Source organism: Magallana gigas, chromosome 3, assembly GCF_963853765.1.
Source record: "Magallana gigas chromosome 3, xbMagGiga1.1, whole genome shotgun sequence".
Lineage (NCBI taxonomy): Eukaryota > Metazoa > Mollusca > Bivalvia > Ostreida > Ostreidae > Magallana > Magallana gigas.
The window spans coordinates 19876985-19949073 of NC_088855.1; the positions used below are offsets into that span (position 1 = coordinate 19876985).

At 33.8% G+C, this 72089-nt stretch overlaps 2 protein-coding genes and 2 long non-coding RNA genes across 8 annotated transcripts; 2 read left to right on the forward strand and 2 right to left on the reverse strand.

Moving 5' to 3' along the window:
• Window positions 1-223: 223 nt before the first annotated feature.
• Window positions 224-11475, reverse strand: LOC105338624 (uncharacterized). Its single transcript, XR_901823.4, has 3 exons — window positions 11228-11475; window positions 443-575; window positions 224-287 (listed from the first exon to the last, which is right to left on the reverse strand). It is a non-coding gene; the product is annotated as an uncharacterized lncRNA (long non-coding RNA).
• A 13469-nt stretch (window positions 11476-24944) lies between these two features.
• Window positions 24945-38346, reverse strand: LOC105338620 (cytoplasmic dynein 1 light intermediate chain 2). 5 transcript variants are annotated; one of them, XM_011443819.4, is made up of 14 exons: window positions 38196-38346; window positions 37005-37078; window positions 36762-36878; window positions 35754-35984; window positions 35065-35258; window positions 34571-34664; window positions 34214-34349; window positions 33635-33746; window positions 33451-33546; window positions 32953-33057; window positions 29992-30097; window positions 29513-29524; window positions 29117-29209; window positions 24945-27730 (listed from the first exon to the last, which is right to left on the reverse strand). In XM_011443819.4, exons 1-14 carry the CDS (start codon window positions 38273-38275, stop codon window positions 27621-27623), a joined length of 1560 nt encoding a protein of 519 aa, XP_011442121.3. In that variant the 5' UTR covers window positions 38276-38346; the 3' UTR covers window positions 24945-27620. The 5 variants fall into 5 exon arrangements, with proteins under 5 accessions (XP_011442121.3, XP_034336996.2, XP_034336997.2 ...); XM_034481105.2 differs by lacking the exon at window positions 29513-29524; XM_034481106.2 differs by lacking the exon at window positions 29117-29209.
• On the forward strand, window positions 38317-43953 carry LOC105338619 (ankyrin-3). The gene is made up of 7 exons (XM_011443817.4): window positions 38317-38841; window positions 39413-39844; window positions 39991-40069; window positions 40218-40349; window positions 40717-40855; window positions 42106-42222; window positions 42703-43953. Exons 1-7 carry the CDS (start codon window positions 38668-38670, stop codon window positions 42968-42970), a joined length of 1341 nt encoding a protein of 446 aa, XP_011442119.3. The 5' UTR covers window positions 38317-38667; the 3' UTR covers window positions 42971-43953.
• A 6216-nt stretch (window positions 43954-50169) lies between these two features.
• LOC105338618 (uncharacterized) lies at window positions 50170-52374 on the forward strand. The gene is made up of 3 exons (XR_010711530.1): window positions 50170-50236; window positions 50325-50387; window positions 51540-52374. It is a non-coding gene; the product is annotated as an uncharacterized lncRNA (long non-coding RNA).
• The last annotated feature ends 19715 nt before the right edge of the window (window positions 52375-72089 follow it).

A 72089-nucleotide genomic window follows, 5' to 3' on the forward strand; every position in this document is an offset into this window, starting at 1 on the left:
TTAGGAAAGAAATATCGCATTGCTTATTATATCTCTTCATCAAAAACATTTTTTATTTGTCCTACAAACAAGTATTTTTTTTCATTAATCTTCTACATAGGTGTTTTTATGAGCAAGAGGGGTTATTGTTTTAATGGAAATTGTCCCACATAATTTTTTTTTTAAATTAATTAGATTAATGGTTTTTTTTCTTCATGTAATCATTCTAAGATCAAGAATTTTCGTAATATCGTATATCTATATATATCATCCGATCGTCTCCTTTAGCCGATTTCGAAATCCTTCCACTTCAAACAACGAGTAACATCAAACAAAAAGGTACAAAATTACTTCATCAATACATTTACTGTTTCAGTCATTTTTCTTTAAATTTTCAGTTTTTACTGAATATATAAGATCAAAGTGAAAAACCGTAATTATCATACCGTAAAAACCCAATTACCTTGCATGGTTTTAAGCCTGAAATATCTGAAGTCAAGTGCATCTGTCTGTCTGCCTGTATCTCTTTCTGTTAGAATACTCATGGCTATTTTAATTTTTTTATTTCCTTGGTTGGGGGGTTGTTCTTGTTGATGCTGTAATGTATATTAACAATGAAGGTTGGTTTGACATTGCATTGGTGAAAGAGAGAATTCGGTCATCATTTGCACCCATCAAAAGTATGTAGTATGTAATACTATATTTTAGTTACATGTGTACACGACCAACTGTGTTCTCGTGAGAAAGGTGTATTGCAGATTATTGATATCAAAGGGTTTTGTGTCTGACGCACATATCTGACGTCATGAATAAGATACTCTTTTCAATTTGACCCACGGAATGTTTTATATAATTCAGTTAACGCTGTAACAAAGAATATTGCAATAAAATATCAAGTTTGACAGATCTCAAAAGTTTTTGGATATCATCTTCTCTACGTAGATTCTCAGAAGACAAAAACTAAAATTGGCACCTGTTTTAAAACGATAAATAAAACTATTTTTTTTTTATAGATTCGTAGTAAAATCATAGCACATCTGTATATATATATCACATCGTAAGGAGCGGGCGCATTGGATTCACAATAGATTGACTTCTGAAGTATGCATCCAATGCAACATTATGGACATCTTGTTGGTATCTCCATATTTTCAAAGGATTAGTTTTGGAGTATTGAAATTTTTTGCAATATTCGCAACGCGGTATTATTGCTATGTCGTTTTCCAAATTAGCATAACAAGTCTTTTTATCGTTGATAATATTGATTTCGAACAAATTATTTGTACTCTAACTTCATTTGCTTTTGCCAAACATATACCTATGTTTTGTACTATCAAAATGTATTCATAAAGAGAGCACTGAAAATGAAGCAGAGAGACTTGAGCACGTGAACATAACATGAAGCTCACTTACAACTTTTATTCGGCACTTCTTATCCAATTTTTAACACAGATTCTTCTTTGATTCTTAATTTTTTGAATATGGCTTTTAGTTTTGCAATCGGATTACTCTTGTAACGCATAGATCAGCGCTTTATTTGGATAAAACCGGTATTTCCCCCAAGAATTGCAGTGAATGGAAAACCCCATCCTCAACAATTGACCGACATAAAGACTTCCCATATGTTGTTGTATTATCTTTAGTAAACGTATTGTATGATTCAGTAAGCTTAGATTTTACAGTTGTTTCAATCTTTTGATGTGCGCTAATTGACGCCTGCTATTATGATAATTGATGCAATAATTCACACGAAGTTTCCAAAGATTAGGATGCTTTCCACTACAAGAATCATCGGATATTAGTTGCATTAAGGAAAGATTTAACGAGAAAAAATATAATTTAAGATCAGGGGTTAATGTACATCATATATAATTGCCATATCGTAAATACGTGTTGGCACTCAACTTTCATCCATTCATTTTTTACATTTAAAAACTAATAGATTTCAGCTTTTTTTTTTGGAACTGGTGTATCTTTTTTCAAGTATCTTCCAAACATCGAATTCCAATTAACATTACAACAGACAGACAAGATAATGTCGGTTATTTCCATGAGAAAAAAAATGTTCTCTGAGGTAAAAGATGCTAATTCTGTTAGCAGATTTTATGACATTTTGACTTGGGTGCCCCACACACGTAAGAATTTCCCTCCTAGGATTGAAGGGCGCATAAGACGAATTTAAGAGTCCATTATCGTTGTAAAGCTCCACAGAGAAACTAACATTTACTTACAGAATAAATTGCATCAAATTGTTAAAGTGCATTCCCTTTTCCTATGTTCACCGTTTTCCGATTGATATATCGATAAAATCTATTCTAATTTAAAGTAATTTACACTGCAAAAAAATGTTCACAGACGCTCGAAAAAAGTCAACCACCGTTCATGTTAAATGAAATAAACATGTTTTACAGTTTCATTAAGATTTCAATAGATAGTCATCACAAACAGTCAACTTTTCCAAGAAGAATATCTAATTTAATCGTCTGCATTTATTTTCCCCTTCAAAAGTATTTTTGTACTGACTTTTTTGATATGGTATGCAATACAAAATACTAAGGTTAAGTGTTATATGATTAGAATTAGAGTAACAACGTGGGACTATATAGTCGATTGAATTTTACTATTTCGCGGCGGCATTAGTTCGCGGATAGAAAAAACCGTTCTTCAAGCATGAACTTACTGTATTTAGTGTGTCAATGTCAGATCTAATTTGTTTGTACAAGACATATCAACAGTTCTAATCCTTTATTTTTAGATCTTGTTTCCAAATGATGACCCGAGCAATATCATAAGAAATCATCCATGACATGTTTTTTTGTATCAGTTGCTTACATATTTTTATCTGAAGCATATCTTCTCATGGCCATTATTCGTCACTTATCTTTCAGAGAAATATATTTCTTGTATCACCGTTTTCTCCAAGTTCTTGCACGTAGGGTATAATTTGGTTATCCTTCCAAATGCTATTTTGAACATTGCATTAAAAAAAACTTGAAAGATGGTTTCTCTGATATCTGTAAAATATCCTGTGGTTTTTTTTTTAACTTACCCGAGCCTAGAGTTCAAGGGAGTTTTTTTTCTGAACACATTTTGTTTGACGCCCGTCCTTTTATTTGTCCGCCCGTCTTCAAACGTTTTCCTTTCTGACTTCCTCTCCAGAACAATCAGTAATTTTAACCAAATTTGGCAATCTATCAATGAAGAGCTTTAAGGTTTGTTCAAATGACGGACCAATTTTAAAGGGAGACCCGGTGATCAAATTAAAAAACAAAACAAATTAACCACCAGATCCAACTCATATTGTTAAAAATGATTTGTTTAGCTATAAATTTCACTTATTTTTACTTTAGAATTTGAATATTTTCAAAATTCTTTAGAGAGAGAGCTCTTTTTTAAAGAAGATTGGTTTAGTCTAAAATTTGCCACGACCATCCAGCCCTCTTAAGTCTCATTCTATGAAAATTAGGTAAAAAATAGTCGTAAAATAACATTTCCAATTTAACTTTTAAAAAAATCTATGTGGTAATTTTACATTTACAAATTTAAAAACGTCTTAATTTTAACTACAGTATATTCAGTTTTGAATATTAAAAAAAAAAGAAAAAGAGAATACCTATAGTTTAATTAGTTTTAGTGGTATTGAATCTATAACCTAAAAGGCCCAGATCTACAAATATATAAGGTTAACGAATGTCTAGTGCTCTATCAACAGAGCCATTTCAGTCACAAAAAAGTGCTTTGATTAATTTACGGACTTATTTTTCTAAAACGTTCGATTGTTTGGATATAAAATGAATTTTTTTATGTAAAGTAGGTCATCTTTCCATGTTTTTGCTGATTGAAATCGGTTTGTTTACCAGTAGACATTATTTAGACATTGACGTGTTTGATACGCCTTCATCAATTTTAATTAACACATTTAAAGTACTGATAGATATCGTAAATCTGGAAATTTTTACGTTGATTTATTTTTGCAAATTCGAGTCATAAAGCTAAAGATTTATTTTTACGTTTTAAATTTTTGCGAATTGTCATCGGCGCGAAAAATGAAAAGCATTCAAATACTAAATGTCAACATACTGACATCCACAATGTTAGCTAACCTTCGGACATCGTATATTACCGCCGCCTCTAATTTTCTCACGAATCGTATATATGTTTACCAACTTCATATAGTATCATGTGAGAGTTGATGTCTGCAATTTATATCTTGTTCAAATTACCGATATATATACAATAACAGCAGCAAATGCAACAAAACTACCTAAAGGGGTATCTTGATACGGATTTATAGCGAGATAATTATCCCAATTAGCAGTTCACACCTTCACATGCGACGGTTTGTGCACAAGTATCGGAGGGTCACGTGTCAAACACAGGTGATGATGTTTTCCTGTGTCAAGCGAGCGAGAATGAGAAGAAAATGGCGGCACTCAGCGAGAAATTCAAAATACTGTACAAATTTTCGTATTCCGTGAATTTTGGTGTCCCGCCAGTACACTGTGAATGGGGTAAAAAAAAATAACGCTACATTCTACGTAACGCCGGTACATATCATATCTATGAATAAATCACGTATGCATGCAGTGTCATCAGTATACATGTACACTTAAAGCTATACACGCTATAATTTGCGTCAATTTTGAATGACAGTGAAAACGCATGTGTTTGTCTACTTATAAAAGTTATCCTTAATCTGTAAATTACAAGGGTGAATTCTATCTCGTTACAAAGATATAGATTTTTAATTGTTTCTTTTCCTGCCAGGAAAATATACCTTTTCATGAATATTGATGAAGGAAGAGCAAACCGACCTGATTGCGCATGTCCGCGGAGAACTAGATGGTCGTTATTGTTTGCCTAATTAAATATCCAACTTGATTTTTAATATGCTTAACAGTTGTTAAATTGAAATACATACATGTATAATGAGTAAAATACGCTTGTCATTCACGATACCCTTACTTCTGCATTAACACTTATAGGATCTATAAATAGCACATAGGGGAAAAACACAGGTCTACGTCATTTTTTTAAAGGAAGTATTCATATCTACTCACAGGCTTGTATTTTTTTCTTTTGTTTGTACTCGTATATCGGACAAATTTATGCTTTACTGAAAATATCCTTTCCTTTGTGAAACTATCACAATTATGAAGATGTTGACCCTTCACCAGTTTTGGTATGATAGGCTAAATTTAGCTGTCGATATCACGTGATAGATTGATATTCACGAGGAGGCATTACTTTCCTGGCAGGAAAATAAATATTTTTTATTGTTTAATATTTGATATATTTGTTACGTGATCGAATTGAGCACTATAATTAACAGAATAAAGGTAACTTTTATTAGTAATCAAACACATACATTTTCCCCTTTATTCAAAATTGACGCAAATTATAGCGTGTATAGCTTTAAGATAGACACGAGGCTACCAGATACGATTTTGAGTGAAGTCCTTACGGGGGTATAATTACCTGGTTATATAAACAGGTTTTTTTTAAATGACCACTACTTACGGACACCTGTTCATATCATGCAAAATTTTTATTACTTTTTTTTGTTGTTGATTAATTTTTAGGAAAAAAAATTTTGCGAATGCAGAGCACGCGCAAATTAGCTAAAAATTTATCTACGGTAAAAATTTCCAGATTTACGGTATTATGTTAAATATGCATATTTTAAAGGTTTTTAAAAAAAAATATCAGTTTTGTTAATATTCAAATTTTATATTATTAAGGTCTTCCGTTTCCAACGGAAGACCTTATAGTGATTGTAAGGTTTTTTATTATTATTATTTTTTTTTCCCCTTTTTTTGTCCACAAGATTTCTAAGAGATGGCTGGATAGATTTTCTTGAAATTTTCAGGACTAATAGAATGTGTTAATATCTCGAGGCGTTTTTTTCATTTTGTCAAAAATCATTTCCGGTCGTCAGTTTCCTGTCCCGCGTTGAAAAAGCTTGTACATTCGAGATCTCAAAAACGGTAGAGATTTAAACATCCAAACTTTGTGGGATGATAGACCTATAGTTGTAGATGTGTTTAAACTATTTTGTTTTGTTCGTCGTAACTTCCGGTCGTCACCGGAAGTACTTCAAAATAAACAACTTTTACGCATTAAATTCTTTTTCAATAGAATGAATATTTAAGCATAAATATACACAAAAGTAATCTTTGCGATGTTATATCAACAACAAAATTCCACTTCCGGTGAGATATCTCAAATATCTCAGGTAGCTTTTTTGAAACACATTTTGTACACGCGAGATCTCAGAAACTATTAGTGATCAAAGCACAAGACTTTTATGGTTGATAGACATTTGATTGAGGATGTGTTTAACCGAATTCATTTTGTCTTCCGTCACTTCCGGTCCACACAGGAAGAGTTCAAACAAATCGAGCTGTTTATCAATTTAACTTTTTGTCTTTGATATCTGCAGTGTGCTCGATGAACAATAAAATGCAAAGGGCAAGTATACAAAAAATAATTAATAAAATTTACATTAAGCACTTCCGTTTGTCCGTTTCCTGTCCCGAGACAAAAAGCCTTATTTCGATGAGATCTCAAAAACGGTGACAACTTGAACAATAAAACTTTGTAGGATGATAGACCTATGTATGTACATGTGTTTACACTATTCTGTTTTGTTCGGCGTAACTTCCGGTCGTCACCGGAAGCTCTTCAAAAATAACTATTTTTACGCATTAAATTCTTTTGCCATAAAATAGATATATAAGTATAAATCTATACATACGTTATCAATGCAATGTTATATCAACAAAAAAATTCTACTTCCGGTGAGATATCTCAAATATCTCAGGTAGCTTTTTTGAAACACATTTTGTACAAACAAGTTCTCAGAACTATAAGTGATCAAAGCGGAAAACGTTCATGGATGATAGACATTTTATTGAAGATATGTTTAACCGGTTTCATTTTGTCTTCCGTCACTTCCGGTCCACACAAGAGGAGTTCAAACAAATCGAATTTTTTTATCAGTTTAACTGTTTTTCTTTAATATTTGTAGTGAGCTCGATGAACAATAATGTACAAAAGACAAGTATACAAGAAATATTTAAAACAATTTACATTGAACACTTCCGTTTGTCCGTTTCCTGTCCCGAAACAAAAAACCTTATTTCGACGAGATCTCATTAACGATGTCGACTTGAACAATCAAACTTTGTGGGATGATAGACCTATATATGTACATTTTTTTAAACTATTTTATTTTGTTCGGGGTAACTTTCGGTTGTCACCGGAAGCACTACAAATAATGTTTTTTCTTTCTTTATTTTTTTTACATGAAATGAATAAATCAGTATACAATCTTAGATGCGTCATCTTTATAATGTTAAATTTTCAAATAACTGTTCCTTCCGGTGAGATATCTCAAATATCTCTATGTAGCTTTCCCTTTTACAAATTTGATGCCCGCAAGATTTTTGTCACTGTAAGTGAATGAGACACAAAGCTTTCATGAATGATAGACATTTGATTGATGATATGTAGAGTGGGTTTTATTTTGTCAACTGCCACTTCCGGTTTTCACCGAAAGGATTCAAATAAATCATATTTTTAACAACCAAACTTTGTAACCTCTTTTGTTAGTTCGGCATTACTTCCGGTCGTCACAGAGAGTACTTCAAAAATTGATTTCTTTTTCAATCTCGTTGTTTTACGTGGAAGTAACGTCTGGATATATCATTTACAATACTTATCATATTAACTATTTTCTCTGTGTAAGAGAAGCAATGTCTACGGTAAAATTGATTCATGTATATCAAAACGGAAGACCTTTTTGTTGCTTTTGCAACAAGAGTCTAGTTCTATTTATCTTTACTTAGGCATTTTGCACGCCTTATCCACCAATCTCCTTTTTCAAAATGATATGAATACAGCTTATATAAATAATTATACGTTTCTTTTAATTTTGAGTGCTTAAACTAAGAAAGTGACAATGGCGAAATAAGGTTCAGAAAACAGAGGCGTACAATGCATATCAAATCCCCTGCATTCAAAAATGTGTAATGAAAATCATTGTCAATAAAATGAAGAGTTTCAGTGAAAATTAAGTTTTGATTTTCATAGGTCTAGACTCCACTACTTAGTACCAAGCAGTTTTTTTTAGAAGATTTAAGAAAAAATAATTTGTCGTTGAAAGGACCTGAAAATTTGTTGTTGTAACAATAAATCAAACGGTACCAGACTCTAGTTTACGTGCAATACATGCATATATGTGGAAACCATGGTGATACAATATTATATATTGAAATTCATAGACAACAATTTTTCGGTAGAATAGAAATGGCATCTTTAAAAGTCGGCTATTGTTGCTCAGGTGAGCAATTTAGCTCCTAGCTGGACCCATTTTTATGTTTTCCGATCCATTAGCTTACTGTTTTTTGAAAAACTAAATGCACTGCTGATAAAAGACGAAATTCTTCAATGTAGAAATTTAATTTGATTTGTCAGTCTAAGATTTCTGCGCTAGACAAATTGAGTGTGTACAATAGGTGTTTTCGTCTGTTGCAAATATCATATATCAATTCCATTCGTGGATAATTTATGTCTTTTACAGGAACCGCATAGATTGGATGCATTTAGTATATAGACAGGTAATTACCTGTCTACATGTATATACTAAGTGTGCCTGCACTCTTTCGTCTGCAAAATAATGTCTGCAAAATAAAAAAAACCTTATCATTTGCACAAAAGAAATTATGTTGATTTTCCGCATGTTCTTCAAATTCGAAAAAAGTAGTCTGAATATCTTTTGACTACTTTTACAATTAATTCAGTCATGTGTGAGTTCAACTTTATCAAATTAGTGTTGTGCATATAATAACATTCACTACTTTCTGTATATGAATTAAACAATAAAATGCTTTCTTTGGTGATTCATTCGGGATATGAAGGTGGCAACATTGCATAAAAAATAATTAATAGATTGATTATAAAAAGTAAGTAAAATTCACTAAATATACATGTGTGTTAATGTACATCAGCGGAAATGGCCGAGTGGTTACGACTGAGGGTGTGAGATCGACTGTCTCACTATGTCTTGTATTAACTACGATAGATAAATTGTTGACTGATTCCTTGGCCAGAGGAGGCTTGTCCATCCGGTCACCGTGGGAGATCCAGAGCAACCTGACATTTAACATTGTGCCGGATAATTATGCCAGTGCCAAGGTGGCATTTTTGCACCCGCTTAAGATGCAGTTTCGGAAAAAACCATGTATACCAAATGGAAGACCATTGTCTAGAGAGTATATAACCACTATTGTTTTTAGTGTGTTTCACCTGACAGGTGAGATATTTACCTTTGAAAATTAATATCCCATCGAAAAATGATAATTCCCATAGGAGAATTGACTCTCCTACAGGAAATATTGACAATCCTATAGGATTTTTTAAAAGTCCTGTAGGAATTATATTTCCTATAGGAGAATGGTAATTCCTGTAGGAATTTGATTCAGACATGTAGTTTTCCTATAGGATATTAAGTTTTCCTACCGGATTTTATCAAATCCTATCGGAATTGAAATTCCTATAGGAAGTTCTTGTATTCCGATAGGAAATTTCAAATTACCTATAGGAATATTGATTTTCCTATGGGAAAAATTATTTTCCTATAGGAATTTATTTTTGAAAGGTAAATATCTTACCTGACAGGTGAGATACACTGATAACAAAGGTGGTTGTTAACTCTTTAAGCAATGGTCTATCATATGGCATATTTGAATTTTTCGATACATGCAGCTTAAGCGGGTGCAAAAATGCCACCTTGGCACTGGCATAATTATCCGGCACAGTGTTATTAACTCATTACGGACCTATAGACAGACTGCTAATTGGAAACATGCTACTCAACGTACTCTTTTCACGAGTATCAATTCCGAAGAAGAAAAAAGAAAACAAAAAAGGAGGAAACCTCTAATTGCATTTGTTCATTGCTCGAGAGATTGTTTCTGACAGATGCCTGCAAATTAGAAGAGATCAAGTTTCTAACATACTTATGATAAAGATCGGACGGACAAGCAAACAAATAATCGTTTTTTGGTTGTTATTTTTTTTTTTTGGCATTGTAACGTGTGCACACGGCACATAATATGAATGACATTCCAATGTTTACAATAGCTATCCTTTATGCTGAAAAAGATCTTTATTTTGGACATGCAATGTCGGTCATCACATGGAACGTGGGTGTCCTTGCAGCCTTCTAAATCTGAGACGTAAACATGCAGATTTCATTCACAATTTACCTGTTTTGGCGATATGCACACAGGTAAATTGATTTTAAAGGGGATTGTACATACTTGTCTCCAAGCAAGAGATGTTTGTCAGATTCGGTCCACAAGCATTAAAAATTTTGCAAAACCACACAAATACACAAACCCTATTGATGTAACTTTTCGGGGATTGGTTTGGATTTGCATGTTCGATGTTTGCATGGTTTGCATTTTTTAAAAGAAATTTAAGGGAAAATCTACGTGTAACAAGTGCCAAGTTTTTCCTTGATAAAAAATATCATATTAATAGTGTTAAATTCGACAACCAAAGATAAACTATGAATTATGAGATTTTTTTTATAGACACATTATTAAAGATTTATATGAATATGATGATGGATATCTTTAATAACCCTTGTTGACCTCCCGCCAAAGATTCATCTACGTACTGAACAAATTTCAACTTGTTATGTATATTTTATAACACCATATGGCGTTACATTTCTTATATACATATGTAACTATCTGTTCGGCTTTACCTTAAATTTCCATGTATACATGTATGCATGTAAACTTATACAACGAAACAAAAGTAAACCTTGAAATCTTGAAAATAAAATTAAACCACACAGATATTAATTTGGTCTTTGCATGATGATTAAGGTCTAACACACGGGTTTTCTACACGTAGTAATAGTTAAGCATGTGTCGTTATAATCATATTTATATAAATTCTTAAAAATTCCATTTTAATAAAAGTGCAACGTTTAAAACACATAAACCTATACTTACGATTTGATGGTAAGAAGTTATGAGTTCGAGAAGATATTTAATAACTGATTTGGTCTTTGCATGATGATTAAGGTGTAACAAACGGTTTTTCTACACGTAGTAATAGTTAAACATTTTTATCTGATACGTGCTGTCATTATAATCATATATCATATAAATTCTTAAAAATTTCATTTTAATAAAAGTGCAACGTTTAAAACGTATAAACCTATACTTACGATTTGATGGTAAGAAGCTATGAGTTCGAGAAGAAAAAAACATTCATTAAAGAAAAGATTGTATTTTTTTTCTTCCACATGCATCTAAAGATTTCCAGAATGGCTTTGTAAAAATCGGGTTCATGACAATTAATTTATGTAAAACGTCCCTCCTTAGTTCTTTTTTTTAGCTTTCCAAAAGAAAATGAGGGTAATTTAGGTCTGATTTGTATGGCAAGATATAAAACATGTTTAGCTCAAGAATGTTGTTGTGGAATAAGACCTATTGCGTCTGTTCTGAGAAGGACCGCGCACCCCGAATTGTTGACGTCGCGCAGAAGGATTCCAAGGGCAACAACAAAAATGAGACCACTTCGTCTGCAAATGTGATTGAAATTTAATATCCTCGAAAGGAAAAAAAAACTCAAAAAAAACTACCTCCATTGTGTTCTTTACAAAATTTATATTTATGACCCTCTTTCTTATCTTATCTTTTTTATATGTGTGCTAGATCCAATCTGATACCCTTTAATTACGAAATCGTTTGAATGAATGACGTCATTCAGGAACTATACAAACATGAATGACAAGAGGACCTTCCTTATTCTCAGGCCTCTGCATGCAATAATTCAGACGTCGTGAGGGTTTCGGTTTCAAGGCTCGTTCGTTGACACCGTTCATGCTCTGAATGAGACAGTGTTACCTTGAGCTGAATTGGTGCCATTTGTACTAATTGTCTGTCAAATTAAGCTATTTTAAAATTGCTCTTCGTGGGATTATGTGTATTTCGGGTACATTGCATGATTAGGTAGCTGAGAATGAAATTCAATACAGATAAACGCAGTTTTTTTAGCTAGTTTTATTTTAAGGAGAGGGGTTTTTTTTGTTTTGTTTTTGTTTTTTTGGTTTTTTGGGGGTTTTTTTTTTTTTGCTGTTTGGGGTTTTTGTTTCATTTGGTCTTTCAAGAGAGCCTTCCAAAACCCTAAACCAAGTTTTGTCCAACTTTACCCAGATGGTAGAGGAAGGAGTGGGTCTTGTTTATAATTTGTTTATATTGTATATTATAGGTAAAGAGTTTATTTCGATGCCGCTTGTGTTTCAATGTTCATGAGCGAAGTATTACCTTAAAAAGAATTCATGCCAAAACAAATTTCACTGGTCACTGGTTACCACATATTTTTTTTTTCTTGCAAAGTTAAAATAATCTAGGTGTGAATATCATTTTCCCCATCAAAAAACTGCATGCTATGCGTATTTAATGATTTATTGCGCTATTTTACTGACGAAATATAGAAGAAAAAATAGTAAAAATGCTCGCATATCATAAGATTAAATTTTGAAAACAAACATTTGATGTTATTTCATTGCTTGCTTGATTTTGACCTAGATTAGATATTTGCAATGCTATATATAAAGTTAATTATAATTACCCATATTCTAACTAAATGTATATCCAGAACTTTAAAAACTTTTTCATCACACACGCATATATCATTCCTTTGACCAAAAGAATAAAAGATGAAGCAAATTATACTTTTAGCGTCGATAGAAAATACATGTAAGTATTTCTTCAATACTAAAATCGACACAAAATTTAGTCTGTCAGTCATGCGATAATTCAACATATTTCAAAAGACATTTATTTTAAACCGTAATCCTGGTATTGGAAAATATTTAGGCCATTATTTTCAAATTTTCCACTATGAGAAAACCATGCTGTGAGAAAAAAATATAAAGATGGAAATCGGAAACTTGCTACATAATGAAACCCGCGTCGATGGGATAAAATATGATTCTTTAAGGATTGCTTACCTCGCAGAAAATGTTTCTTTTTTTTAATGCTGTATCAAAAAACATTATTCATCATCTATATATTTTTGAGCCATAAAAAATTGCATTTGACGTCATCAGTACGGCGTAAGATAAAATTGAGATTGCTCGGCAATATGAGACATAAAAAAATTGATACTTGAAATCAATCATTGTTTTCATGTACATGCATATTTTGCCAAGTAAATATCTTTAAAAATGTGAGAAAAAATCCGTTCGTTCGTTAAAAAGTTTACGTATATTAATGGACATGAATGACAAAAATGTATCTAAGATAAACCATCTCGGTTTGACCTATGAACACTCTGCATGCTTTGAGTCTTTAATTCAGTGTGAGAACGATCAAGAGACGACCCAGAGAATACAATCTGACAGATGCTTAGTGATCTCTGACCTCTGTCACGTGATATGGACAATCACTTTTGACCTTGACACTTCAGATTTTCTAAATATTTATAATTTTCCATGTGGCATGCCTTCCCCGTTCATTTTTTTTTTTTTTTTTTTTTTTTTACAAATGAATGATGTATCATTGCGAAGTTTCGGTCCTTCTAAACTGAAGAACATGTCAGAATGATTTCTCTTTCTCTCTCATTTTTTAAGTTGTAAAGTATAAATTTATGCAGATTTGCACACAGACTGTCAATTACAAAATTTAAGGTGTTTCATCTTGAATGAGATCTTTAAATCATCTTAATGGAGAAATAAAGAAAATGTAAATGACATTGCATAACTGTAACATTAAAGGGATTGTTTTCCAAGAAAAATGTAGCTTTAAAGAGAAAAGTAGAAGCTGTAATAAATAAACACCTGCATCAACATTTGACGCCGGAAAAAATGGATAGATAAAAAAAAAAAACACGATTAGGGAGCCTATTTCTGGAGGTTTTGTTTCGATGAATTAGAATAGATTAACAGGAATGATTGTCCGTGAATGTACATAAAGATGGCCCAAAGATAGTTTTCTTTAATGTTTAAAAAATGACAACAATTTAGAAAATATATTGACAAAAACAATTTCATGTCCAACTAGTAACGCTTGTTAAGACGACAACGATGGGGAGAAGAAAGAGGAGGGCAATGTAGAGAGAATGATGATGACGATGATGATGATGATGATGATGATGATGATTATGATGATGATAACGACGACGACGACGATAGCGATATTCAAATTTTTAGTAGGAAAATAATGCTGCATGCACTGTGTTGAAGATCAGGGTTAAGTTTAAGTAGCAAATGATGGGGTGATTTTTCAGGAGATTGGTAATAATAGTGAAGATAATAATGAGTTAGTAATGACATCGTTGATGATGACAGCGACGATGATGATTATGCTAACGATGATCATGGGAAAGATAATTATGCTGATAATGATTGCGATATGGTCTTAGAATGATGATGATGATGATGATGATCATTTAGATCATGATAATGTAAATGGTGACGACGATGACGATGATAGCAATATTACGTGACAAGTAATTAAGTTTGTCCTCCCTTTACATGAGACACTATTTTTCTACAAGTGCCCTGAAACATGTGAAACTCACTTTCATTCAATGAACTACAATTTAATTAAATGAAAGTGAGTTTCACATTGTCGAGGTTTATAATTTTTACTATCCTCATCATGGTTTAAAGCTGAGAGATTCGCAGATTGTAATCAGGTGGTGGTGGTGGTGGGGGGGGGGGTGTTACAAACTGGCTGGTATCCCTTGTCTGACGCCGCCTGGGAAACCTCAGACCGGCTGACCGCCGGACTGACCGCTATGTTAGTTATGTTATTTACAGCCTGAAATGTGACGGACGGCCAAGCTGTCCAGCAGTTTGTTTGAAACAGTTGTCTGAATATACGTTTTGAATGAGAAGAGCCAAATTCCGTATGGTTCCTATCATGCTGAACTCGCGAAATGACGTGCCAAGTTGTTATTTTTTCAGGAAGCTGCATTGATTTTATAAAACATTATTATTCTTGACATTCTTGTAAGAAAATTGAGATTGAAGCGGTTTGGATTTTTATTTTTAAAAAAGACATGAATGAACCAAATGACTTGTATAATTTTGTACCGTAAAAAAAATTAATCGAACAACCACGCTTTTCAAAGAGTTATCAATCATTGATACACTTTGCAAATTGTTTTCTAGTATTTGAGGGTTCGGCCACCACATATAATCTTTTTCATTGCAGTTTTACTATCCTTACGCCATTTTATCGCACTCAGACATGTCAGTGAGACGAGAGCAAGGTGGGTGCATTTTAGATGTCGGTCGCAGTTATGGACCACATGTATCTCAGGTAGTGGAAAGCATATATGTGTGCATGTCAGTGCATTCAAAAGTGCATTCAAACGCAGGGTGCATTTTCAGACCAAATTTTTATAGATTTTATTTTTTTACTTTGATTTACATGTACAAGAAGATAGACACATTAAAAAATAAAGTTTATGATAAAAACATGTACACTTCAAAGCTTTTAAGATCAGTTTTTTTTTTTTAATTCTTCTCTTGAATCGTTCTAGTGATGTAGAAAACTATACAGTAATACATACAGCCAGAAGAAAAGTGAATATCAAAGTGGCTTTTTGTTTAAAACTTCAAACTAAAAAACTCTGCACAAATCGTGTTCCGTTCTGTAAGATAAAAACGATACGTAAATATAAAAATAATTTTTTGTGGTTTAATCTGGGAAACTGGCGTTTCTGTGTTAATCATATTTATATAGCCTTGAAAAGTCGCATTGCGTAATGCGATTTCTAAGAATCAATTTGAATAAAAAAAAATTGACCACAAAAAAAGCACACTTTAAAAGATAGGTTTGGTCCCTCGTTTTCCTGGGCAAATTGACAGAGATGTAAGTGCGGGGAGGTATACTCCGGGTTTTTTTTTTATCGTGCGCCGATGATGTATGTCTGGAATTCAGTATTACGTCAAATAATAGCAATGGCGTGGTTTAGATATATAATAATTTATTTTTACCACAAAAACAAAAAGAATTCAGTTCATGAACAAAATTTTCATGTGAATATTTTAACAAAGTTGCAAAGTATACGAACAGCCATTTTGCCCTAATATTTTCCAACACTGACATCGATGATTTGTTACATGTACATTGTCGGGGAAGACAATTTTTGAATTTATTTTTAATGAAAGTAGGTTTATTTATTTGCTGTACATTTGTACGCTTTTATGATTTTTATTCTCTTAAAATGTATGCTTTTACTTACAACTGTATTTCTAATTTTCTATACGTTCATGTATGGCCATTTACCATGACAAAATGTGCTTTCGTCAAAGGACTCGGGCCTTTCCGGCAGGCTCGGAAAAACACCTCGAATGTATTACCTAGGCGTCCATGACAACCCCCCCTTTTTATAAAACTTGATATAAATACAACACATTTTACGATCTGTTGAGATGTAAGCTAGACTTCAATAAAGTAAATGATATACCCTAAAATATAACACAGAAGCGACTTATAAGCGGCTGTCTAGCCGATACTTATTTTAATAGGAAGCGACTCCATTTTGTATAAAATTCTAACATCCGGTAATGTTAATACATTATATTATACAAGGCAATACAAGTTTAGCTTTTTTAAAAAGCTTACCGTCTTTAGAACAAACCCTAAACAGCAATTAGTTATCAAAGACAGTTTAATTCTTTTTTATATAAATGTCACCTTCCTCTACATAGCATGGCGAGTTTTTATGTCTTGTGTCGTTTAAGCCTGCGTGTCTAAAATTGAGAACTGCGTACCCGAGGTTGTAAGTTGAGATCGACTATAGGGTGAAAGAGATCTTTAGTAGGGTCGTAGACTCGTATTATTTTGATAAAATCAAAGTTATACCATTGCATTTATCTAAGGTGCAAATAACTTTACCAATATTAGGCATACCGCATCATTTATTTTTATTTTGTATAAATATTTGAATAAACAATGCTAAAAGAAAAACAAATAATTTCAATAGATATTATAGAATGTTACTTTTAACTAGTTGGACCTGAAAACCAAAGGCTGAATTTCATTCATAGCAATTTGTATTGCTTTTTCGTTTTCTCACTTTTTAAGATTTGAAATCTATGAAATTTGTTAAGTCGTACATGAAAAAGATCATCAGAAAATCATCTCCCTTGCGCCGAACAGTATTTCAACCAATGAAAAAAATGTAAATTTTCACATCATGTAATTTCTACCAATCACATAGGAAAGGAAGTGCACAACCCGGTGACTGTAAATTATTTCAACTCTTTATACCGTCTTAAGGAAAATGTATAAAAAATTATGGTTTATGGGCAATTATGGACATAAATATTATATTTAAAAGTTTAAGGCAGATCTGATGGTTGATCTGTTGACCCCCAAGGCTCTTAGTGTTGCCCTTTCCCCCCTCAAGACCACCCACCCCCTAATACACAATCAAGTCTTTATTAAAATGTGCTATTTTCATTTTTAAAAAAAATATGCTAAGTTTGAATTTGAAAAAAAAACCACTTGTAAAACTTGTAAAAAGTAATGAATCAATCTACTGATTTGATATTGTTGCAATGAGTATATATTTTTAAGATAAATTCCCTCGAAGATCTGAAACTCAATTACAATTCATCAACTGTTCAACGTTATCCCAAAGATACTTAACAGTAAGTAACGACACCTTGTAGCACGAAGTTAGTTATTTTAACCCACGGCAAATTATAAATCAGATTGGAATTTGAAACTTGAAAAAATCTTTGACTCGTAAAATGTCAAGATAAAAAAGTGATGCTTCTTTTAACCTAAATATTGGGATAAGCATATAAAACCAGCCGACTGATTCCAATAAGTCGTCTGTCCTTTTTTTTATGCGACTTCATTCAACGCAGACTCAGTTTAATACAAATCCATGGAAAATATCTAGTTTTTATCACTCTCTTCAATATATTTTTTTTTATCCCGTCTGTGGGTATTTTTTTCCTTTATACAATTTTTTTTGGTTAGTCAGCTTTTATCTTTTTCGTTATGTATCACTTTTACAGGCATTATCTAAGATCTTGCTCGGCATAAAAATCGGCTTTAACTTACTTTTGACCTTATTTAACTTAATAGTTACAAAACTTTTACCTTACCTAAAGGATTGGAATTTTGACTCTATGAAAGTTTGTCGAAGTTTTTAGCCATGCACTTGACTTGATTTTACAATCATCATTCACTCTTGGAGCAGGTCATGTGATTGAAGTTTGCCATCAAGAAAACATTTTTTTCTCCCAAGATTGTATAAACTCTGTTCTCACAAGCATCATAAAAGGAACGCATTTTGTAGCCAAACAAATGAGCATCTTCCATTAATGAGTCTTCGGTTTGACTTTGAATAAAAATACATCCACTTAGTCATACAATGGCTGCATCACATGTACAATATTCATACTTTTTTAATAGTTGGGACTCTCAACTCCCTAGAGCTCTGGATAGCTAAAATATCAAATATACATCTAGTCACATTTGTTTTCGTATCACGAAGACATTAAAGTCCATAGCTGTCGTTTCACGTTTCTGACACACAGCTTATATAATGAAAAGTTAATTGATCAATCAAATGATATAAAAAGATAATATTTTTTTCAAATTTTCTTACAGAGGTCAAATTTGAGACCAGTACAATTTTTACCTATAAGTGAGACAAGGTCAGGCCAATGAGATCAAGCCAGGTTTTAGAGTATACCTTTTTATTCAATTTAAGTGCAAATAGTATAAGGCGATGGCATGTTTAAACCAGTGGGAAAGGTAATCTATGAATTGATCAACGCTATCTTATGATACATCGACACGTAAATTATAAAGGATATCCATTTTTCATTTCCACAATCAAGAATAAAAAAAAGTTCAATGGAAAGAAAATTTAAAATTTCTTCTTTCGAAGAGATATATTCTTTCACTTATATCCTTATTTTTTTTTGGGGGGGGGATGCGGGGGGGGGGGGGGGGTAATCATTTTACAGACCATCATTATAACCAATGCCTATATCGAAAAATTAGTTATCTTGTACATGTACATTTAGATAATACAATGTACAGCCATGCTTATACATGATTCGACCCCTTGAGCAAGAAAAAATCTTTTTTTTTAGAGATGAGGGGAATTTTTTTTTTTGGGGGGGGGGGGGGGAATGGGGGGCATTGTTGGTAGGATGATGTACATGCATCTCGCTTCTCATAAATCCCCCCCCCCCCCCCCGGATGATCAAAGGAGCTAGAAAAGATTTTCCATAAATTAAATTATCTGATAAAAGAAGAGATTCTGTAAAATTGGAATAGATTATAATGCAAGTATAAACCCTTTCATCTTTTAGTTTTGATAAAAGTTCACAAAATGTCTACAATAACTGTATGGGGGAAAATTGAAAATTGAATCAGTGAATTTTTGTAAAAGAATAGAGTGATTAAATAATAATCTTTTAGTTTTGATAAAAGTTCACAAAATGTCTACAATAACTGTATGGGGGAAAATTGAAAATTGAATCAGTGATTTTTGTACAAGAATAGAGTGATTAAATAATAATAATCTTTTGTGCAAAGTTTTGAGGTTGTCACAAAAATCGTATAGAAAATTTTGCTTCATAAACAACTAAAATACTATAAACGTTCTCCACACACCCTTTCTCATACCAAAACTAAAATAATAAGAATTGAATTTGTCATCTTTTATCATGATGAACTTTGATTGGGTTTTTTTTCAGTCATTGGAAATTTAAAGTCGTCATTGTCATTTTCATCATAATTAACAACAACCAATATAACCACCTCACCTATTTTCATCATCATCATCATCATCATCATCATCATCATCATCATCATCATCATCATCATCATCATCGTCGTCGTCATCATCATCGTCGTCGTCGTCTAAGAATAGTATTTTTTTTCTGCCACAGAGATTTGCAGAGAAGCTATTATAATAGAAGACCTTGATTTTGAAATCAGTTGAAGACATCGTCTCCGCTAGTACGTATAAATTTCATCAATGGCATCTCAAAGCATCTGATAATTATTCATACATTAAAATATCACATATCGAGGATTGTCCCTTACTGTTTTATAATTGTTAAGATTACTTTAAGTAATAAGAGGTTCGTAAATTTAAATCTTTATCGTTGACAATGGCCAGAACTACTGGATACCTTCAATTACCATTGTTAATGCGGAATGAAATATGGACAGAGCAAACACTAAATCTTCGTCAAATTTAGATTACATCATTTCTGAGCATTGAATAACGAATGTTTTATACGTTTTAAAAGTTAAATAATATATACTCTTTTCGTTATGGGTATATAAATCATTAACTGGCATTTATACAAACAGAACTATCCATTTCAACCAAGTCGGCATCACGCAGATATCTCGGATTTGTACATATAATATCAAAGTACACGTATTTGCATTCAACTGTGGATATTTTTTTCAAGGTTCGTTCAGAAATTAAAGCTAAATTCATTAATCATTGCAGACACAGAAACTCAACACAATTGACGCTGCATTAATTCCTAGCTATTTGACGCGATTGAAACGCTTCGTCCTTGCACTTGACGCTTTGTTCCTTGCAGCATGACGCTTTTGGAAAAGTCCTCTAACATTACGGTCCTTCCAATATATATCATTGCACTTTCATTGATTCTTCGCATCTTTACCCTATTGGCACACGTCTTCCTTTTTTAACGTGGTTTGTTATTTTGGAATTGTTTGTTTTGATTTTGCCTTTTTAAGTTCATCGTTCCTTGGACATTGTAACTTCGTACCTCTGGTGTTGAGGCTTCCTTTTCTTGCTCTGTGTAGCTTCATTTAAATAAATCTCAAGCGTACGTGGCAAGCTTATTAATATTATTTCATGGACACTTATAGTTTCTTGATCTCTGACCCTTTTGTTTGCTTTTTTGACTTTTCTGTCTTCACTCTAATGTTCCAGGCTCCTTTTTTTTTGCTATACAACCCATCTTTGCTTATTTTTTTAATGTTTGTGTTTTTGACGCGTCGTCCTTTTGAAACTTTTATGCGTCATTCTCTTGTTACATAAAGTTCATGCTTTGTTATTTGCTCTGCAAGTCTTTGTTTCTTGTTCTATAAATATTTGTTCTTTGTGATTTAATTAATTCTTTTTAAATCTGTGTTCTTTATTCTGTAAATCTTTGTTCCTTGTTCTGTAAGTCTTTGTTCCTTGTTCTATAAATCTTTGTTCCTTGTTCTGTAAGTCTTTGTTCCTTGTTCTGTAAATCTTTGTCCCTTGTTCTGTAAATCTCTGTTCTGTAAATCTTTGTTCTGTAAATCTTTGTTCCTTGTTCTGTAAGTCTTTGTTCCTTGTTCTGTAAATCTTTGTCCCTTGTTCTGTAAATCTTTGTTCTGTAAATCTTTGTTCTGTAAATCTTTGTTCCTTGTTCTGTATATCTTTGTCCCTTGTTCTGTAAATCTTTGTTCTGTAAATCTTTGTTCTGTAAATCTTTGTTCCTTGTTCTGTAAATCTTTGTCCCTTGTTCTGTAAATCTTTGTTACTTGTTCTGTAAATCTTTCCTTTGTAAATCTTCGTTCATTGTTCTTTGACGCGTCGTACTCTTGGTATTCCTACGCGTCATTCTTTGCTGTAAATAATTAAACATCAGGTGACTGTTCCATCCTTGCTATTGGACGAGTCGTTTTTTGGGGAGTGTATAACCACATTAATATTACATCAATTATATTTTGGTGAAAGCATGACTTGATGAAATCTAAAAAAAAAATTTATAAATAAAAAATACCGGAATAGAAATAAGGCAGGGATTCTTTGATAAAATCATCTTTTTCGAAGATAAGTTGAAAATTAAGGGGAACGCGTACAGTGAAAGGGAAACTCCGTGCATATGAGGAGTACTTATCAAGGAATTCATCTGAATCTTCTGCCAAATTCACTACCAAGATCGAAAAATCCATGTTATAAAACTGACGATTGTATACTATAATTAAACCTTGATATATAGGCGTAAAAATATCATTAGTTGAACGTGTTTTCCAAGAATTCTGAACACTTTCCTTGCTATTCATGTTATCAAAGATGCTGAAATATCCGGTGTATTAGAAGTTATTTTAGAAAATTATCTTAGTTTTAAGTAAATATCATTTTTAAAAAAAAAATGATATAAGAAATGGCTCAATAACGTGTATGTCTATTTCTTTGAAAATTTTAAGATTTACCAGTTCATGTCTGTTTAGTCTCAATTATTTTTAAAACCTGGTCTCATTTTCATTATCTGAAAAAGTGTTCTTTTCTCTTAAATCGCCAAGTTTTAAGATGTATACAGATTATATATTAAACTAAGCTGCCTATTCGAACATTCGTTATCGGGATATATTCATTTACAGTACGATTTTAACTTTTATAACCCACAATTATGTCAAAGAAATTAAGAAAGAAAGATATTTTCTGACATGTTTTACAGCTTTGTTTAAAATTACTTCTGTATATAAAAAACAGCAAGATTTAGCTAAGTAAATTATTTACCCACAGTGTCATAATTAATGTCCGTTTAGATTTCTAGGACATGAAAATGTTGTGATATATACTTGTACATGAGTCATACAGCTATAAACCATGTCAACCCGTGTCAGCAAAAATATCTACCGCCATGCTACACTTCTCCTTATAAATGTTACCTTAAAAAGGAAGTCTCGTCTTCTTTCGAATTTGTGCATATTAATTTATTCAATTTACAACAATAGCGTAACAAACAACCACAGCTCTTGCAGTAGGGTTTTTAAATTCGTGTTTAATCATTAGACAGTCCTTCCACTAGCTACTTCACTATTTGATGGTCGCGTGGAAGTACATTGCAAGCGATCATCAAATAATAAGGAATTATTATTCGCTATCGGAATACTAAATGGTAACCACTCTTGATGCAATAATGTTAGCCCGTCGCACTCAGGAGGATATATTTTTGGCCGCAATCAATAAACATCCCCCCACCCCCACCCCCCCCCCCCCCCCCCCGAAAAAAAAAAGAAATTAAGAATATGACTTGGCTGTGATATTTGAACAGAAATAGTCTTAGTAAATCACAACCAAAAAGAATATCTATCTTTAATCATAATTTTATCTTCCTGCAATATAGTTGAGGAATGCCATACGGTCATTTTCACAGAAATTTTGGTAAATTCGCACCGCTAATAATTTTCTTATATTCAACTCTTTTTCATCATGATTGGTGACCAATGCATTTTTACATTACTACAGTTATATAGAAGTACCATACGTACACAGTGTACTGTGCACCGTGCTCCTACTGTATAACATTGGCATTTTACCTTTTATTCAGATCGACACGAGTGCAAAGCAAGCAGTCAAATTGATACGAAACTAATATTTGCACCCGATATCACCGTACTAAGGTTGTCTTTGGGGAATTCCAGTAATTTTCATTCCCATGTTGTTCTATTGCTCAGAAAAAAATTTGCTGGCAACTTATTGTTTCTTCTCAAAGCCGGAACTGACACCAGATGGTATAACAGCTAAGGGAGCGTGTTGGGTGACATTTGGTGCATGTGATACAATTATATCGCACTATCTAGTAAACAGTTTTTGTGATTTACATCATGTTATTTTCTTGAGCTTCTGGGTTTTTTATTTTTTATTTTTGAAGTTCCTGTGTCCCAGCATCCAGCCATTCATAACCAGGGCCATTATGCTCTAGGTCAAGAGACAAACAGCGGGCCCGCATTGTTAGTACAGATGGTGATACCCGGTGCTATCACTAAACACTTCCCGTTCCGTACCGGACATTCCTCACCGACAGAGTTCAAGGTTTCAACCGATTGAAGTCCGGGCCAACCTGGCGAGGCTCCAGCTGACCGCCTGTTGTTGTAATGGGGAGTGTGTTTTTGTGTCGGTCTGATAAATATTATTCCCAACAACCCCCCCCCCCCCCCATCAGAAAAGATAAAACAACAAAATACAAATAACCAAACACCAAAGATTTTGTAGAATTGAATAAATGGGGAAAGAAACGATTCAAGTCGTTAAAATGGAATTGTGTACATGTCCATGTTTAGTACACTACTGAGTTTTAGTTTATTAACTCCGGGACTGATTATATAATCTTCTTGTTACCAACAAACGTCAGAACCCAAAAATTCTTGATTCAAATTTTCAGAAACTCGAGGTAAACTTTCATGTACAAGTAGATAATGAAATAATAATAATGAATTCTTAAGATTTGTATTAGCAAATGCGATGTATTTCTTTTCACATAGGCGGGAACAATAAAAGGGCACAGATTTCCTCCATATGTTGTTGGTTTATTAATCAAAACCTGTTAAAGCTTCTGTTTTGTCTGGAATAAAATAATTAGTGGATGCTGCAAATATATAGGGAGGAAAATGCACACAAAATTACCAGGTTCTGCCATAATTGAATGCATCTTACAAGTATATAACTTCAATTTTCTGTCTTTATAAATTTTGCCTTACTACAAAATACATGTATAATGAAAAGAAATACTGATAATTCAATTCTGATTAATGGCAAAATCATGGGTTAAAATCCAATGAAAGTAAATTTACATTACGTCTTACGATACACTGACTATTACTTTCAAACTAAAGCCTCTCCATTGCTCAAGGGCATCTGAAGTATGTCAGTGAAAATTTAAACTACCCCCCCCCCCCCCTCACCCCCAAATCTTTTACCACTAAAAACACCAAATAACTTAAACACATGTCTCTACTTAAATTATCATTCTAAAGCCAATGTTTGCATGTTTTGGGTGGTTTTTGTTTGGTTTAATACTAATATACAAGGAGCAGATTGCATAATCTCAATAATCTGTCAAATTACGACATGGCTCTATCTTGACTGGCATGTCATCACCTTCCTTTCATCTCTGACGAAGAAAACATGCACACACAAAATCAAGATGTTTCAACATTTAATTTTTTTTTCAAGTAAACAAAATCCATGACCCATTAAATGTAGCTAATCATTACAATATGGCTTTGGCTTGAATAAAAAGGCTTGAAAGGTTTCATTTGCGACTTGTGTACCTGTACCACTTGACCTTGACACAGGTGAAGGTCATATTAGTTTCCGACCAATTTACTGACCGATAAACACATAATCCATACAATCCTACACTTAACAACAGTGACATCTTTATCACAAAATTCCTCAGAATGACATTTGGAAGCAATGCTATTTGACAAAAATATAAATCATTTAGGATTTTGTTTTACACAACTTGAGATATAATCAAACTCTAAGCTAACCAAGTGCAAATAGTTCAGGTAAAATAAGAGTATTTAGCATGTGGTGTGCAAACATAACATGAAGGCATTTTAATAATTTATTTGAGCTCTGATAATTTTTTTTTTGAAAAGTATTTGATTTTTCCACAGAAGAAAAAATAAGTGAATTTCATTGTACGATCTGACATTACATGGAATGTACTCATATGATCTGTTCCTAAGCTGTGAATGTAAAAAATACAAATCTACATTTTAAAACATTTACAAACATTAACTTGTGCTATGAACTCATTTGACTAGCTTTAGTGTTCTACAAATCTTGATAAGGCAAGACTCACAAGAAAAAAAAATCTGAATGAAATTGAACATTAATTTCCAAGTTACTGGCAATGACAGAAAAAAAGTTGCTACATAAACAATACTTTTTCCTCAATTCCAAAAACATAAAATCTCACTGATTATGATGAGTTGGTTTTATCTTCAAAGCAGTTTAAAAAGAGTGAAAAAAGAACAACAAAAACCAATGGTACAGCTGTTTTGAAAAAAAAATTTCTGGTCAGTTACATAGCGTAATACAAATAGTCTTTTCTTTTGAAAGAGAAATACAATTTCCCTGCAGTTTCACCATTCAAGATTAAAAATATGCCACTATTTATACACATAAATATCTAAATACACGGTATCTTAGCACTAACCAAATACTTAATCATGGTTTCTCTATATCATTATCCTTTCAATTTTTTTTTGGTCACCTTTTTAAAATTTTTGCTATGTTTTATGTATATGTGTAGTTGTACATTACAAAGAAATGAAGTACACATAAATTAAGTTTACATCAAATTCAATAAGTCTTCAATCATTATTTCATCATTATCATTAAGTATACAACTCTTATCATCAATATTTCACAATAAATACCAAATACAGCATACAATAATGCAATTATGCACACACGAAAAAAAAAATGTAACCCAGAACTTAACAATGTATCTGACTTGTAGCAAACATCTGCACCATTTAACACTGACAACTGTTACTGAGAAATAAAAGTATATAAATATTGCACTATTGCTTCCCATGTGATATGAGACATCAGCGTACAGCTCTCCGAAATAAATGGGAGGTTTCTCTTTCCCCCCGTCTTCTTCTTTATCTATCATAGCCCTGTCACTTATGTCATTAATAATAACAATACTGTAATTAATTATATAAAAAAAATTAATTCTATGCACTATTATTTGTCAAGCATCTATATGGGGGTAAATAAAAAGGGACCATGTTTCATTTTATCATAAATCCAACCTCTCTACCCATTGTGGGATGGAATTTTGTAACCATTCTACGATATACAGCACTTATGTCAAGGGAGATAACAAAGTAAGTAAATTCATTGCAACACAGCTTTTTCAAGCAAATAAATAAATTACATTGTATTCATTATTTCCAAATTTGCTTAATTTACATCAGGAAGACATCAACCTTTTACTACTGAAAAATTTGATGATTTTATTTCCTTTACACAACTACATGTTGTATGTTCGTTTACTTAGATAAAAACTTCTTTACAATGGAAAGGAATTTCTATTTAATCTAGTAACTAATTAAACCAATGAAAAAATATTTTTTGAGTAAATCTTCAGCAGATAATTTGGGTCTCTTTTTTTCTTTTCGTCAAAGACAACATGATTTTCCCCCTCTCATTAGAAAAAAAAAATTCTAACCGATTCACCCAACCTCATATAAAAATAAAGGCTGCAAGCAAAAACCTAGTAAATATAAATAAATACTACAGGGTTTATGACTAACAAAAGTCATTTATACCTAAACAAAACAACCCATTTTTCACAATATATGTATATATATACACATAACGCATGGTCACTTCTTAAATTAAATACTTGTGGAGAGGATTATTTCTTCTTTCTCAATCTGGCTAAGTGTGTATGGGTGGTGCCCCTTTGTATAACACACAAACAAATTTTTTCTATATACATATCATATAATTTACTCTGGGACTTGGTGCAGAAAATTATTATTATTGTCTGAATATCACAACAGATGCATCTTCTACAATTTTGTTTAAACACATATCTGGCAGTCAGAGCCACAGCAATAGGATTTTCCAGTGAAATCCCAACATATGATAACCATTAAAAATCATATGAATATCATATGGACACGCTTATATAATATTCATCCAGGGCATTTTTTAAAGACTTTTCCTTATCATATGGTGCATCACAGAAAACGAAGCAGTTCCGGCACCTGGTCCCCGTGATTTATGTACAGACAGGAAGCAAGTGCCATTGTATATTGTCAATCTGTGTGGTGTTTGATTATTATTCACGATGCTGCGCTGTCGGGACCGTTGGGCTTCGCCTCTGATGTCATTTTCTTGCTCTTCTGTAATCGCTCCAGTTCTGCTGCGGCTTCTCTAGACACGGCAGCTTTGTCTAAAAACAGAAATCATTCAAACGTTTTCTTTATTTATTATATTGAAAATAATATGTCGTAAACCTGTCTATTTTCCAAGCAATTTCCCCTTTATTTAAAGCTTTTTACAGGGAACAAAATATACCCCCAAAATATTTAGCCATTCAGCCAAAAACTACAGCATGAAAGCACAAAATGGTAAAAATAACCTTTTCTGTCATTAAACTTTAAAAAATGTTTGTTGATGATGAATTGTTTCAGCATTTTGACGTGTGAGAAATTCTGAAAGCTTGATTCACTTCACATGCAGTGAGGCTGGACAGGGATTGATAAGGCCTCTTCAAGATTTCCAATGGTTCTGTTGCCCAAAACATATTACACAAAAGGGAATACCAGGTAATTTGCACTAAAATTAGACCCAATAAGTAACATATGGGTATGAAATTTATTTTGAAAATATTTTCCAAAAATTAGGGTTATTAATCCCTGTTTAAGATGATACATGAACTACCTACAAACAGCTTGTGTACCTCTAGCCTTGTACAAGTTCCACATAAATATCTCAGCAAAGAAGAGTTGACTAGTTGTGATTGTCTTTCAGGCACCTTGTAACACCTACCTGTGGTAAATGTGTCTCCACAAATCCTACCTGGTGACTACTTGTACTTGTATATCAGTGAGTGAAGTTTGCAGGGAATTTCATATTAAAAAATATGTCTGTCTTGTGCATGAGGAAAGATGAATGTGTGAAATACAAAAACCCCACCCCAATTTCTCTAAACCCAACATTCAGACATATTACCATTACTTGAAACAAAGCAATTCAATTTTCAGTACTTGGTTAATGCTTTAGTCAAAACTGATGGATTAATTAAAATTTTATAAGTTATCCATAAATTTACCATAAAAATACATCTTTTCAAACTACATGTATTAAATGTCAAAAAATAATCAACACACCTTTATGTCAGATTTTGTAAATAAATTAACACCATTTATGATTTTAAGACGTTATATTCACAAGAACGCATCAGCAAGTAGCAGTTGTATTTGTAGTAACAGCGGCAACAAAGAGCAGTGAAACTCTACAGAAGGTCCTAGAGCAGTCTTCACAGGAAACCAATTCACTAAATAAATGATTATCATATTTATCAAGATTCTATGCAAATTGGACCAAGTAGGAATGCAAATTTGGCCCAACATATTGAAAATGGATAACGAAAAAAGAGCAATTTACATCCATTTCAGACTGCAAAAAAATAACATGTCTAGAATGATATACTTTAAGATTTGAATTACAAATAAAATAGACATAGGTTGAATTTTGAGTTTGAATTTCAAAATACTGAACAATTTCCAGTGAAAACTGCTTGGGTTATTCCAACGACCCACATCTCTATGGTTACCTCTGGATTTTTGCATAACAGGTCTACGAACACTCAAAACATTCCTATCACTTTCCTGCTCCATTGCTGCATGCAAATTTATCCTCCTACCACCTAAACCACGACCAACATGCTTCATTAGAAAGGAATGTATACAGTGCTAGAAAGGGGGGCAAGGGGCAATTCAAGGCTTGGACACATTCGGTAGTTATAATAATAATACAATCAAGTTCTTCACCCTCTCAATTCATATTACACATGTGCAGCTAACATTATAAGATCAGTATAGCCATGACAAATATCATAGGAGGACAGGGTTGGGTTTTTTTCCCATTCCACTTGAATTCTGATAGATGTTTGAAGAGAGAAGGACTAAAGCAGTGTGATTTGTAAGTACGCTAGTTACTGGACTCATACCTGATAAATCCCCTGTAGAGAATAGAAACGGGTTTCAATTGCAAGACAATAACTTAATTGACTCTTAACAATGATATACAATTTCTAATGAGACTTAGCCATGATGTTTTGACATCTAAAATTATCAAATTAACTCCAATCTTTGCCAAGATCATTGGTAACACTTGAAGATTTCCATGGATCTTTTTATAACATTAAGTATTAAACAGCTAAGTAATTTAATGTATAATCAGCTTATTAGAACACCAAGTGAATAAAATTGTGGTGATCAAAGTTTAATAACATATCTTAGGTACATGTAAATAATTTTTTTGTAAATATTATATCAAATTAGATAAAATATCATCTTTATTTATTTATTCAATGGTAATCAGGGGAAATTAAACTGGTAAGTGCTAAGGTACATGTACAATAACATGTAATAGGATAGCAGGGGAGAAGGGACATCACTCTAGATCAGAGTTCAACAGATCCCTTACCTGCTTTTGTAGCCCCTGGTGTCTTTGCAGTGCTTTTGTTCAGTAAACTGTTGAAGAAGTTTGCCAACATGCCCTCACTAGTGGGAGTTCCCTTGCCTGCCTCCATCTACAAATATTGCAATTTAAATCTCAGATATGTTGCCTTTCTGAATCAGTTTTCAATAGTATTTGTCACTCTTTATTCATAAATTTTGAAAATTACTAAGGTTTCTTAACAGGTTTGAAACATATAGAACATCAATCACTATCATGAAAAAAATATCCTTAATGTAAAAATAAATGCTAATAGCAATTGTATTTTTCCAAAGTTGCAGACATCAGGAAAATTTTTCTTCCCATAGTATTCACACAATGCATGTAAAAATCAAAATTCAATTTGCAACTACAATGTATAAGAATTGTACTTGATTAGTTTTGTTCGTTAACCCCTGTTAGTGTTAATTAACCTTCTTATCACCTTCAGTAACAGTCTCCATACACAATCTACATGTTCAGTATCCCCTATATCACTCCAGTGGGTGAAATAATGACTATTCTTTCACCATTTTATATAAACATGCATATAAATCATGTTGTAATATATATATTTGACCCTTATACAAGTAATATAACATGTACAATAATCACATGGAATAGTAACCATGTGAAGTGCTGTAAATATACATGTAAATATACCTTGTGAACTTTAAATTATTTCTTCTATTTCATTTACTAGCTAACTACCGTAATCGAGATACAGTATAATACTAGGTGTTGTTACATGAACTCGGTTCTGTTCTATATAAAATACATAAATCTAGCATACATGTATATTTATATATTTAAAGTGAAAAGAAGTGAAAAAAAAATTCCTAAAAAATGCTTACTATCCCCCACAAATTACCTTGTTTAAAAACTTTTAATTGTTGTTTTAATTTGTTAGAATCTACTTGTTTTTTTTTATTTTTTCAGATTTAAAGCCTGTTAGGTTTGGCACAATAAGTGTTGTAGTTGTGCTACATTAAGATTCCAAGTATGGGTACTGGGTATTCAGGTATCAAAATGAAATACACCAATTACATCTAGATGGGGTTGAGTTCAGTTAAAAATGTGTCTTTGTCATGAGACTTCATATATGAAGTACACAGGGGTATGAAAAATTTTAAGTATATGAAGAACACCCTAAGAGAATCTCTTATCAAAGCATATTCCTGTGCCAGTACACACAAGGTACAATAAAACGATAGCAAATTTCTCACATAGAAATCAAAAGAATACATTCATCTCTACTACAAGTATTCAAGAGTTAACACATGCAACAGTTTAGCACAGGAATTTATTTCATGTTCAATGGTTGTTTGATTTTGTTTTCAGGCAATACAATCAGTTACAGATCTATTCAAAAATGCACATCCAAATTTAACGGACCAATGTACGGTAAACAGAATTTGAAAAGCATAGAAAACCTAAAATTTTCAGCAATCTAACAGCTATCATTCCAGGCCATGTCACAGTTCATTAAAGACAAGACAACTTCTACATTCATTAATTAACAGTAATGGCGAAAAAAAAAGAGGGAACCACAGTCAAAACTCAGAATATTGCAAAGCCCAAAATTATGGTCACATTTCAAATTCAATCCAATTAAAAATGTCATCTCAAAGCAATTAACATTCAATCATACATTTGTTGGTAAAAATGTTTCAAAGAACTTGTATTAACTGATATCAAAGAGATTGAATAAAAAAGACTTGTATAATAAAATGAGTACATTGTTTCTGCTGAAAATATAAGCTGATAACTGAGTGCATTAAGAGTTTACATGTCAACCTATGGAAACTTACCAGCCTCTACAAACATAAACGAAAAAAGAACACAAAATAAATCAATCAGATATATACAAGTGATCAACAGTAACAATCTATGCATATATAAGTAACACAAACGTTATGTGGGACATACATCAAATATTACACAAACTACAGTTGTTCATGAGGAAACGAATTTACAGGAGGGGCACTTAAGACCAAAAATAAAATGATTTTATTAAAATAAAATGATCTCAAGAAAGGTTCATGTTAAACCTCTCAGATTATGGAAATCAGTAAGTCATGAATAGACTTAAAATGTTTAACTAGAGCAAAGTGAAGTTCATTTACAGCAAAACTTGGTTATAACGAAGTCACTGGGACCTAAGAAATAACTTCGTTATATCCGTAATTCGTTATAACCGTATAAGAAATTCATTAAATTTACTAAGCTGGGGATCCAAGATGACTTCGCTATATCCGTGAATTCACAATATCCGTGTTCGTACTAAACGAGTTTTACTGTACCAGTAAATTGTTATTTTATTTTACTTGGCCTCCATAAAATGACCAAAGGTCAGTTATGGCTGATCAAGGATAAATCAACCTTTGTCTTACAAGTTTTTGATGTTTGTATATATGTTTTAAATTGTCAAAGGTTGCTAAGACAGACAAGGTGATTTCTATTCTAACTCTCTCTCAATTTGTTCATAAAGTGAAAAACAGCATTGCCTAAAGTGAATACTATTCTTCCGCTATTTATCTATATACATGTAAAAACATGCCAGTGATATCAGCATGCTTAGAAGTGACTCGAGTTGAAATAATTGTTTAGGTCAAAACCAATATCTCCCATTAGGTCTTAGATCCTATCACTTTTATCTTTAACATTTCAAACTTTAATTTTTTATGCAATTGCACTAAAAATTCATACCACCAATGTGACACAGCAGTTTTCTCAGTGAAAAAGAATCTTACTTTAATACATTTAAGTGTATGTGTTTGCATCAAAGAGCATGCATTTCTTATTAGTACACAGAAAACTCTGATCTCATTCTGTCATTTGAAACGCAAGCTTAGATTATGAAATAAAACTTAAAATTGAAACCCAAGAAGAATGCATTTTCGGACATGAACACACTGTTGACATATTGAGTGGGACATAGGTGGTTACCTTCTTTGGAGAGCTGCTGACTGGAGTGACCGTGTTAGTGGTGGCCTGGGTTCGCGGGGGCGTGGTTCTGGGTGGAGCACCCGCCGGCTGCCGCGCAGGAGAGTCCTGTAACATATGCAGGGAACATTGCCGCAGGATTCACATACATGTACGAGTTTGGATCGTGTGTTAATCATAGGATCAGTCCCATTTGTATTAAATCTTAAAATGGGCATCATTGTGGCAAATTTTTATCATATTTATAAATATCATATGTAAATCTTAGAAAGGACACCACTTTCAAAAATCTAAATCATAAGCATAATACAAATTTTTAAAACTAATTATGAATTAAATGAAGCAAAGTTGAAAAGTTATTTCAATTACAAAAATTATTACAAAGCAAGCTTTATGAATAGGATTTGATAAAATGTTAGCAAAAGACCGAAGAATAACTTTTATTATGCAAAAGGCGCAAATGCTGTGATATTTCACAAATATTCAATTTCAAGTCCTTACCCCAGCTGGTGCAGGCTGTTTATTCAGAATGCTCTGTTGTTTCATCAGGAAAACTTGTTCATCTTCAGCAACCACTTCAGCATCCCTTTGTACAGGCTGAAATTCAAACCTCATACAATATAGTTCATCAATCAAATTACATCACTTTTAATTAACTTTATCTCATTCATGTATATTTTCTAACCTTCCTGGTAATTGGTTTTGTGATGACGTCTTCGTAGCAGTCATCTGCTTTCATGGTATTTAAATTTTCATACAATATACTAATTTTCTTATCATTATCCCAACCAGCTGGGCTGAAAAAGATTATAGATCATGTGGAAATGTAATTTTCATCAAATCTTGCTCTGTAGACTAGAGTATCCCGAAGTTTACTTGATTAAAATTGTCATGAAAAAAAAAAATGCTATTTCTGTAAAATTACGTCATGCAAAGTAATCTTAAGGTCAGAAGACATGTTCCTCAATTTCATATAACTTTCCCCATTTTTACTGCGACTTTTTAGATAAACAAATTACAAAATTTTTCTCCAGTCGTAGAAGAGCCCAGAAAGGGTTGATTGCCCGGATTATTTTTATTGGAACTCTTTATTACGAGGAAATACAAAAATGGTGATTAAGGAACGTATAGTCTGGCCTTAAGTTGAATGCATTTGAAGCATGATAGTACTTCTTTTGGAAAATATTTTTTCACCGCAATTTTTTTTTTACAAGAGTGTACATACACAAGATGAACCAAAAACTGATAAAAAGAATTAACTTACACAAAGACACAGTCCTTCTCCACTACGTAAGCTGGTGACGAAAACGGGAAGCCATAAATTCTGTGCACTAGATATTTATATAATAAATCACAGTTCTTCTCTTCTTTGACAGAAGTATAAACTAAAGATGCACCAACTATAGAAATTAAGTTAAGGAACGATTATGAGAGATGTTTTCAAATATACCATATCATTATAGCATTGAAATTATCACAAAGTAATGAAAAGGTACAGCAAAAGATCTATTAAATGCTTCAATTAGATTTAATGTAATATGGATTTTGTCCTTGCAACAAATTTATTAAAAATTTTCTTTAGTTGCAATGAAAATAACTATATTTTTGGGGGAAAAGATACAGTGCAAACAAAATTTCCTAATGTGTTGCTGTATGAAATCAAAGTGTTCTTCTTTAAAGTCATGCTGTTTTTCTAGGGTTGAGATTGCATCACTCTGAAATGGGAAAAAATTAACAAACAATTATACAAAAAATCTTGAATTGCAATGACAATACGACCTGTTTTAGCACAAGAATTGTTATCAACCTTACTCAATCAAAATAATTTGTAAAATTACTATCTAAAATCTGTTTAATCAAATAATAAATACTGCATACACACTTTCATTTATCTGTTTAAATTGGAGCATACAAGTATATGGATCATGTAGCATAATTATTTTAACTCTATTACTTTTAACTCTACAATCAAAACAATATTTCCACTTTTTCTATATTTTTTTTTTTGCATTTGAGAACTTTTTTAGCAAGAAATCCAAAATGATTAAAATTCTTCCCTAACTACTATAAGAAATTTTTACATTCTTAAGCATTAAAACTTAAACTCCTTCTGACCTTGGTTATTACTACTACTATAGGTATTCCTAGATTCTGTGATAGGGTGTCCTCTCCCAGAGGGAGCAGCACCTTGTCCTCCTCCGTGGTGCTTGCTGTCGGGTGGAGGGGGTTCACGTCCCGCCTGTGGGAGGGGACCTGGCTCCCTGAGCTGTTCTCATCAGGCTCTGTGTACTCTTGGAAAAATCTGACCACTGAAAAGTCGAGTCATTCAGATACAGAAAATGTGTTAACTAAGGAATCTTATTGTGCACATCACTTATTACTCCAATACTTTATTTACTTTTGGGTAGTCTAACTGCTTAGCTCAGTTTGTCAGACAGTTAAAGCATTAGAACAAGTCTGTTGAAGTAAATTTTCTTTACTCTTATAGGTATTTTATGAACATAATAACTAACAAAACTTTTATCAATTTCGAAAAAAAAAATTAATTTAAAAACGCTGAAAATATCTGAAATATGATGTACAATCATCCATATCAATATTCAAGTATTTAAAACCATTACATTTTCAGATCTACTAGCATTCGCTTTCAATTTCAAAATGAATGAGTCACACAGGAAATACATTTATACAGGATGAAATAGTCCCCATTTTTTTTAAAGATAACAACTGAAAATTCCAGACAATAATATTTGATTTCCTTCCTGAATAAAAATGAATAGATAACTGAGAGCAATCAAGCTTACGGCTGTCTTCATATTCTCTGCGTTCCTCCGGCTTTAATTTTAGTCTGTCTATATGCTCTCGTAGATACGACGCCCATTTGTTGAGAGACTCCATAATAGACCAAGGATTGGCCATGGATGCCACAAGCAGGACTAGAATGTTTTCAAAGTTTTCCTCTGTGATGGCGAACTTCAGTAGGCCAGTGTGACTGGGGTCCCCATCCAAAACCCAAACTCCAGCATGCGTTTGGTCTGAAAGGCAATTTTTTCAATTACATGTACATTGTAGTTGATCAATACCAATAATAAATAAGCTAATAACATGAAAACATCCATTTTCAATATCTAAGGACGACGGACCCAATTCCGTTTGCGCAGATATATCGTGCAGCTAAAAGGAGTAATTGTTACGAACATCGATATCTCAATGTTATGTCACAATCAGTAAAAGTCAATGAAAAATTACTTATGATGCAATATATAGCTGTTCAATGTCATCAATACACACTTTATGTAGCCAAAGTAGTGGCTGACCTTGCTATAATTTAACATGCTAAAATATGCTTTTCAACATTATTTAACATGCACAAATATCTTTAAGGGATGTCAAGTACTGTGGTGAGTTTTATATTAGTTCAAGTTAATTATAACCATCTACATAGGTTAGTTTACAGAATTTGAGCCAGTGAACAAATCATTTTCATTTTGATCCCCTTTAATACTCGTATAGAAAAGAAGTGAATTGGGTCCGTCGTCCTTAGTACTAGTAAACATTTGGTGCACTGGCAATGTATCAAGGAAAATAGATTTTGTTGGGAAATGATTAGATTAGTATTCAGTTCCAATATATGCTGAATGCAGACTCTTTACATGCGCGGATCCAGAAATTTGTTCCAGGAGGGATTAGACAGTTATTTGAGTTTGCCAGGGAGGTAAGAGGCATATTTTTGGTAATTCTATAAAGTTTAAAGAAATTTCAATTTTGCAAGGCGGGTCTGAACCCCACCCAGCTGCATATGCTCCACTCACCATCTCTGTAGTCGTCCTTGACATCAATGTAGTAGTACTCCAAACCAGACCCCTTTCTTGGCTCCTCTACTCCCTGCAGCCGAGCCACTAGTGTAGTCTTTCCACTTTCATTGTCACCTAATTAAATTTTGTGAACAATGTGTTAAGCTGAAGTTTCATTTGAAATAACTTGATGAACTATTATAGATGTTATCTGTTCAAAGGAGAAATTGAGCAAACACTATACATATAATCCAAATTTACCCAGCACTAATACTGATTTTGTTGATGGCAAATTTGTAGCTGAACTTGACTGAACTTCTCCCAAGATGGTGGCCCTGCAATATCAAAGAATATGAACTGTTTAATAACTAAAAAAAACCTACTTTATAAATCAATACAAATCTATGCAAAAAGGTGCCTGTATTTTCAGTTGTTTATTCAATGCTAGTGAAAACATTACAAAATGGTTTTCTAAATGGGCTTTTGGAGATTTATTGCGCATTTTATTGACTCAAAAGAAAAAAAGCCATGCAGAATGACATTTAAATCTTGTTGCATCACTACTGACAAAATGAGGGCAAAGCAATTCACTGTTACTGTGAAAAGTCAGTAGAGTAAGACTCGATCTCTACATATCTAAAATTCAGAGAGACAGCAGTTTCAGGTCTTAATGCTTGTCAGAGCAATCTTTAATAAATTATGAAAAAATCAATGCAACAAGTCCTAAGCAATATTGTTTTCAAGAATTGACATTTTGTACCATCTAATTATTCAGAATAATTTAATTAATTTCATCTTGTTTCCCATTTGATATCAGATCTGGTCAGATTTTAATGACAATTAAATGTATTCTTTATATCAATCTGCAATCAAAAACTAGTTAATCAAATAATATTTCAGCTGTTTTATTACACAAGAAAAAGTAAAGTACTCTCATTTACTTAGTCAAGTTGCATCAAATCATTGTCTTTATGTTAATAAACTGTTTCATCGATATTCAACAGACAGGTCAAATGAATTTATTTGTTAGGCTGAGACAGCTGTTTTTCCAAATTCACAACAAAGCATAGCTTAAAATGAAATTTTGGGAACATATCGATAATAAATTGGTGATGTATCTATAACCATTTTCCTAAGCGCCAAAAAAGCAAAGAAAGAAAATAACAATGTGTATTGTTGAGGAAACTCGAACTAGGATAATCATTAAGATAAAAAGATGATTGCAAGTTAATCGGTATTGTGTCATAAGGTAAAATATACAATTTTAAATCTATTCTAAGGAAATAAACAATCAATTTATTTGAAATAAAAACAATAATTTTTCCTCGATAAATTATGATGAGCTGTAGATGAGATGCGACACCTGAATTTCAAAAGTACAAAGCAGGCGATAACAGTGAAGAACTGATTTTGCAAATATCTATTAGCAAGACGATAGATCTAAGTAAATACCAGAGAGTTTGGCTCTCATTTTCATCGTCATCTGCTAATGTTGAGCCCATCCTCTCATCTTTTTCGCCAATCGGCGCCATCTTGGATCGAAAAATTCCCCGTATGACAGACGGAATGCGCACGCGCTTTTGTGCTGAAAAATGTGGCAGACAGATGAATCATTTTGTTGTGATGTCATTTTTTGTTTGCCTTGACCTGACCCTGACGTGATGCAGATTGCACGATAATTTAAAAATCTTGATTTTATCAAAGGCTTAGGTAGATAAAATTACAACGATTTGCATTGAGCAATCGGTGTGATAAATTATTTTCCACGTGTGTCTAAAGATTGTCTGCTAAGTTTTTTGTTTACATTTTGCACTACCGGTTTTGTAACAGCTAGAAATAGCAGAACTTTGTGTACATTGACTCAAAATATCGACGTTAAGCATACCACTTGTGTGTCTTATTAGAGGATGATTTAACATGTAACATGGACAAAATATACCAAATAATTGAGAAGAACAATATTGTAAAACTTCAAGCCATTTTAGAAGAAGAAAGAGGGACAGACAATGTAAGTGATGGATGGACTCCTTTGACCTATGCCTGTGAGAGAGGAAGAGAAGAGATTGTTGACATATTAATCGAGGACATTAAACAAAATGTAAGGTTTGACAATATGTATAAAGTTTAATTTATATGGATTGAATTAATTATCTGATTAAAGTTACATGTGTAGTAGGAAAGGAGGAATGAGTATATAAATACAATGAAAACATATGACTGGACCAGGAATCGAAACCAGGACCCCTGCAACTCTAGTCAGGAGCTCTACCACTGAGCTACCCAGGCAGACATCCACAGTCCATATAGCCCCAACTACTACATTCCTCCCTCCTTAAATAGTCTTCAACCCCGAAAACCCAACACAAGTTCACCTTGTCAGGACTTATATATTACATGTATATTTATATGCCTGAACAAGGAAGGCCACGGCACCATCTGTAGTAGGAAAGGAGGAATGAGTATATAAATACAATGAAAACATATGGCTGGACCGGAAATCGAACCTGGGACCCCTGCAATTCTAGTCAGGAGCTCTACCACTGAGCTACATAGGCCGATATCCACGGTCCATATAGCCCCAACTACTACATATGTATAAATTTAGGATATCATATACCATAGTACCCATCCTGCACATCATTTACCTTGTAATTGTTTTCTTTTGACAGGAACAAACTGAGAAAACAAGAAAGATCAAGTTGAAAAATCACATTCACACGTGCACAAGTCTAGATGACCACAATCTGAATGGAGAGACACCCCTGACATGTGCAGCAAGAGCAGGCCATGTCAAGATATGTGAGCTGTTATTGGATGAAGGAGCCTTCATCAATCAGACCACACAATATGTTAACCAGACTCCGCTACATGTTGCCATAGAGCACGGGAACACAGATGTAGTGGAGTACCTCATCAGCCAGGGAGCTGATGTTCAGATTGCAGACAATGTAAACATTTCACCCCTGTACACTGCCATAAAGGGAGGTAACTCATACATAGTGCATTTGCTTATTGATACAGGGTGTGATGTGAATTTAGGTAGCCAGGACCATGCTCCTATATTCTTGGCTGCTAGACTCGGCTTGTTAGCAATAACACAGGTAAATATCTTAGTTGTCCTGAATGGAACCTATATATAGTGTACATCATAATTATTATGAACCTTTGATACTGTTGTTACATTAGGCTGCATTGATCAGTAATATTGTAGTGATTCCTTGTACTTATATTCTGTATGTTCATGTAGATGCTGTGTGAAGCAGGTTGCAACAAAGATTTTGCAAATAAGTATGGTGTAACTCCAATTGCAGAAGCTGTGCAGAAAGGTTGGTTTTGTTTTATTATTTAAATACATTTTGTAAATTAAAACAACTTTTGATTTATTTACCATTTTTATATGAATTGTGGAATTAAATGTACCGGTATGTGTGAGTGTGTCAAATCGGTGATTATTTCTTTTCTTTTTTTCTGAAGATCATATTGACATTGTGGAATATTTGATTCAGCATGGATGTGATGTGAACAAGACAGATATCAACAATGTCAGTGCCTTACACATTGCTTGTCAGAAAGGAAACTATGATGCTGTCCGACTCCTGTTGAATGGTGATTTTTAAAAATCAATATTATATTGGTTACCGATAAAATTAAAACACTTTCCTGGCACTTCTATCCACAGCAAAAATTGATGAAATGGAATCAAGGATAATTAATGAAATATAAAAGATTCTAACTATAATTTTATTGTTATTTTCTACTCTCTGAAAGATAGAAATTGTTCATTTCTAAAAATAAGAAAAGTTTCTGCATCATACTGATGTTTATTTTAATTGATCTACAAAACTTAACAGATGAATCGATGGTTATTCTTTGACTAATATTGAAAAAATAAACAATTTAGCATTAAGCAATCATTTGTTTTGTTCCAAAGTTATCATAACAAGCTTTAAGATATCAAATTGTTGTTTTACAGGTCGAGCAAATCCAATACTGAAGAACTCCAGTGGTCAGACGGCCTTCCAGTTAGCTATAGAAAACAACAGATATGAAGTGGTGGAATACCTGATGAATCTGGGGGCTGATATCTTGTCTCAACCTTTTGCTAATAAAAGGTGCATACATATACATGTATAAGATGTTTTAATTCTTTTTCGATCAGTAAAATTTTAGTGGTTAAGAAGGGGGCTTCGTCATTTTGCTCCCTCCACCCCCTTCTTTTTCACTAAAATTTTACTTACCGGTAATATGATCTTACTATTACAAATGTGTATCTAGAGTCAAGTCTGTGACATTTTAAGAACTTGGAATAAGATTTGAATTTAAAATGGAAAAAAATTTCCTTTATGTTTTGGATTGTAATAAACTTTTAATTTGCATGTATATGGGATAAAATGATTTAAGAATCATCAAATTGCGAACTTTTTGTGTAATCTTATCTTGAATTACAGAATTTTATTCAACAATTCCATGTATGGTAATCATAATAATCAAGTTTTGCCAAGATTTGCTTTTCATTATCATCATAGAAAGTATACCAGGTACATATAAAAAAAGAGAGAAAAACTTTTGTAATCCTTTATAATACATGTGCAATTGACATAATATAAGTTTTTGAAGTATACACACATATTCAAATGTGTACAGTTATAGTATTTTATGAGGCTCAGCACATAGTCGGTTAATTAACCGTCATTTTTCATCTTCTTTTTTTAAGTTAAAACTTGGAATTCTTGCTCTGTTATAAAAAAATAATATAATCCATGCTTGTTAGGGCAAAAGATTAATACATATGAATTATTGAAAATGTATTCAGAAACTACCAGTAAAGTTATATTGTTTTGTAGGTAGAGAGGCATGTACATTTATATTATTTTATGTATTCAAGACTTTTCCATCATTTTAATTCTGATGTACATGATATAGTCAACAAAAGTGTCTGTATGACATGGTAAATGGAACAGCCTAGACTTATTTTAACAACACCATGGACTTTAGATGTGTTCAATTTACTTAGACCTGTCTATTTCTTTGTTAGCAATTCAGTCATTAGTTAATAGAGATGAAAACCATTTGTTTTACTTTTTGCTGAATTAGCTTTCATAATCTGTATACCAGCTAGTATATTAAATGAGACAAGCATCAATTTCAATTTGTTTCAAAGCATAACTTAGATACATGTAATTACACTATACTGAAAGTCCATGATCTTGTTGAAATAGCTCTATACATGTATGAAATCTAGTATCTTTAAAATATCAAATCCACCATTTTGCTCCAATTTTTTTCATAACTATTGATGTCATTTTCAGAATGTCTCTATAAAAAAAATCTGTGAATTAATGTCATAGTCTTTTTTCTTCAGCTTGGGCAGCATAGCTAAAGTGTTTGACCGTGGTCATGTCCAGACAGCTGAGGTCTTACTGAGAGGGTGTCCCAAATTACCCCTTCCCCACTACCCAGGGGTCACCGACATGTTCTGGTAGGTAGTGAGGAATCATATAAACTTATGGGGTAGCACTTTTTGTGGATTTCTTGTGTACCCTTCAGCTACAAGTTAACATTTCTAACACTAACATATTCTTAATTCATTATATGTACAGTGTTTATATACGAGCAAGTCAAAGGAAACCGTTAAAAAATTTACACTCCATGAAAATTAGCTCCTTGAACATTTATGATTCCACTGTAGTTCATGTAAAATGTGTACATTGATTGTGTTATCATTTTTTTTATGCTTAATGTGATATTAATGTAGAGAAGTCGCTTGAAGATTGATTAGTTTTTCTGCAAGAGTTAATAAGGCATGATAATTCCCCATGGCAGTAGTATAATAGTGTGTGTATCAAAATTCATGGATCAACCTTTATTATGAGTCAAATAATGTTCAAAGTATGTTAACAAATCCATAAATAATTACTCTGTAAAAAATCATTATTAAATGTTCCTTTATTTATTTCAGCAACAACATGGAGCTGATGAAGATGTTATTTCTGTCTGGCATCCAGACGATTCCCGGTGTTCTTATCGTCCCCCGACTTCATCCTCAGCATGTCAACCAGAAGGAGATCTCTGATTGGCTGGAGAACTTTCACAAAAACCCGCTCTCTCTACAGTCACTGTGTCGCATTCGAGTACGAAGGTGCCTTGGAAATACACTGTTTCTGAAAGTTCAGTCTCTGCCCATTCCGCCCTATCTGAAAGAATTCATAGCATTAAAGCACCTGTGATAAATAATACAAGCATCGTATGCAATGTGATCAATGCAAGTACAATGTATTGTTAGTGGTCAAAGACAGAATTTTTATTTTGTTGGAACATGTACTATATTTTTTAAACAAGAGTCTTTTTACGAGTCTACCGGTAAATACCAGTAGTAAGTAGGATTGGATATGATATCTGCAGAGATAATTTTATTAATGATAGAGTGTAAGTATTTGAACATGAACTTAATTGGTATAATGTGTAAGTTACTTGTATGTACTGTAACAAGTAATGTGTATGTACTGTAACAACAAAGTTACCTGTATGTACTGTAACTAGAACGATTCTGTATTCTGTGTTCGCTATCACTTCTTTCTAGTCACTATTAGAAAGGGAAACACATTTCTTACTGTGTGGAATTTTCTTTGCAATATGCAAAGATTGTGATTAATCATTAAAGGATTTCTTTGCTACATTCCACACTCAGACATTAATTGTCAGTGTTATTGTGTTATAACTGATACATAAACAATTGTATATTCTACTGTTTATGTACCCTTTTCTTCACAAATGCAATAGAATGACTTAATTAATATTTGCTTTATGTATTTCTTTTAAATATTGTTAATTAAAAGTGAAATTTTATGTATCAATGATTTGTTTAAGCTCATTTAAATTGTTATTGTCTCTTTTAAACCACAAAATGTAGGTCTAGTTGCCGGTAATCTTGTCTTTCTAGTCATACTTGTTTGTTAAAACTTTTTATCTCTTTGTGTGATTAAACATATGACCCATCCTTATAATTTGTTAGGGCAGAGTAGTTTAGCATGTTTAGACCAATCCAATGATGACCAATGTACATTGTAATCATGTTTTTACAATATGCTTTGTTTTGCATACATTTTCTTTTGCTTATATTTTGTATTTGATTGCAGTGTCACAAAAGTACATGATAATGTACATTTTAGTCAAGGATTGTTGTGCATAAAAAATAAAAACTAATCTCAAATTAAGCTTGTTTACTTTGGCTACAGATTAAGAGAACCAAACTTCACTCGGTGCTTTAAGATTTTGTAAGCAATGGAGTGTCGATTTTAAAACTTCAGGATTTAAGTTGATTAGAATTAATCACTTGATCACTAACATTGGTCATAATGTACATTTTATGAGATATGATAAAGAACCAGAATATGTTACTGCAGTTTGTCAGATAATAAAGAGATATATTTTTAAACAACGTTGATGGAATATATGGCATTAATTGAAAAAAGCTTTTTATTTTTAACATAAATTCTCGGACCTAGAACAACTTTTAATTGAATTCAGAAAAATTTCTTCTTTTTTGCAAAGTTATACATAACCATATCCAAAGACCCCCTTTTTTTGGCTTGTCAAGTTTTTTGATAAGTCTAGACCCTTCCCCCCCCCCCCCCCCCCACGTTCAATTTACTTCCGACGCCACTGATGATTTAATGTATTGTGTCATACTACTACAGTATCCACTATTTTTAAAAATAAAATCATTAACTATGATTTTCATATAATGTGATAAAGTTGGTCTCATAAAAGTGATGCCTATTCTCGGTAATCTCTGGTTGCTTTACTTGTATCCTTCTGAAAAAAAAACAATGAAGTAAAAATTAATTTAATTAGCTATGATTATTCATAGGTAGTTTATGAAAGTACCTGCCAAGAAATAAGCTGTGGACAAATCGTATCTTGATTTGACAAAGGGGCTTTTGTTCACAATTCGTTTGGTTAAGAGTTAGTCTTTTTGAAAAGTCTCATTCTGGGTAAAAAAAAAACCAGAAACAAAAACAAAAAACACAATTCAAACCATCAATACGGTCAAACTCTCACATGAGTATTATGATCACTTTTTGTCCGTCGCCTGTCTGTCTAACTGTAAACTTTTTACATTTTCGAATTTTTCTCCAGAACCACTGGGCCGATTTCTACCAAACTTGGCATCCGTAGGTTAATGGGATTTAGTTTGTTAAAATAAAGGACCACATCCTCTGGCCCAAAATGCTACAATTTGATCATTTATTGTGTCTTATATGTCTGGTGCTTTCTTCTGAAAATGTGCAAAAAAGTCTTATCATCACCAATTAAAAAAACTAAGCAAAATGCTTTTAAAATTAAGTCCATTCTTAATCAAAGTACTGAAGAACTGACGGGAGTTGATTTTGTGGATGTGTATTTATTTTAAAATCAATGTTATGTTATTTTGCATGACAAGTACATGTAGTTTTTTCTAATTTGAATTACGCACATTTTTATAATATGAATTTTTGGACTTTTTCGACAAGAATGTCGAGAAACCCCCATATGAATCATGTTAAATAATAGATATAATTAATTAAATCAAACTATGTATCAGTAATAGAAATATTTCTCGAAAATTGTATGGATCGAAGCAATATTAAACTCTAGTCTCGTTCAACCAAACGCTCGGCTGACACCGTAAATCTCCGACAAGGATTTACGGAGACAGTCCAGTGTCGAGTTGAACGAGACTATGTTGAACTCTGGCGTGGGAATACATACGACTACAAAAAATATTTAAATTGTTCGTACCATTTAAAATCTGACTATTTTTAAAGTATTCATAAATATGTTTCCTTGAAAAACAATGCTTAAGCATACATTACATCGAATTTATCAATTATTTTCAAGAACTAAGTCTTGTCAGCAGCAATGATTTGTGCCGAGGTCCAAACACTGTTTCACTTTCGGTTTGTCTTAGTAACTGCATAGGAGAGTTGATTAAAATCAACTCCCAAAAATCTTATTTGAGCGACTTCTTTTTATATTGGAGAATGATTATGGTGACGTAAACCCTCATGAAATGATGTATATACATTTGTTAATTTTACAATTAAAATGATAGATCAATGAAATAGCGCGGAACTTTTGACCACAGCATTGGTAAATCTTCTGAAATATTATAAACCCCCTCAATCGTATCTGTATTACACATTTATTTTTACTATCCAGGTGTTTAGCAAGGTGTATCTTAAAATCTGAAACTGACAAGGACTGGCAACATTATATAAATAGTGCCTGTTTGGGAGGGTAACAGTTGAAATTGACACCCCGAGAAAACCATTGTCAACCGACGCGAGGGGTGTCAATTTCAACTGTTATCCTCCCAAACAGGCACTATTTATTTTGTTATACTGAATGTCTTTTTTAAAAATTTTAAGAAAATTTTACTGCTTTTATATAGGAATAACGTGAATTCTACAGCGAACCGTACGCGCATAATTTTCGCGCATGTAACATTTTTTAATGTTACCCGTTGCCAAGTGCGTTGCTAACGCTGAGGGTAATAGTAAATATTATTAACTGCGTCTTAACCAATCAGATTTCAGTATTTAACATGAAAGTATAACAAAATAAAATATCATATTTTATTTCAAAGAGAGAACAGTAAAAACTGACGAAGTTTATTTTTTGATGCTGGGTATTTGAATTAATAAATATATTAGCAATATACAATGTAGTGGAGAAATTTCTGGAAACAACTAACTTGCATTCGAACTATTTGTTATAGCATCGAATCATGATTTTTTGAAGTATACAGTCTCAATTAAGTACTGTTCAAAGCATAAGTTCGTAATTTTTTGTCCACGATATACAAAGAAGTCAACTATTCTGAATGGGACAATCAACAACAAACTAATGTTCTATCTGTTACGCCCTCTTTCCACCTATTTGAACAATGATTTATCTTTATCATATAAAATATCGCATGTGAATCAAATTTCTTTAATTAGTGCAAGGATTTTTTTTAAACCCACAGGTACATACATACATAATGCATGTAAAAGTACTGTCCTTTAAAAAGATTAGATTCTTTTAATCTAAATTCGTACATGTACATATATTAATCAATGCAATTTTTAGAAGGACTTTGAAATTTATATTATTTCAGATGGAAAACAAGCGGCGTCTTGATGTAATGAGAGCTATTCAAGCAGAATTGCTGGTTAATTACGATCATTTTAGTAAATTTATATCATTTAAAATTACACTAGTTCTTTAATACTAGCATTACAACAAAACATATCATGCTGAAATGATTCTTGAGAATATTTTTCATTGCAGGCGAAGTTAAAAACAAAGAGATGGGAAAAGATTTACAGAAGCAATAACAAAATTAGAGGTATGTTCATATAGTTATCAGAAAATCCTTAATATGAACTAATTACATTTTTTTTTGGGGGGGGGGTGTATTTCTTTTACAATTTTGCAATTTGAATCCTATTCAAAATTTTCTTATTAAATAGTTTATCGTTCAAACTGCCTTATTCTCGTGACTCTAGCACGGCGTATATATTTTAACGATTTTATTTGACTATTTTTCAACAGAAAGAAAGCGATGAGAGGCAAAAACTAGCAAACGACGCACGGGTAACTATCAAAATTATATTTTGTAACACAACATTTAACATAAGATGTGAAAAGAATAATTTTGTTAAATTCTAAATTTATTTATTACCAATTGTTATTTCATCTTCATTCTTTTTGCAGAAAACAGAAAAGAGAGAAAACCTTATACACCAAATTTTTGTGGAATTGGTGGTAAATATTTCATCATATTCACAAATTTTAAACATATTTGGCTAATTGTGATTCCTGTACATGTAACTAGAAAATATATGATATAGAATTTCTTTGCAGCGAAAATACGGAAGCGGAGAAACCCACAGATGGCGAGAAAAATAATGGTTGGTGATTTAAAAATGATCACATTTCTTTAACACAACATTCTCAAAATATTGTAACTGTTGCAATGTATGCCCTCGGATCTTAATTTTCCCCCGGGGCTGAAGGGGGGGGGGGGACGAAAACCCATTGAAAAAAATTGGTGACTTGACTATACATGTTTGATTTTATTTTCAAGAAAATGAGGGTGGGGAGGGGCCTTCAGACTTCCCTAATCCCCTCCCCCCCCCCCAACCCGTGTATGCAGTTTATCTCACCTTTGATCAATGATTTTTGTTAACGTTTTAAAATTCCAATAGATTGCTGTTGTTTTTAACTTTTATTTTTTTTTTTTTTGTAAATTAAAGACTGAACTAAAGGAACAAAGAAGAAAGCTCCTAAAGCTTCAAGGAGAGCTTATTGTGAGTATTCGTTCATTCCTTACAGAGTACATATATGTTTAAAGTCAATTATGAAAAATATGTGCGGTTTGTTTTCTCCGATCATGCGCGGATCCAGAATTTTTTTTTTTCCAGTTTGGGGGGGGGGGGGGGGGGGGGTCCGACAGTTATTTGAGTTTGCCCGGGGGGGGGGGGGGGTCGAGGCATATTTTTGGTAATTTCATAAAGTAAGTCAAATACATTAACATTCTCTACTGGATAAAGAAATATAAGAACCATCTTATAAATTTATAGCATTAAGTGATTTTTAATAGATTAATTATCTCCCATATCAAGTCTTTCTTTGACAATTTATACACTTCTAGCTTACATGTACATTTTATAAGTTTTCCTTCGTTTTTTTCTTCAATAGCAAAAGTGTGCGGAGAAAGAGAAGTTTCGAAACATTAAGAAGATTTACCAGGAAGAGTTGTTGGTTAGTGTTTGTCACTCTTCAGAAATAATCCTTATGCATTTGTTAAGGAAAAAGTCTTTGTTAAACGCTTTGTTTATTTTAATTAATATCTTTCAACTGCAAAGTAATGAAAAAAGGGAGAAGAGTTGTGTATGCATTATTGCATGATTAAAGCACACCCTTCCCATGAAATGGTTATATTTTTATGTTTAAACAGGCAAAAATTAGAAAAACAAAAGTTCCGCCTTCTGAGAAAAGAGTGTCAGCAAGAGTTGACGATCAGTACTTCATATTCTAAGGAATAAAATTAGGGATATGATTAATTAATTACCTTTCGTTTTTAACATTTACGTTTCTATGTTTTAATAGAAACCATTCAAAGAAAGAAGAAATGCACCAAAGGAAAGATGCGTATCAGCAGGAGTTAATGGTCAGTACTTGATATTCTGAGAAAATAAAATTCGAGATAATACTAATTAATTAATTACCTCTGAATATCTCACGTTTAACGTTTACGTTTTTATCTTTTATTAGAGACGATTTAAAGAAAAAGAAAAAGTCCGTCAAACGAAAGAAGCGTTTCAGCAGGAGTTGATGGTCAGTATTTCATATTCTGAGGAATTAATTCGAGATCTATATGATTAATCTATTAACTTCCATTTAACGTTAAGGTTTCTATTTTTCGATAGAGACGATTTAAAGAAAAAGAGGAGATACGCCGAACAAAAGAAGCGTACCAGCTGGAGTTGACGGTCAGTATTTCATATTTTTAGAATAAAACTGAAGATATCATTAATTAATTACACTCCGTTTGACGTTTACGTTTCGTTCTTTTAAAAGAGACGATTCAATGAAAAGGAAAAGATCCTCCAATAGAAAGAAGCGTGTCAGCAGAAGTTGACAGTAAGTATTTCATATTCTGCGGAATAAAATTTGATATCTCATTAAAGGGACTTGGACACGATTTAAGATCAAAAATTTCATTTTTATTTTTTATGTATAAAATGATTTACTAGTGCATTTTAAACGATGGACCAAAATATTAAATATTTAAGTCAAGTTACAAGCGAGATACAGAGGTAAGAATTGGTTGTTATGTAAACAAAGCTCGAGTCTTATAGTTGTTTACAAAAAAATGTAATGTAGAGAATTACCATTTCTTTGACAAAATGACTTGTAAAAACAATTTAAACTAATTCAGAATCTTCATAAATACTATTATCAACAAAAGAAAGATACATTTGATTGAAACTTGCACCGATACAACACATATGTAAATTTGACAACATTCGGGCTTTGTTTACAAAACAAAGAATTATGAACTCTGTATCTTGCTTATGACTTAATATTTGACTTTCAAATTTTGACAAAGCATTATAAACTTCTATATTTATCAGTATAAACATTGAAAATGGAAAAATAAAATTTGAAAATTTTAAGTCAAATCGTGTCCAAGTCCCTTTAATCAATAACCTATCGTTATCTTTTACGTTTCTTTCTTTTAAAAGAGACGATTCAAAGAGAAAGAAGAAATATGCATAATGAAAGAAGCGTGCCAGCGAGAGTTAATGGTCAGTATTTCATATTTTTTAGGAGTAAAATTCGAGATATCATAAATAAATTACCCCCCGTTTTACGTTTGCGTTTTTGTCTTTTAATAGAGACAATTCAAAGAAAGGGAAAAGATCCGCCAAATTAAAAAAGCGTATCAGCAGGAGTTGATGGTCAGTATTTGATATTTTGAGGAATACAATTCGAGATATGATTAATCGATTATCTATCCTTATAGTTTATGTTTCTTCCTTTTAATAGAGGCGATTAAAAGAAAACGAGGAGTTGCACCGAATGAAAGAAGCGTTGCTGCGAGAGCTAATGGTCAGTATTTGACACTTTAGAAATATGAATATATAAAATGAAGGAAATTTTTATTTGCCCCCCCCCCCTTCACACGCACAAGTAACCATATTAACCATTATAATAATTTTGTTTTAAACTTTCAAATATTCGAGAAAAATAGAGGAAGTGAGAAACTTCGATATTGTTAAAAAAGACACATATTACCAAGAGTACTAGTACAGTGTATAATCAAATTTCTAGAATAGAAGCTCATTATCTCATTCAGTGTATTAAAAAAATCAGCTCTTTACTCTAGTTTGATTTGATCCCATAGCATTGACCCTTTGCGGTAACTAGATTATACTGTTCTTTTGTACAACAAATTGACATAATATGGTAAAATATGTTGTTATACTTTCATGTTAAATACTGAAATCTGATTGGTTTAGACGCAGCTGATAATCCGTTCTATTACCCTCAGCGTTAGCAACATACTTAGCAACGGGTAACACAACGAAATGTTACATGCGCCAAAATTGCGCGTGTACGATTAGCCGTAAAATTCACGTCATTTCTATATAGAAGCAGCAAAAAATTCTCTAAAATTTAGACATTCAGTATAATAAAATAAATAGTGCCTGTTTGGGAGGGTAATAGTTGAAATTGACACCACTGGAAAACGCTTCGCGTCGGTTGACAATGGTTTCCTCGGGGTGTCAATTTCAACTGTTACTCTCCCAAACAGGCACTATTTATATAAGGAATAAGGAATCATTCTTTGAGTATTATGAGGTAATAATTTTGGTCGGGGCGTGATCAAATCCAATAAAGCCCGAAGGGCTTTATGATAGATTTGATCACGCCCCGACCGAAATTATCACCTCATATTATTCAAAGAATGATTCCTTATTACTTATATTTATATAATTTTAAGCCATCGTACAATTAAATCTTTAACTATAAATAAACAAACCCCACCGGCGCCTCAATTTGGCGTCATTTGTATTATGGGTTATATAGTACAAAATCGATACGTAGTGTTATCACAGACAAAGACACTGGATGATGTAAATATATAATGTTATGGCAACTGCTTTTTAACGCTATTTTAGATGGATTAGTGACTTTTAAATAATAGAATGTTTTAATATTTTCAATTTTATAATCATAATTGAGTTTTGTTGTTTATAGACGTACCACAGGAAGAAACAAAAAGACAAGGAATGCTTTGTTCCGAGAAAGCTATTTCTCTTTAATATCGACACATTCATCTGTCCTCAAATGGTACGTTTTTAAATGCTTACATGTATACTTATAACTTCATTGAACAAAATAAATTAAAATCTATTCGTTTTTTTCCATTAAAATGACAAAAGTGTTTAGAAGATTATCAAAGGCTATTAATTGCTGTTGATGTATCAATGGCAATAGTTATAAAAGATTATGAAAGCTTAAACCGTGTGCTTCGTTTAATAACATATAACCATTATAGTACTTATCCCTATTTATGACTCTTCTTAGCCCGATCGTGTGCAACAAAATGAAAATAAGGAAGACACTGTAACATTATGGTGCCCTGATTCCGTTTATTTTAATTCTGTGTGAATGCTTTCGATGTCTTAGTGTTTTGCCTGTGTATCGGTATGATTCCGGTGACGAGTATGACGTAGCATTTGACCTGTGTATTATGCATTTGTTATTTAGGGCCTAAATATTTTCATATAAATAAATAATCTTTATTATTGGTACCTTTGCCCGTCGGGAGTCATCTCCAACTTGAAGTAGTTTGTTACGACAGGCAGTGGACTTCCTGTCGTTCTTTGTTTTTCACACACATGCCTTGGTTGTTTACGTTGCCGCAATTTTTCTTATTCATCTTTCTTGGAATTACCCATAGTTCCGTATTCTATTTTTGTAACGAAGTACCTTTTGGCGGATAAATGTAATTTACTTGTTTATATCGATTATAAAATACTTAAGTTATTATTTTTGTGCTTAATAATTAACTTTAAATTGTTTTACTAATTTACTGTAGTGTAATATTTTCACGTTAATTGAAACGAGACCGAGATTCTTTTACGGGATGGGGATTAACTATGATTGGATAATCTTTTTAACGGGATGGGATTAACTTTTCTCGCATTATCACCGGTGTGAGATCGGTTTGTCCGGTGTGAGACAGCAGTGTGAGATTTTTCTGTCTTACACTGTGTATAACTACGCTGTTTTAAAACGTAAACAAACGTTGTCTGCTGTAGGGAAATGCAAAATAGTGCATTGAGATTATCCATTAAGTAATTGTGTTGCATAATTAATTACAATTTTTCATATTTTAATTGAAAAAACTGTCGTATGCTTTCATTTAACTTGCACTATTTGAAGCACGCGGAGGGATAAACCGAAAGTAATCTTTTGAACGTCATAACAGAAAGTTGTCAAACATCATTTTTTAAGCTAATATAATGCGAGAAAAATAATCATTCATTATATACTCGTGTGGGATAGTGAAATTCCACCTCGGGGCCAAGATTCACGGTCTAGGACTCGGCAAAGCCTCGTCCTAGACAGTGAATCTTGTCCCCTCGGTGGAATTTCACTATCCCACACTCGTAATAATGAATGATTCTATTAATCTTATTGGTTGTAATTTGTCGTCTGCTTTTAGCACTCTATAAATACACGGAGACTGAGAAACGGGTGCTCTCTCCTTTTCGTTGTGTGTCGGGAAAGTACACACATATTTTTGCAGCATATTATAAGGTGCGTACTGTTTCAGTATCTAAGTGACTGAAGTACATTTATAGTGATAGGGTTTAATTAATTATTATTACTAGTTATAGCGCTAGTTTAATTCATATTTACTAGTTCAGTACTAGTTATTTCGATTTATAGAGAGTTAGGGAATATTTTCGCTGTATACTAGAAGTAGTAGTTGTAACTAGTAGCGGAGATATTTATTAGGGCCCCGCAAGGATTTGCAAAGAGAGATAACTGCTGATTATGTTACCATTCTATACTTGGAAGGCCGTGCAATATTTGTCTTTTGGGATTAATTACGGTAATCTCCACAGGAAGAAAATCCTAAGCTTTATCTTTATCTGTCACATTAAGATTAATTACTGCACTGCCTGTGTTTGCAAATGAACTTTGTTTTGAAGTTAAGGTCAATTTTGAATGATGTGTAGTATTGTGTACATTCTTTGAAAAATGGATTTAAAATATAATATTCATACTTTATTTTGGTTAAAATACCGTACACAATGATTTATGATAATTTTATTGAATTCTAAAATCAAGATATATATTAAGATATCCTTTTTCACTATTTAATTTTTTAATTATTTAGTTTATTTTTTTCTGCCTTAATGCTGTTAATTTTAACAGGTAATCAGATAATAACCCCATTCTGTCATTTCTGGAAAAAAAATGTTATTGTAAATTTAGAAGAAAAGGATGAGAGAACAGAACAATTAATCCCCTGGTATTAATTATCTTGCCTGCTGCAGACAATTTAGAGGTTTATCTCTATCTGTCATATGAAGATTAATGAACACCTTTGTCTGCAACTGATGTTTGTTTTGAAGTTGAGGTCAACCCTGGTTGAAACAATGTATTTGCATTCACTGAAGGCTTGCATTTTATAAAATACCTGTTTAAATCTTTTTTAAATACACATTTAATTTAGTTTTTTTTTATAAGACATGAGGTTATTCCTGTTTTATGCAGATACAAGGTTACTATTTAGAGTTTTTGGACATTCAGGAATTATCTTGAAATTTTAAAGAAGATTCAATGTTGATATAAAGAGGATGGATTTCAAAGTTTTTTTCACTTCTCTATATTAATTGTCAAAGCGGGGTCCTTCCTGACTGGTCAGTTTTCTAGTTCGCATTTTATCGAGAGCCTTTAAGTTTTATTTTGGTCGGGGGATTTTACGTATAGGATATAACTTTGTGTCGGTAATTGTACCGATTTTGCCATCGTCCCAAGGGTTGAGACTTGTCTGATTTTCTTTTAAAACGGCGTTGTCATTTATGTCATGTTATTTATGCATTATGGTTGAATAAATTATAAACTTTACATTGTTTTGTTCTCAACACAAGGCAAGCGTTCCGAGCGTTACAATTTTGGCATCCACGGCGGGATCCGTTTAAAGTTTACGGGTCCTGTGATCGAATCATAACAACGCTCTGTCTTGGTGTTTGAGAAACAATAATTTATTAATTCGTTAAAACAAAGAAATCTAAAATCATCAATGGCTGGTCGGAAGAGTAAACGAAACAGACGTGCTTTACAGGAGTCCAGATCTGCGTCACGAATTTCTTGTTCACCCGTTGATTCTGCAACAGATATAGACACTGTATGTAAAACAATCGATCAAGAGAGCCAAGGATACAATTTGGAAACATAATTCAACGTCAGAAAGTCAGCACCTACGTGTATACCAGATAACTCAAACGCAAGTAATGTACTTGTGAGTAAATCTGCCCATACTACGGGCGATGGGTCAATTTTATGTACAAATGCCGTCTCAAGTACAGTCTCAGTGGCTGTGAGCACAGTTAATCAGCCAGATACCGAAGCCTGCACAATTATGTCAGAGCGTGTTCACATAAGCGTACGTAGACCAGCTCATCACACAACAGTTTTACCTGTGAGCTCAGATACTGTTCCACTTACAGTGAGTTCATGTACAGGTCGTCCTGAGATAGTGTTTACAGACATGAGAGTCATGCAGACTGGATCATACCCAGCAATAAACTCATCTCCATATATGACACCTGCACTTCCTTCCGTGATGCAGACAACTGGTCCTATGCTTAGGTTACCTACCAATACGTACACTTCAGGTCTAACTCAGAGTTCAGCTTTTGTGCCTGCATCCTCAAACGAACGAGTGCCTGTGAGTTCATGTGCAGGTTATGCGGGTAATTTAGCTTGTGCTTCAATGACAGAGTTTGCACAACGCCCCGACCATGTTGGTTTTCCTACAACCCCTCTTGCAGGTCCTGAACCTGTAATGGTAAGCCAGGACTATACGAGACAAATACCAGTACCGATTATAACTACTTCCGGATCCGTTGGAGTGACAGATCATAATGCATTGAATGCACTCATAGATATAGTACGGCAATTACAAACCACTGTGGAGCGACTGGGAGAAAACGACAAGAGTCAAGCAAGCTCTGACAGCGCCCCCTTACCCCTGAACGTTAGTAGTGACAGCGACACTTCGAAACCTGAGCTCCTACGGAGGCGTCCTAGCAATCGCACCCAAGTTAAAATACCTCCTTACACTGGAAAAGAGGACTGGACTGTCTGGTTCTGCAGATTCGAAGAAGTAGGAGATAGATACAAATGGTCCACTGATGAGAAGCTCGATCAACTGCTCCCTCGGTTACATGATGATGCAGCAGACTTTGTATTTGGTCAGCTTTCCAAGGATACAAGAAACAGCTACAAGAAACTAACCAAAGAACTGACCAATCGATTTCGTGCAGTTGAAACACGACGAACCTACCTTGCTAAATTCAACAAACAAGTTCAAAAGCCTGGTGAGCGGGTGGAGGATTTTGCTGCAGACTTGAAAAGGCTGTATACAAAGGCACACCCAGATAGAGACTCCAAGACTCGAGATGAGGATCTTCTCAAATTTTTTAGATGGTTTAGCAGATAGAGATGCTCAGTTTCATGTTGAGTACGTCAAGGATCCTCGTGACATTCACGAAGCTGTGTTACAAGTTACAAATTATGAGGAGGCTGGTCGACACCCATCCCCAAAGAGATGTGCTAGAGAGACAAAATCTAGAGCTGATACTGATACAGATTCGGAAGACCAAAACGCAACTCAGAAATCAAAAGCAAAGCCTAAAGTTAGAAATACCACTTTCCACAAGGGAGATAACTTTCACAGATCCAAAGACACTATACAGGCCTTACAGCGACAAATGGGGGAGATTCAGAAATGTCTAGATGCCCTAGCCAAAAACAAGGACTATAACAGTCAGCAGACCGTGCCAAGTGTTATAAGTAGCTCTACTCCTTCAACTGGTGTGACCCACAATCAAACCACAGTACCAAAATGGTCCTATTCAGCGAAATTGTTACTACTGTAAAGGTGGAGACCACTTTATAAGGGAGTGTCCCCTTAGGATTCAGGAGCTGCAGAAATCCACTACTAAGCCTTTAAACCGGAATTAGCCGTCTCTGAGGGTCAAGAGCCGTTTATCCAGAAAACTGACCGACAGACGAACAGTTTAGACCCAACAACAAATCATCAAGAATGTTCTTATTTTGTTTCAAATCGTTTACCACATGCTGATGGAGTATATATTGAGGGAAAAATAAATGGGCTGGCTGTTCACATAACAGCTGATACTGGTGCATCTCACACTATCCTGTCTTATAATGTATATAAAAACCTGGCTGAGACTAACAGGCCTAAACTTAAAGGAAAGTCAAGTTTGCAGGGAACTGGTGGATCCTCAATTCATGTCCATGGGAAAGGAATGTTTGGTCTACAGCTTGGTACTTTGTCTTTGGAGAAAGAATTTGTAGTAGCTGACATCCAGGATGAAATGTTACTTTGTGTTGACATTTTACAGAACCTAGGCGAAGAAAAAGCTGATATATTACTCAGTAAAGGAGTGATACGCTTTCAAGGTCATGAAATTCCGTGCATACAGCGAGGTATGCAAGCAGGTATTACTCTCAAGTGTTTGAAGAGGTCTGAGATACCAGGCAACACGGAAGTAAGCATACCTATCTTTATACAGAGGGCACATGAGGAGGATATATGTGACGACCTACTGTTTGAGCCTAGTGAAGATTTGATGGAAAGAACATCGTTATTGATGGCACTGTCTATAGTGAATGTCAGAGGGAAGATGACTGTTCCCCTTCGCATCCTCAATCCATTCGACGAGACTAAGGTACTTCATCCAGATACAGTTGTGGGTACTGTGGATTAGTTCTTTGGTGTGTTGCGTCGGGTTGAGCAGGTCGACAATCTGACGGAGACACGGAGGTGTTCCAGTGAGTTACCTGGTGATAGAGATTCCAGGTCAGATGTTGTTCCAGTTGATGTCGCTTTATGAGGCTTCCTCACAGTTACTGAGTGAGACTGAAAAGGAAACCTTCACAAGATTTTTAAGACAATATCTAATATGTCTAATATATTTGGACGACATCGTTATTTTAAGTAGAACTTTTGAGGAACATATATCCCGGCTTAGTCAAGTAGTTCAAAGAATTAAAGAAGCAGGATTAAAACTGAAACCCGAAAAATGTAATCTGTTTCAAGATGAAGTTGTCTTTCTCGGCCATAGAGTCACCAAAGAAGGAGTCTTACCTGACAAACAAAATGTAGAGAAAATCTTGAACTGGGCCAGGCCAAATAACGTTACTGAAGTACGACAATTCCTTGGGACTGCCTCTTATTATAGGAGATTTATTAGAGGATTTTCAGCGATAGCTAAACCACTAACTGAATTGACACAGAAGAACCATTCTTTTCATTGGACAGATCAATGCGATAAAGCATTTCTTCAGTTAAAAAAAATTCTCACCGGACCGGATATAATGGGATATTCTGACTCTAAGCAAGGCCATTTCGTTCTGGACACAGATGCATGTGATGTGGGTATTGGTGCAGTATTGAGCCAAATTCAAGACGGAAGAGAGAAAGTATTAGCTTATGGAAGCAGGAACCTGAATCGGGCTGAAAGGAACTACTGTGTGACTGACAAGGAGCTTCTTGCTGTTCGCTATTTTGTTGAATATTTCAAACAGTATTTATTAGGACAGAGATTTGTCCTAAGGACAGACCACCAAGCATTAGTCTGGCTATACAAACTAAGGGAACCTAAAGGAAGAGTAGCTCGTTGGATTGAAATTCTTTCTGCCTATACTTTTGAGATAGAGCACAGACCTGGAACTCGTCATGGTAACGCTGATGGTCTATCCATAAACATATATGCTGGTGAATGTACCAGATTACAGCCTCTTTACGTGGGCCCATGTGTGGTGGTTAAGGTTCACAGTGAACTAGTATTCGAAATACAGATGGATGCCCGTGGGTTTCGAAAAGTAGTGAATCACAATAAACTACTACCATACCGAGGCGATAAACCCCCTAAGTGGGTCAAGAAGCTGGCATCGACCTTAAAGATTTAATATGCAACATATGTATTCTTTGTGTTTATACAAAGTTGTGATGATAGACTACCTAATAAAACATTTTCTATTCACTTGTCTTGTGAACAAGTCTCAACCAGTACCACTGTTAGAAAGGGGGGGGGGGGGGGCTTGTTATATTCCATGTATAGAATTTTACCAATATTGTGTTGGTCTTAAATTTACCAATAATGTGTTGGTTTCATATTTAATTGTTGACTTGATTCCCTTACAGATCTCTCTATCTTTGGTCATAATGGATGTCTCCGCTGGGAAACGTGGTAGAGTGTGGTCCTGTAAGCCCTGTGGAGAGAAGCTATCTGTGACCAACCATGTATACCAGCGACATTTATCTCTTGAGGAATACCCTTTCTCCTGTCGGCTGTGCAATTCACCGCTTTTCAGAGGACAAAGTTTGTAAAACATGGGAAATGGTATTTGGAGTATAAGATGCGGGTGGCAGACGACCCAGAGCCTCCTGTGAGCTCATACCTTCAGATGAGAGACAACACCGCCATGTTGGAGGAGATGATGGTGGTGCTGTCTGTGGAGGATTCGTTGAGACACTGGGAGTCCCGCAGGCGACCATCCAGTCTTCCTCTCCCTGATGGTCCTCCAGTTTCCCTGGCCGCCGCCGCCGTACCACTAAGTGTGACCTCGTTGCTGCCTGTGCCCGTTTTCATCTCTTACTCCCTTCCGTCTTCCACGTTGACTTTCTCGTCCCCGGCAGTCTCCCTTTCAGCAGTCTCCCTTCCAGTAGTCTCCCTCCCAGCGGTCTCCCTCCCATCCTCGGCAGCCATTCCCCCAAGTCAGCGTTGGATTCTTCCCTACCGGAATTATTGACTGAGGAGGACCAACAACTTTTGGACGAGTTCATCGTGAGGGAGCCTTCTTCCACTGAGGTCGAGCGGAATCAGAAGACGGAGAGCCTGGAGAGAGAGGTGGAAAGGCAGCGGCGAGTAATTGAGGAACACCAGGCTACCATTTCAGCCTTGAGGAGGGGTAGGGATGAGGCACCTAAGTCATTCCATGTTGGTCCGGGAGAGGATAAGCCCTACAACCCGCGTCCACAGAGGTCATCGGCTCCTCTCATGAGGTCTCCTAGGAAACTACAGTCGGTGGTGCGCGTGGTTACCAGACCGATTCGTCCCAAGCCCCAGCAGCGTCCCTGGCACAGATCACCGTTGGATGACTTGTTTCAGCCGGACCGTCCATTCCGTAAATCTAACAAGAGACATTAGAATGTGTAGTTAGATATTGATTGAATATATAGATAGGTTGTGTAAGTATTTGTTCACGTTAATTTTGAGCCAGTATTTTTCATTCTTGATTTTTTTAATTTACTATACAGCTTGGATAAATATTAAATATTGTAATCTTTTACTTATTAATACATGATAAAAATAAATGCTGGGGAATGATTGTGAAATTGGTGGCATTCTTGTATATTTGATTGAGAATTGTTAATTGATGTATGAATAATTAATATTAACCATAGTTAAGAAAAATGTATTAAGAGTATTGAATTGTTTTTTTTAATAATTGATCTTTGCTGGAAGTCTTCTTTTTCTTTTCTTTGTGCTGGCATTATTGTAGATGGCTATGTATGATATTTTTCATTGTCTGATTCTGTTTGATTGATAAATGACAAGTGTATTTTGTTATAATAATGCCGTATATGAGGTGAAATAATTATTTTAAGTACAGTATATATAGTTCTTTACTGTGTGTGAAAAAGGTACTTGTATATTTAATATGGTAGACATGTTGATTGCCAGTCTACAAAGTTATTATTCAGTTTGAATATTTGAATTATTATGACCCAGTTTATAGTTCCAGAAAAGTTGAAACCAGAAATTCTACAATTATGTCATTGTTCCTTATTATCTGGACATTTTGGGACCAAAAGGACCAAGCATACGATTACACAGCAATTTTATTGGTATGAAATGAGAGATTCGATTAAAACTTTCATTCAATCCTGTGATATATGTGCGACCAGTAAGAAGACAAATAAAACTCCAAGAGCCAAGTTGGGAAGTTGTCCTGTTGGTGTACCCTGGGAGCGAGTCGGTGTTGATTTCCTTGGACCCTTACCTATAACCAGGCAAGGAAACCGCTATATTATGGTCTGCATAGATTACTTCTTTAAGTGGGTTGAAGCATTTCCAGTACCTGATCAGACTGCTCGTACTACCGCTAAAGTTTTACTTGAGGTAGTCGCCCATTTTGGTTGCCCCATGACTTTACACTCAGATCAAGGCAGAAACTTTGAGTCAAATATAATATCTGAGATGTGTAGGTTCTTACAAATAAAGAAAACTAGAACGACGGCAAGGAATCCGAAATGCAATGGTCTACTGTAAAGATTTAATCGAACCCTCATCCAGATGATCCGTTCCTATATAGTTAACGATGACGAATGGGATGTTTACCTTAGCCGTGTTACTGCTGCGTATCGTTCTACCCCTCAAGAGTCTACTGGATTGACACCAAATTTGCTCATTTTCGGTCGAGAGGTCCGTCTTCCTTCTGAGATTATCTTCAGACCTGAAACATCTACAAGAGAATTAACTTCATCCTATGGTACCTACGTAGAGGAAATACGAAGTCAACTTAATAAAGCACATGAGATATGTCGCAAATATCTGGGACGAGCAGCCGAGCCCCAGAAGAATTTATATGACTCAAAAGTTTTCACACATAGCTACTCTGTGGGCGATCTGGTGTGGAAATTAAATGAAAACATATATGCTGGTGAATGTACCAAATTACAGCCTGTTTACGTGGGCCCATGTGTGGTGGTTAAGTATTCGAAATACAGATGGATGCCCGTGGGTTTCGAAAAGTAGTGAATCACAATAAACTACTACCATACCGAGGCGATAAACCCCCTAAGTGGGTCAAGAAGCTGGCATCGACCTTAAAGATTTAATATGCACAATATGTATTCTTTGGGTTTATTTAAGAAATAAGGTATCATTTTTGGATGTCTATCGGGATATAGATACGGGTTGGTCACGTGATCAAGGGCTTTCTGGAAGATTTGATCACGTGCCAACCCGTATCTATATCCCGATAGACATCCAAAAATGATACCTTATTTCTTATATTTACATTTGTTGCAAATTATAACACTAACAATGCTCCATACTTCCTCTTTTGTGATGACCTAGAAAGCCGCTTCGATTTAAATGACGTAACAAAAATAGTGCAACAATATTGCAAGCATTTGATTATTGTGATAAATGAATATGACACTACTTTTGAGGAGACAACACTTTTTTATCATTAAAAAGGGAAACAGAAAAGAAAATTCACTTGTACAATTAAAAAACTGATTGAAGCTTGGCGGAATAGTACCACCTGTGTTGAAGTCGCAGAGCGGTTAGAAATTTAAAAACAAGCGATTGAAAGTTGAGTAAGAATATACTTAGGCATTTTCAGGGGGAAATCTATCGCAGAATCAGATTCAATAGCATAATGATTTCCTCCAACATTATAGAGGAAAGCGATTTTATCTTTGATGATCTTTTTATGGAACAAATCGGACAGAAAACAATAGGATTTAAAAATTTGACCGTGATCCGTGAATGTACTACACACGAAAGGTCTGTAATTTTGCATTTGCAATTTTGACCGAGGCTTGAAATAAAATCAGAAATGAATTTTAACTGAATTAACTCCTTTGACAAATTACGATTGTAATTTTCAAGAACACCTCGTTACGATGTCGAACATTATGTTTACATGCCTAACGTGTTATCTAACATGAATCATTTATCCCCGCGATTAATGGTTTGTTTTATGAGAATGAATGAATAAAACTTCGTATAACAAAATACAAATACATGTACGTTTATTTTTTATGCCAAAATTATGTTTTCTTTACGATATCTAATAGGTGTGTTTCAGCGCAAGCCGATTAGTTTGTGTACATAGAAAAAGTAGTGACCTATATTATTCATGCGCTACTTTGACCTCTTGACCCATAATGATGTTATGCAGAAATAACAGCGGATTGCTCAAACAGTGTTATATAAGGGAAAACATTTGCAAGTGTACATATACATAGTTGTGATGATAGACTACCTAATAAAACATTTTCTGTTCACTTGTCTTGTGAACAAGTCTCAACCAGTACCCCTGTTAGAAAAGGGGGGGGGGGCATGTTATATTCCATGTATAGAATTTTACCAATATTGTGTTGGTCTTAAATTTACCAATAATGTGTTGGTTTCATATTTAATTGTTGACTTGATTCCCTTACAGATCTCTCTATCTTTGGTCATAATGGATGTCTCCGCTGGGAAACGTGGTAGAGTGTGGTCCTGTAAGCCCTGTGGGTACAGAGGAGAGAAGCTATCTGTGACCAACCATGTATACCAGCGACATTTATCTCTTGAGGAATACCCTTTCTCCTGTCGGCTGTGCAATTCACCGCTTTTCAGAGGACAAAGTTTGTAAAACATGGGAAATGGTATTTGGAGTATAAGATGCGGGTGGCAGACGACCCAGAGCCTCCTGTGAGCTCATACCTTCAGATGAGAGACAACACCGCCATGCTGGAGGAGATGATGGTGGTGCTGTCTGTGGAGGATTTGATGAGACACTGGGAGTCCCGCAGGCGACCATCCAGTCTTCCTCTCCCTGATGGTCCTCCAGTTTCCCCCGCCGCCGCCGCCGTACCACTAAGTGTGACCTCGTTGCCGCCTGTGCCCGTTTTCATCTCTTACTCCCTTCCGTCTTCCACGTTGACTTTCTCGTCCCCGGCAGTCTCCCTTTCAGCAGTCTCCCTTCCAGTAGTCTCCCTCCCAGCGGTCTCCCTCCCATCCTCGGCAGCCATTCCCCCAAGTCAGCGTTGGATTCTTCCCTACCGGAATTATTGACTGAGGAGGACCAACAAATTTTGGACGAGTTCATCGTGAGGGAGCCTTCTTCCACTGAGGTCGAGCGGAATCAGAAGACGGAGAGCCTGGAGAGAGAGGTGGAAAGGCAGCGGCGAGTAATTGAGGAACACCAGGCTACCATTTCAGCCTTGAGGAGGGGTAGGGATGAGGCACCTAAGTCATTCCATGTTGGTTCGGGAGAGGGTGAGCCCTACAACCCGCGTCCACAGAGGTCATCGGCTCCTCTCATGAGGTCTCCTAGGAAACTACAGTCGGTGGTGCGCGTGGTTACCAGACCGATTCGTCCCAAGCCCCAGCAACGTCCCTGGCATAGATCACCGTTGGATGACTTGTTTCAGCCGGACCGACCATTCCGTAAATCTAACAAGAGACATTAGAATGTGTAATTAGATATTGATTGAATATATAGATAGGTTGTGTAAGTATTTGTTCACGTTAATTTTGAGCCAGTATTTTTCATTCTTGATTTTTTTAATTAACTATACAGCTTGGATAAATATTAAATATTGTAATCTTTTACTTATTAATACATGATAAAAATAAATGCTGGGGAATGATTGTGAAATTGGTGGCATTCTTGTATATTTGATTGAGAATTGTTAATTGATGTATGAATAATTAATATTAACCATAGTTAAGAAAAATGTATTAAGAGTATTGAATTGTTTTTTTTAATAATTGATCTTTGCTGGAAGTCTTCTTTTTCTTTTCTTTGTGCTGGCATTATTGTAGATGGCTATGTATGATATTTTTCATTGTCTGATTCTGTTTGATTGATAAATGACAAGTGTATTTTGTTATAATAATGCCGTATATAAGTTGAAATAATCATTTTAAGTACAGTATATATAGTTCTTTACTGTGTGTGAAAAAGGTACTTGTATATTTAATATGGTAGACATGTTGATTGCCAGTCTAAAAAGTTTTTATTCTTTTCTTTGTGTATTTTTGAGTCCAAAGGGACTTGGACTCTGAGAGAGGGGCAAAATGTAACATTATGGTGCCCTGATCCGTTTATTTTAATTCTGTGAATGCTTTCGATGTCTTAGTGTTTTGCCTGTGTATCGGTATGATTCCGGTGACGAGTATGACGTAGCATTTGACCTGTGTATTATGCATTTGTTGTAAAGGGTTTAAATATTTTCATATAAATAAATAATCTTTATTATTGGTACCTTTGCCCGTCGGGAGTCATCTCCAACTTGAAGTAGTTTGTTACGACAGGCAGTGGACTTCCTGTCGTTCTTTGTTTTTCACACACATGCCTTGGTTGTAAACGTTGCCGCCATTTTCTTCTTTATTGGAATTACCCATAGTTCCGTATTCTATTTTTGTAACGAAGTACCTTTTGGCGGATAAATTTAATTTACTTGTTTATATCGATTATAAAATACTTAAGTTATTATTTTTGTGTTTAATAATTAACTTTAAATTGTTTTATTTATTTACTGTAGTATAATATTTTCACGTTAATTGAAACGAGACCGAGATTCTTTTACGGGATGGGGATTAACTATGATTGGATAATCTTTTTAACGGGATGTCCGATGGGATTAACTTATCCTATTGGTTGTAATTTGTCGTCTGCTTTTAGCACTCTATAAATACACGGAGACTGAGAAACGGGTGCTCTCTCCTTTTCGTTGTGTGTCGGGAAAGTACACACATATTTTTGCAGCATATTATAAGGTGCGTACTGTTTCAGTATCTAAGTGACTGAAGTACATTTATAGTGATAGGGTTTAATTAATTATTATTACTAGTTATAGCGCTAGTTTAATTCATATTTACTAGTTCAGTACTAGTTATTTCGATTTATAGAGAGTTAGGGAATATTTTCGCTGTATACTAGTAGTGGTAACTAGTAGCGGAGATATTAATTCGTATTTTATCGAGAGCCTTTAAGTTTTATTTTGGTCGGGGGATTTTACGTATAGGATATAATTTTGTGTCGGTAATTGTACTGATTTTGCCATCGTAGTTCTTTTTTTTGTTTTACCAACATGTAACTATGCATACAGTTAAGAAGAGGAATTTTTTAAGGTCTGGTCGTATCAAAGTAATTCTTCTAATGAAATACCCAACCACTATTGAAATAATTTATCTCAATAGTGGTTTTATTTCAATAGTAGTTGCAACAGTTGTTGGAACACCTCAATATTGTGACGTATTTAATGCTATTAATTAATTAATAAAATGCTCTCTTTGGTGATTCATGCGGGATATGAAGGTGGCGACATTGCAGAAAAAGTACATAGTAACCCGCGTGTATTTTTACATCATCTATTCACCAGGGAAATTTGGTCGACAATAGTACTAGTACGCAATAAAGAATGATCATAAGAATTATAAATAAAGAAATAGAAAGGTGCCTGTTAAAATAACAACTGGCCATAAATCAAGACAAACGATAAATGAAACTCAAGAAATATCGGAATAAAGTCGGGGCAATTTTTCGTATCAATCAATTGGAAGGTTATTGACCATCTCCATTTTTACCGAGCAGCAGAAACCTTCACCAGGAGTAGACAGCAGGGTGTTTGACCGGGAGTAATACCAATTACTTTTTAACACTTAGTACCATAAACCATAGCCATTCTACGCCTATTACCACACCCATGCATTTCCGAAAGCTGTCCAACTAAATTCGTTCAAAACATACACTATACAGTATTTATAAAAAAAAGTTTAATGTCATCTTTTTCGACATCTTCATAGAGTAGGTTATATCAACACCTTGTGGATAATTTTTGTTTGCAAACTTATTTTAGGAGACCGATTATTTATACTTCAAAAAATTTTATAAGTATTTTTCGAACTTCATCACACTCTTTAAATATTGAAAAAAGGTCGACACTTTATATGAGTTGTAAAGCTCAAGGATAATAAATTGAATTGAATTGGAACAGTTCTCAATTTAGTTTCAATGCAAACAGTAGGACAATTCAGTTCAATGTCCACTGCATACATTACGGGCTATTTGCCTGTCACATCACATACTGATCAATTTCAATCAGTTTCATTACCTACTGTTTGCACAAGTTACATACCTGTCATCTCGTCTACAGGTTCTTCTAGTATGGGTTGTTTGGGCAGTAATCCATCAATTTCTAGCGGTCAAAACTTCCCTCCCTCGAGTAAATCTTTAGGAAGAAGTCAGAACACTGCTACAAACTAAGACTCATGTCATCGTTTTCAAATCCAGAGATGTTTCTCAGAATCTTGATGTCAGAACATTTCCAGATATACTGCTTAGCTTATAAAGAGCGAAAAAAGAGAGAACAATGAAGAAATTATCAACAGAGTGAGTACCAGAAAATCATGCCAACTAAAAGTCAATTCCAGTTCCAATACAAATCGCTTCGGAACCATATTCAACAGAATGAGGAGGAGAGTTCAGCCATTGTTTATAACACCCAATCTAGAGTTAAATTACCTCCTCTTAATGGCAAGAAGGATTGAAAAATCTGGTTCGCCAGGTTTGAAGAAACAGTAGAAAGTAAGAGATGGAATAAAAAAGCGACAACTAGACTATCTACTGCTAAGATTTCATCGTGTAGCAGCAAAATTCGGAGAGAGAGAGAGAAAGAGAGAGAGAGAATAAAAAAATGGTATAATGCTTAATTTTTATAAACTTCTACCTTTCATACAGGTCTGCAAGTGGTGATAATCACATTTAAACAATAAATTGCTAGATAATTGGGTGGTTCATGCGGAATAGGAAGGTAAAGACATTGCTGAAAATTACATAATCTGCGTTATGATGTGCAACAATTGCGTTAGCGGGTTATGTAAAAAAATCTGCTATGATAGCTACCTTCATAACACGCATGAATCATCAACGAAAGTGTTTTATAGTTTATATTTACAAAATTCTTTTAACAATGTCACAGGGATACTTAAGCATTGAATCCTTATGTTTTGACAGATGTGGTCTCATAACTGCAACGGTGTGTGCATACAAATTTAATAACGCGCTCTTTCCGCAAATATGATTTATTTTCAAAAATCTCGGCCTTATTCAACGAGTAATGCGTAATTAACGGAAGAGCCATTGGAACAGCCGAATAATGCTGACAAATATAGTGCACAGCGTTTTAAATTCTAATAACATAATTTTATTTTTAATTCTGTAATTTGATAAAAAATTTTTGGTATACTTAGAAATTAATCAATTGAATTCATTCAAATCTTAAAAAAATATTTACATCCATGAAATATTAATCAGCCCACGTATAATATCAGGTCGTGATCCGGTTTGAAGTCGGAAGGAGAGTCAGTCATGTTCTGAAGCAAGACTGAATGTATACAATGTCATACGCACCAGATTTAGTGATTGGGTCTTCTGTGTTATGCGCAAATATCACTCAAATCTATCAATCCAATTTAATAGGAGGAAAGAAAGTAAATGTAAATATAATTGAATATAATCTAGTATTTAGTTTATCATTTATTTACTCATTCATTCATCCATACATTTCATTATTAACTCAATCATGGTTTACTCGCGTTTGACTGGTATTCGTGTTCTGTCACGTGATTGTGTTATTTTGGGTTGTGATTCACCAAATACGGTAATAGTTATAATATGTCTATATTTGGAAGTGGTAAAACATGTTTTCATGGGTGTGTATGGTTAGTGCGCAAGTGTGAGTGATAGCACTTAATTTATAATGTTTTGCACCATGATTTTAGAAGAGAACTTGTTTGCCATCAGACAGCGACAGTTTTACGACTTGTCTGTTTAAATAGTTTGAGACTGTCATGAGATTTAAGTTTCACTGAAGGCGTATTTAGTGAGAAATACTTTCTTTAATTGTTTTTATCTTAAAGTTAAAATATCTAAATATTATAAAAATGCATGCGTCAATTTTATGAATGTTTTCACTTCTCATCATAATCATTGTTATTCATCGTAATAAAGTAACGTTGGAAAACTGAACCACGCATCCTTTCATTTATTTTGTATGAGGAGTAACGACCCCGTGACAACAAATTAACGAAAATCGTAAATAAAAATAACTTAATTATTGTTATTGTACATCAGTACGTTGGATTAAAGAAATACCAAGTCGTCATATTTGGAAACTTGAGTCAAACATTATTTATGTATCTATGCCGTATCTATAACAAAAATGGTTTTACCTAATGACAGTAAAAACAAGAGGCCTATGGGACAGATAGCTAACCTGAAAAACCCCAGTTCTTGTATTTCTATCGAAATTCCAAGTTCCAATATTTGACATTACATAAAAAGAAATACATGTATAAAAAGATATGTACCTTTTGGACATTATATCCTAAGATCTAAGATCTAAGATAACAAAATTAGAAAATGAAGTATAAATAATTATAGAAAGTGAAAGAAGGTCACTGTCACCTTGATATGAGATTGTATAGTTATGAGGATGCTTGCATGATGATAACATTAACGTGTCCTTAAATTTCTTTAGGGAAAGATTTATTACTAAACATTTCCTATATATTTCTATGTTGAACTTTGAACCCTCTTGTGACCCCTGTATTAGTCTAGGGAGCAAGGTTTGTATCTAAAGATGATTGCATAGTAATCTCACAAAGTGTAGCATAGAAGTTTGCAAGAAGGCATTTAAACATTGTCCTTTAATATTTTGATGTTAAAATTTAAACCCCTCTTGGGACCCCAGTATTAGCCCGGAGGTTACGGTTTTAATAATTTAGAATCTACACAATCTGGAAATACTTGCATGGTTATATTTCAAAATGTAGCATTGTAGTTCTTAGGAACATTTGTAAAAATATTCTCTGAGTATTTCTGTTAATTATAATTTACTTCTGATGCTGCAGTATTAGTGCAGGGGACATTAATTTTAGAATATGCGTTATCTCCAGATGCTCGCATTGTAATTTCATTTGGTTCAGGTGAGTTTCTGCCCGTAACGCCTGTGGCGTATAGGGCTGTAACGAGGGTTCTACATCCTTGTCTGTCACTGGCTGGCTTTTTGAGTGTGCCGGCTGCCCCAGCTTCTTTTAAAGGGACTTGGACACGATTTTAGGACAACATTTTCTTTTTTATGTATACAATGATTTACTTGATAGACCAAAATTTGAATGTTAGAAGTCAAGTTTTAAGAGAGATACAGAGGTAAGAAATCAGTGTTAGGTAAACAAAGCTCGAGTCTTATATTTGTTTACAAATAATGTAAAGTATGGAATTACCATTTCTTTGACCGTGGAAAACAAGGTAACCCGATTCAATATGTTCATAGATAATATGATAAACAGAAAAAAGCAACATTTGATTGAGACCAATAAAACACATATGTAAACCATAACAAAGCTCGAGCTTTGTTTTTCAAACTGTGTATCTTGCTTATAACTTAATATTTGACTTTCAATTTTTGATGAAGCATTACAAGTACCCATATTAACCATTCTAAACATTAAAATTGGAAAAATAAAAATTTTAAAGTTTGGGCTCAAATCGTGTCCAAGTCCCTTCAAAGTCAACTATTGTAATTTTTTGCTCACCTGTGCTGGTCTATTAATCTATCAAATATTATTTACATGTTCGACTTCTACAAAAACACTAAGCCATGTTTGATCAAACATGGCACACAGCATCTTTATGTAAAAGGATTTGAAGTTTGTTCAGAGAGTCAAATCTCAATGTAGGATAATTTGGTCACTATAAAAAGGCAGATTTTTATGTCACTGCTATGTTTTCTTTATTATTATTTAACCATCAATAAACTATCATATAACAAATAATGGACCCTATATTTTCTATTGTTATATGAAAAAACCCAAATATATCTTAATAAATGTAAAAATTCAATCACATAAATCTGCCAATTTACGCTGTCAATAGTAATACACTATCAGTTTAATTGATAAATATTTTCAAGATTATTTAAAATATAACCCCCCAAAATAAATGATTATAAAATACATAGTAGGAAGAATGTTTTTAAAAGTAAAATAAATGCACCCCATCTTCCATTAAAACCATTACAATATATTTAATATGTCTACATAAATTCTTTGTCATTGGTGTAACTGATTTTACTTTGTTGGAAAAGATTCTTGATAAATGACATCCTAACTAGTCCTGAGTTTTTAGACATCACTTCCTGAAAAAGACTGCAGACGCCATTTTTATGTTTCGTGGTTTGTGTTATTAAAACGAGCTTCTGATGACAAAAAGGAAAGAAATACAAGAATGCTTTGTCATGGGTGTTGTAGTTATCATGGCTAAACATTTGTAGATAGAACTGTATTTATCATACTAAATATTTTCAAGATGTTTACTAAACAAATTGTGAAGATAACCTTTTTCACCCTCACAGGGCATTTAATTAAAGCAGTCTATATATGTACTTTTCGTCATTAGTGTTACTGTCATTGGTGTAACTGCTACAAAGTAACACCAGTGATGAGTTTAGTTACACCACTGACAGAAGAAAAAATTTAACTACACAGTTCTTTATATTTTGAACTTCATTTCTAATTTACAACTTTTAAAAATTTAAACTTTATTATAAGGGTATTTGGTTTCATTTTTAAAACAATTTTTCTAATTACATGTAAAAACAATTTTAGGTACAATAGTAACACCAATGACATGTGCAGGTAATACCAATGACAAAAGTATTATAAAATGATTAATTGTTTCGTAAAATAATGAAATGTTTATTCTATTGAGCTGGCAAATACAAGAGGATAACATCCATATCAATTAAAATATCAAATATCATCATTTTTTGGGGGGCAATTTATCTCAAAAAGAGAATTAGTTTGAATTGACTTTTTGATTATCAAAATTGTTAATTTCGTTCATAAATCATATTGTTCACTGTGTGTCATTAAATAATTGTGAGGTCCTATCATTTCTTGATAATAAAAATTTAAAATATTTTTGTAATAGGGGAACCAGCAAGCCGGAGAGGAATCGGCGATTAATGATGATATCACCGAGGAAACGAGCCGATAGAAAAACTTGAGGAGATGTACCTCAAAATGGAAAGTGGCTCACTGATGAAAGATGCATGGGAAGGAGAAGATACTGAATGTTACAATATCAAAGTAATTTTTTTTGAAAAGACAGGGGAGGAGATAGAACAAATGGAGCAAACAAGGAACTTTGCCCTTCAGAGAAGAGAAAAGACGAAACGTCGACAAAAAGAGCAACTAGAATGGAAATCAAGGTTAAAAAGGAGGATGTAAGTGACAGGCAGAACCCATAAGAATTAATGTAAAATCGAGAGGCGGAAAAGTGTTGAAGATGGTTTAAATAACAAAACACATGCCAGAGTCGAGGAAATGGACGTTGTAAGAAGCAACCCTGTGTGGGCATTGAGACGTTTCCCCATAACAAAGAAAGAGAAAATGCCAGGTACACATAAAATTGTTTAATCAACAACATCCACTGTATGCAGGTAAAATCCACTTCTCTCGTTAATATTTGAATAAAACTCAAATTAGAACAGTAACTTAGTATCTTTAGAATGACTTAATGTTTACTACAGTATTAAAGGAAACTTTCTTCTTTTAAAATTAAGTTGGAGGTCAGCAGATACTCCAATAGCTCCAAAGGACATCCAGGGTCTTTTGTTTTGGAGCTCTACTACATTTGTTCAAATTGCAGAGGCTTGGCTTGAGTTCTATCCTCGCTTTC

Bases quoted from the DNA above. Each gene is read 5' to 3' on its own strand.
- LOC105338619 (XM_011443817.4), top strand. From the start codon at position 38,668: ATGGACAAAATATACCAAATAATTGAGAAGAACAATATTGTAAAACTT. The intron at 39,845-39,990 runs GTAAATATCTTA...ATGTTCATGTAG, and splicing joins GCTTGTTAGCAATAACACAG to ATGCTGTGTGAAGCAGGTTG. The intron at 40,070-40,217 runs GTTGGTTTTGTT...TTTTTTCTGAAG, and splicing joins TGCAGAAGCTGTGCAGAAAG to ATCATATTGACATTGTGGAA.
- LOC105338620 (XM_011443819.4), bottom strand. From the start codon at position 38,275: ATGGCGCCGATTGGCGAAAAAGATGAGAGGATGGGCTCAACATTAGCA. The intron at 34,665-35,064 runs GTCAGAAGGAGT...TTCCCATTTCAG, and splicing joins TAGTAGTAGTAATAACCAAG to AGTGATGCAATCTCAACCCT. The intron at 33,747-34,213 runs GTAAGTTAATTC...AATCTTTTTCAG, and splicing joins GAGAAGGACTGTGTCTTTGT to CCCAGCTGGTTGGGATAATG.